The sequence below is a fragment of the Arachis ipaensis genome, chromosome B9 (assembly GCF_059453495.1).
Source record: "Arachis ipaensis isolate K30076 ecotype BB chromosome B9, ASM5945349v1, whole genome shotgun sequence".
NCBI lineage: Eukaryota > Viridiplantae > Streptophyta > Magnoliopsida > Fabales > Fabaceae > Arachis > Arachis ipaensis.
In genome coordinates, this window is record NC_142444.1 from 122669940 (window position 1) to 122742028 (window position 72089).

The following is a 72089-nucleotide window of genomic DNA, read 5'->3' on the forward strand; positions in this document are numbered from 1 at the left end:
TAAAAGGTAGGCTAATTTTGGGATAAGTAAGCTAAAATCAAACAATGGCCTCAATCCTATGCAAGCATGTAAATACACTAAATATTGGACATATAGACTGAAACAAAGCAAAGATTGTAATTCTAGAGAAGAAAACACACAAGAATAAATATTATGGTTGAATAATGTAACCATGTAAATAAGCTCAAAATCTCACAGGTTGTGTGTTCTTTGGCTCAAAAACCATGTTCCACATACAACTTCAAACAAGTGTAATAAAAAAATTTTTATTCAAATTAGTGAAATGCTCTAAAAGGTTTCTTGAAAAAGAAAATATTACTTTAACCAAGTGGTAGAATATGAACAAAATTAAACAAATATGCAATCAAACATGCAAATGCAACAATGAACAAACAAATAAAATAAAAAATTTGGTGTTAAGTCAGGAAATAACTAACCCATGGAGATCGGTATCGACCTCCCCACACTTAAAGATTGCACCGTCCTCGGTGCATGCTAAGATGTACAAGTGGACGGGTCTCTACAACTGATGCTTTTCTCCAAGGATTGTGCTGATGGACTTGTTTGTCTCCCCATGTAAACGTCTTCCGGTTCTCTTCCTGGTGGCCATCCTGAAAGAAAAAGGGAAGGAAAGTAACCCAAAGCAAAGATAGAAAATAAATAAAACATGGGTTAGTTAATGCCAGATAATAAGGGTCCCAATTACATAGTAGCTACAACATGCAAGTGAGAAAACAATAAAAGCCATGGCATGCCAGTGGTACAAAATGTACAAGAATGGGGAAGAGAGTGGGTAATAAAAGACAATGTAAGTGCATGTCAATGCAAAAGGAATATAGGTATCAAAGAGTGGCATTGATATAAACAATATTACCTATCCAGAATAAAACAAGTCACTAAGCACCCAAAATAATACAAGGGAAGATGCAACAGTTAAATAAGAATTTTTTTTAACACCAATAGAAAAATAAAAAATTCAGAAAAGAAAATAAAAATATGCACAAATTTAAAATACAATGAAATATGCAAATAAATTAAAGAAAATAGAATGAAAGTGAAAGAAAATAAGAAAGGAAGAAGAAAGAAATAAGAAAAGATAAGAAAAATAAGGATTAGAGAAGAAATGATAGGAAAATTTGGCTGATCTGGATATTCTGTGCGCCGCTTGTGACGCGGACGCGTGAGTGACGCGGTCGCGTGGTTCGCGATAAGGTCAGGTGATGCGGACGTGTGGGTCACGCGATCGCGTGGCCTATTTTGTGCGATTGGCGCGAGTGCAGCCTCGCGGTCGCGCAACTCTCTGTTTGAAACTCTTTTGCCAAAAATCTGGGTGACACGATCGCGTGGGGCATGCGATCGCGTGAATGGCCATCTTTTAAAAACGACGCGAACGCGTGGGACACGCGTTCGCGTCGTGAGGCTTAGGCTTCCAGCACGAGTCTAGCCCAACTCCAGCTCAACTTTCGGCCATGCACCCTTTGACGTCGAAATCCAGGACACGCGGCCACGTGGGGCACGCGATCGCCTGGGAGGTCAGTATTCTCCTGCGATGCGGACACGTCTGCGACGCGGTCGCGTGGGACGAATTGTGCCACTGGCACGCCTGCAGCCTCGCTCCAGTGTGACTCTCTGTTCGTTTTTATTTTCTCTTTTCTCCTTGTGACGCGGACGCGTCGCTGATGTAGTCGCGTCGTGTGGCACTTTTTTTTTTGATAATCTGAAAAAAATATGCAGAATGCAGTGTTAATATGAATGTGATGCAAAACTCCAGGTTCAATATAATAAAATAAAATAAAACTCGAAAACAAATAAAACTAAATAAAAAAAAATGAAAAAGGAACGATTATACCATGGTGGGTTGTCTCCCACCTAGCACTTTTAGTTAAAGTCCTTAAGTTGGACATTTGATGGGCTTCCTGTTATGGTGGCTTATGCTTGTATTCATCCAAAAATCTCCACTAGTGTTTGGAATTCCAGTAACCTCCGGGGTCCCAAACTAGGCGCAGAAAGCCTTCAAGTAAGTTAAAGCAAGTGACCAGGCCCCAAGAGTGGTGATTGATAGAATGGATTCCGGGGTCCCAGACCTTGCCTTTGCACCCGTCTTTTGGTTGAGCAATATTGTTCCCTCCGGGTGGCAAGCAGTCTGAATTCTCACGTAAGCGCCCAAACAACTTCCTAGACCCATTCAATTGAGCTTTACACCAACCTTTGCATTTAAACTTTGAGCACACAACCATGTGGAACCTTGCTTGACAATTCTTATCACTGGCCATCTTCCTCTTACTCTTAATGCCACAAAGAGCTCTAAGTTGACCATCTGTCTCCAGTAGCCCATATTCAAGTGGGATTAGAAAGCTATGGGATATGAATTTTTCCCACTTGAATGTTGTGAAGGATGATGGCAACTTAGGGGGAGGGGTTTCCAACAACTTTGGCAAGGTAATTTCAAGCTCCACTCCCTTGTGCTCTTCTTTGACATCTTCTACCTCTTGATCAACCTCTACAAAATCTTCAACAATGATCTGCCTTGGAGGTTGTACGCTCTTCTCAACATCAACATCAAACACCGTGGAAGGAGGCTCTGTGACTGGACTTTCCAATGGAGGTACAGCATCTCTTAAGTCCGCAACCACTTCTTCCTTTTTAATAATTGCTGCTTTGTCCAGTTGTTTAAGTATAAAATCGTACTCATCCTCGATGTTTTTCTTTCTATGACAACTCCTTTCAACTATTCTTTCATCTTCAAGGGTCTCTCCTACCCTTACCCGTAGGGCCTCCTCTAGCTCTTTATGAAGTATGGATTCATGAAGATGATTCCTTCTTTCCTGTTCCATATCAATAGCATAATTGGGATCATCTTGCTCTTGGATTGATGGATGTGGGTGCTCTTCCATGGATGGTGGTGATGGGATGGAGAGATTATTCTGTGGTTGACAAGGAAGTGCACTAGAGCTTGAGGGTTGATTGTTGAAGGTATTCGGTGGTCTGATTTGGGTGAAGAGAGCTTGTATAGTAGAGTTTAGATCGGCAAGTGCTTTCTCCATGGAGGTTTGGGGTAGATAGGAGGGTTCATTTGGTTCATAAGGTGGTTGGTATGGTGGATGAGGGTTAGGGTCATATGGAGGTGAATGGTGGAAAAAGGGCTTGTGAGTATGGTGGTCCCAAGTTGTGTTGAGGAGGTTCATAGGCATATGATGGTGGTTGTTGATAGTCCATTGGACGTGGTTGTTGCCATGAGGGTTGATTAAATCCTTGTGGCTCCTCCCATCTTTGATTGTTTCAACCTTGATGCCTGTTCTCATTATAATTTCTTCTTCCTGCAACATAATTGTAACCAGACTCATAGCCAAAGGGGTGAGAGTTCATAGTAGCAATTAAAAAATAAAAATAAATTTAAATTAAAAGGTTATTTAAATTTTGAATTTGAAAATTAAATTTTGAATTTGAATTTTAAATTTTGAAATTTGAATTTTAAATTTTTTGAAATTTGAATTTTTGAAATTTAAAATTTAAAAATTTTTAAATTTAAATTTTGAAAAAATTTTTTAAATTTGAATTTTAAAAATTGATTTTTGAAATAAGATAAGATAAGATAAAAATTTTAAAATAAAAACCAATAACCTCTTAATTTACGAAAAAGTAAAAAAATAAAAATAAAAATAAAAACAAATAACAAGTAGAAGAAAAATATTTACAAAAACCAATAATAAGGCACACGTTTGCAATTCCCCGGCAACGGCGCCATTTTGACGTTAGGATTTTTGCCAGTAAAGAATTTCATAAAAACAGTCGCGTTGTAGATGTAGTCTCTAAACCGACAGAAATCCCTTCGTGCAAACGTTTTGGTTGTCACAAGTAACAAATCCCTTTAAAATTGATAACCGAGTATTTAAACCTCGGGTCGTCTTCTCAAGGAATTGTAGGGAGGTGTTCTTATTATTGATTATGAAAAAGTGTGTTTTTGGGGAATGTTGAGTTTGGGCAATGGGCACAGATATATTTAAATGACAAGTAAAATAAATAAATAACTAAACTCTTGGCAAGGTAAGAGAAATTGGAAGTCCAGACCAAGTTATCCCTATCAATGATAATGAAAATTGAATCTTAATTCCACTTAGTCAACCTTTACTAAAGTAAAGGAAAGTCAAGGGATTAATTAGTTTGATCTTCGAATCCTATTTATTTCCTAAGAAAAGATTGGGATTATTGAAGTTCAATTCAGTTGGAAAGATAACAATTATCAATTATGCTGTTGAATTGGATAACTCTTGAGTTACTGATTTCTTAACCAAAACCAAGAATGTAAAAAGCTAAATATAAATCACAAATATCTGGAATACCTCAAATAAAATACATTCAAAGTAGTAAAATCTAACATGGAAAAGTTCATAAGCCAATTGGGCAACATAAATCAAATACAAATAAAAGCATTAGAGTCAATAAAAATAGAAGCGAAAGTAAATAGAAAGGGACATTGAACCTGGGATCGAGAGTCACTCCTAAAACTAAGAGAAGTCCTAAATCCTAATCCTAAGAGAGAGGAGAGAACCTCTCTCTCTAAAAACTACATCTACTCCTAAAATTGTGAATGTGAAAGCCTCCTCATAAATGGATGCATTCCCCCACTTTATAGCCTCTAATCTGTGTTTTCTGGGCCGCAAACTGGGTCAGAAACAGCCCAGAATTCGCTGGTCTCGAATTCAACCACGCTGGATTTCCGTCACTGCGACGCAGCCGCATGGAGCACGCAGTCGCGTCGCCTAGCATCAAGGGAACTATAGCATATTATATATCAAATCGAAGCCCCGGACGTTAGCTTTTCAACGCAACTAGAACCGCATTGTTTGGACCTTTGTAGCTAAAGTTATAGCTGTTTGAGTGCGAAGAGGTCAGGCTGGACAGCTTAGCAGTTTCTTCAACTTCTTGTATTCCTTCCATTTTTGCATGCTTCCTTTCCATCCTCCGAGCCATTCCTGCCCTATAATCTCTGAAAGCACTTAACACACATATCAAGGCATCTAATGGTAATGAGAGAGAATTAATAATTAACAATTTAAAGCTCAAAGAAGCATGTTTTCAATCAAAGCACATAATGAGGAAGGCAAATGTAAAACCATGCAAATAGTACGAATAAGTGGGTAAAGAGTTGATGAAATCCACTCAATTGAGCACAAGATAAACCATAAAATAGTGATTTATCATCCAGGCATGGCCGAATGGCCAGCCCCCAAAATGTGATCAAGAGATCAAAAGTGATCCAAAGATAGTCTCAAAAATGATCTAAAGATCTATCAAAATACAATAGTAAAAGGTCCTATTTATAATGAACTAGTAGCCTGGGGTTTACAAAAATAAATAAATGATGCCGAAATCCACTTTCGGGGCCTACTTGGTGTGTGCTTGGGATGAGCATTGAAGCTTTTTTGTGCTTGGGCTGTTTCTGGAGTTAAACGCCAGCTTTGGTGCCAGTTTGGGCGTTTTACGCCAAGATGTTTTGAGCTAACTTTGAATGCCGGTTTGACCCATCAAATCTCGGGCAAAATATGGACTATTATATATTGCTGAAAAGTCCAGAATGTCTACTTTTCAATGCAATTGTGAGTGTGCCAATTGGGCTTCTGTAGCTCCAGAAAGTCTACTTTGAGTTCAGGGAGGTCAGAATCCAACAGCATCTGCAGTCCTTTTTCAGCCTCTGAATCAGATTTTTCCTCAGGTCCCTCAATTTCAGCCAGAAAATACCTGAAATCATAGAAAAAGTACACAAACTCATAGTAAATTCCAGAAATGGATTTTTATTTAAAAACTAATAAAAATATAATAAAAAGTAACTAAAACATACTAAAAACTACCTAAAAACAATGTCAAAAAGCGTATAAATTATCCGCTCATCAGGAATACATCAAGCTCTGTGCCTCAAAGAGTGGTTGTCTCCAACTCACCAATTCCTGTCCCAATTTCAAATTTTGAAATTGTTTTGCCTTCCACCTATGATCAGTCTTAACTGCCTCCATAGCCTTCTCTCAACTCCCATCCCATGGTTACACGGGCAAAGGCTGGAATTCACAAACCTCGCTTGTTTCTTACTAATGTCGAGCCACAGACAATACAAGAAGCTCTAGCTCCTCCCAAGTGGGAAAAGGCTATGGATTATGAATATCGTTTATTGATGTACAATAAATGATGGAGATTAGTAACCTTGCCAAAAGACAAAGAGGCCATAGGAAGTCGATGGGTATTTCATGCAATGTTCAATTCGGAAGGATCAATCTAAAAATATAAAGCATGCCTGATTGCTCAGCGGTTTATTCGGAAGGATCAATCTAAAAATACAAAGCATGCCTGATTGCTCAGCGGTTTGCTCAACGACCTAGTTTTGATTTCACGAAACCTACAATCCCGTGGTTAAACCCACTTCTAATTGTCTTATTCTATCTATTGACTTAGCTCAGTCTTGGGCTATTCAACAATTAGACGTGAATAATGCCTTTTTCCATGGTGATTTGGGTGAGGACGTGTACATATCATAGCCTTAGGGCTATGTTAAGGGAGATAGGTCTCTTGTTTGCAAGCTTACCTGTAACACCCTACTACACAACCTTACGCTGCATTCATAAATCAGAGGTGACGAGACATTACAACCTCTAAAAATAAAGTACATACGTATTTTTGAAAGGTAATAATATACCTAGGACCTTGCGAAGAAAGATGACAGAACAAATAATCGCATCACACTAAAAAAATATCAAAGATATACAAAGACGACTAAAATATATATATGATTCAAAAGGTTATACATAAAAAATCTAGTCTCGTCCTGCGAAGACAAAGTCGGCTTGTAAGTATAATACATCCTAGAAAGATACGAAATACAACATGTTTCTCTAAAGTCAACCTCTAAGAGAGACATACAGTTACAATATACAAAAGTGGATAACAACATCTAAATAAATAATGAAAACCCAAAAGACAATCTTCACTTTCGAGAAAAAACTGGTACGCTCAACGAGGTACATTGCGTCCTGTATCTGTAAAATTAAGAATGTCCACAACGGGTGAGAACATCATCCTTTCGAGTTCTCAGTAGAATAATAATTCCAAATAGAGAAAATATAAAAAGATAAGAACTCGCTAAGCAATCCTAAACTCTAATCATTCAAGGTTCAAGCCTAGGGTCCTTTCTAGTCTAAACGAGGTAAAGTTACTAAGTCTCAGCCCTTGTCAACTGTATCTAATCTCAATTCTTTCCAACACTAAGCTATTAATCCTCTCAATATCATTATTGTTCATTGTAGTATTAAGCCCTTCCGGTTTCACCAGTCTCTAACAATTATTATTAACAACATTTAGTCTCAATGGTATCAATTATCGACATTAGTCTCAACAGTTTTAGTAAATACCAACAATCTCAATACAAGTCATCAGTTATACTAGTACTCTCAATTTTTCAACCTAAAGCAAGTGAGGGTGAATTACTGCATCTACCCAGGGAGTCACAATCATCTCAACTCGGAGCAAGTGGGGCAAACCACACTCTTGCATCTACCCAGGGAGCTTGAATCATCTCAATCAATACTAATTTCCATCATCCAATCATTCAATCATTAACATCGCATCAAGAACAACCGTCAGCGTCACCATTGCCAGTACAAGTGACCTCTTAGTTGTTCAAACACGTACAAAACAACATAAATAATACACAAATAAAGGGAACGGATAAAGCAAGTAGTTCAAATAGCATATAGATATAATTAATCAACAAGGCAAGTCAAATACAAGATGCACAACTAATCAACACATAAATACAGATGATGCATGTCTATCCCTAAACAGGCCATAAGCTCACGTGTCGGTTGGTTATCCATACCTGACAACATCTCTGAGAAAGGCGTTACATATCGTCGTACCTATCTCAAAAAACATCCCCTCCATGAGTGTTATGTATCGTTGTCCTCATGGGGGATCATTCATCTGGTCTCTAGTGAGCAGTATGTATCGCCGTACTTGCAGTCTCGCGTGGGTATTATGTATCGCTGTCTCCATCAAGTTGCACTATCAATCTCAAGTCTAGTGGGCGTTATGTATCACCATCCCCACTGATCAAATTCGTTTCCTCCATGAGTGTTACATATCGTCGTTCTCATGGGAATCCTCCTTTAGGTCTCAAGTGGGCGTTACATATCGCCATCCCCACTAAGCCTCACGCACGTTATCTCAAATGAGCCTTACATATCGCCGTCCTCACGAGATCGTGCTCAACATCAAATCTCAAATCACAATCGTGACACAAGAGAGGGAATCCTTTATCCTCAACTTGCGTAATCTGTGATTAGGACAACACCACCCTCCTCTCCAGTCCAGCCATTTAGGCCGTAAATAGTTTACATCCATATCTTTCAACATTATCCTTAGTTAAACTCATTAACCTCAATTTAGTATCAACTCATTAAGTCTCAAGTCCATTAACCTCGATTCTTTGTCAATTTACCTATTCCATTCTCTCGTGAGCGGGATAATACCACCGTCCTCACCGCGACTTGGACAAACCACCATCGCCGCAACCACGTCATCCGGTTTAACCAAGCGTTTATTCGAAAATAATTCAATTTAATTCACTCCATATACTCACACTCATTCCAGAGCCCAAAAACTAGGTATCGAGCTTTTATTGGGGATTACGGAAGGTTACAAGCTTATCAGGAAAGCAAAACAGTCAAAAACAGATTTTAAGTGAGATAACAGGACTTGTGCGTACGCATCACCCTTGTGCGTACACACAAATCAGAAAGGCTTCCCAGCTTGTGCGTACGCATGCCCCTCGTGCGTATGCACGACCCTTGAACATGTTCTGGCCAGTGCGCACGCACCATATTGAGCTTGGACACGCACACCAAAAATTCTGTTTGGCTGCATAATCTCAGAATTTAGTTTTTTATACTGTTTTTCATTCATACATAACTTTCTCTATGAAATTTTGATTTCTTCTATTCTTAAACCATTTTAAAGATCGTTTAACTAGCTTCAATTTAAGAAAATTTTACACAATTCCAAGCTTCGAGCACCAAGTCATGGTGCGCCGAAGTTGGTCAAATTTTTTTTTTTACCAATTTGCCAATTTTTACCAAAATTCCATTCAATTCATTTTCAAACCATTCCAAGGCCAGTTCCATGCATCTCAATACTCATTTAACAAGTCCTACCCATCCCACACCTAACCAAACAAGCTCCAACATAATCGTTCCAATTTCATAATTTTTTCATCAATAATCAAAGTAACAAGCCATTCATATAATCAAATCCTCATTAATACAACAACAATTCACTCTAATACCATTTCTAAACACTTCAATACTCACTTATCAATCCTATCAATTTCAAGCCTGATCCACCTAATCATAACTCATTTAGCACATTCTTTTGAACACACCCATTCACAACGACAACATACAACACTTCTCAATTTATCCAAAACTAATTAATTTAGCAATCAATTCATACATGGCAATCACCACTTACTATGACTTACCTAATAGGGGATATCTCACCCTATCTCGGCCTCAGACCTAATTTTCCATACAAATTACATCATAATCAAGAATATCACAAATTATATTCAATTCAACTCAATAACCACTCAATTCACAATTCACCACCAATTAACACAACATCAACCAAATTCCATTTAAACCTATCTTAGGAAAAATTAATCTAGGCATTCACATAATCTTACAAAATGCCTACTCGAAACTAAAACCCGTACCTCTTTAACGGCAGTTCACACCCTTGAATCCTTTCCCTTTCTGGCAATTCCAAACTTCACCCAACATCAATCAAGCCTCTACAAATGCTCTACAACCAAATCAAGCAAAAAAATCACAACACAACTCAACTGAATCAAGCCATCATATTCATTTAATCTAGTTACACCAATTTAATTCATATTTCAAGCTATAGTTTTACTTAAGATTATGGATAACAAAGGGATTAGGCTTCCTTACCTTAAATCCACTTGAAATTGGGATGGAACCCACTTAGAATCCATGCTAGAGTATCCTTAAAGAACGAAATCACAAGATTTCAACACCATGTACCTAAAAATGCAAAAGAGTAGAGAAATTCAAAAACTAGGTAGGGATTTCGGATTTACTCACCACAAAAGTTAAATAGAATTGAAGAGGATTAGGAGAGTAACGCGTAACCGTGAACGACTCATCAATTAGAGCTTTAGAGAAAAAGTTATGGACGATGAAAGGAGATGATGAATAGTGAAATAAGGGTTTCTCTTCTCCTCTCTTCTCTTCCTTCTAGGGTTGAATGTATGTGAATGAATTTTGTGTTATATACTAAAATGGCTAGATAATAAGCTTATATATGTGTGGGCTTGAGCCCAACATGGGTCTGATTCAACTGTTTTAGCCCATTGGCCCAATTTTGGGTCAAAATCTTTAAGATTAGTGTTTCAATTTGTATTCTAAATATTTTATTTTTTTGAAATTATAATTTTTTAATTATTAACCTCCTTTGCTCATAATTAAGTTATTAATTAATTATTTATTATTTTTTTGAGTCTTACATTACCCGTGCCTTGTATGGTCTGAAACAAGCGCTACAGGCTTGGTATCACAAACTTACTACTAGTTTGAAAAAGCTTAGTTTTCTAGCCACTAAGTCTGACATTTCAATTTTCACTCACTTCCATTTAGGCATTCACACTTGCTTATTGGTGTACATTGATGGTATCATCATCACTGGTGAATCTACCGAAGTTGTGTCTTCTATCATAGATAACCTAAATCAGAAGTTTGTGGTAAAGGACTTGGGAGAATAGTCACTCGAATTGCTTCAAGGAAAATGCTTCACTCGAATTGCTTCAAGGAAAATGCTTCTTTTCCAAAAAAAATATATTGCTAACTTGTTGAAAAAATCAGGTATGGAAGGCTATAACTCATGTCACGCTCCTCTTCCCTCCACGGTAAAGCTTTCTGCACTTGGGGGTTCGACCTTTGCTGATCCTCATCTATATAGATATGTGGTTGGTACTCTCTAGTATCTGACTATTACCGGACCTGAGTTGGCTTATTGTGTGAGTAAGGTACCTCAATTCATTCAGTCTCCCTTGGACTCTCATTAGTATTTTGTGAAGCGTATATTGAGGTATCTTAGTGGCACTACTACTTTTGGATTGTTGATAGATCGTGATGTTTTGATGAAGATGATTGCTTATTGTGATTTGGATTGGGGTGATCCTGATGATAAAAAATCTCAAGGTTGTTTATGTGTACTTTCTTAGCTCCAATATGGTTTTTCAGGATTCAAAGAAGCAATCTATGGTTGCAAGGTCTAATATTGAGGCAGAATACAGGAGTATGGCAAACTTAGTTACTGAATTTATTAGATTTGTAATTTTCTGAGTGAGCTACATTTTTCCTTGTCTGAGCTTCTGAGGATGTATTGTTGATGCCAGGGCATTTTGGCCAGTTTCACTGACCTTTTCTTTACTGTTTTTAGGATAATTTCATGCATTTCCTTAGGAAATAAGCTAGTTTTGGGTAGATATTCACTTACATCTTGATTTAAGCATACATAGTGCACTTTACATAATTTCATGAGGATTTTGCATGAATTTAATGACAAATTGGATGTTGCATTTCCCATGACTTGGACTAGAACTTTGATACACTTTATTGCTTGATTTCAGGACAAAGGAAGCAAAGAAGAACCACATTAGTAGCTACGTTAGTTGCACTAACGTTAACACTAACGTGGCATGGGAGTAACTTGCAAAGTTAATGAGAAAAGTAATTGCCAATAACGCTCTCGAAGCCATCATTGCCCACGTTAAGAATCACATTAACTAAGTTAACGTGAACTCTAACGTGGAAGAAAGGAAATGGAGCCAACGTTAGTGACACTTAATATTATCACTAACGTTGGACCAAGCTCATAAGTGGCCACGTTAGTTGCCACGTTAACTTAGTTAACGTGGCCTCTAACATTAAGAAGTAAAAGGGGAAGCCAACGTTAGTGACATTCAACTTTATCACTAACATTGGCCAAGTCACAATAAGCCACGTTAACTCCCACGTTAACCTAGTTAACGTGGAAGCTAACGTGAAAAACCAAGGTGGTCGACAACGTTAGTGACACCAAACATTGTCACTAACGTTGGAATGAGCCCACACAAGCCACTATGAGCCACGTTAACTCCCACGTTAACTTAGTTAACGTGGAAGCTAACGTGGATAAGGGAATGATGAGCCAACGTTAGTGACACTCAACTTTGTCACTAACGTTGGAGATGGCTAGCATGGCCACGTTAGAAGCCACGTTAACCTAGTTAACGTGGACTCTAACGTGAGAAATAGGGGCATATTGGAACGTTAGTGACAATGGTAAGTGTCACTAACGTTCTCGAAGGTTGGCAAGCCTACGTTAAAAGAGCCACGTTAACTAAGTTAACGTGGACTCTAACGTAGGGAAGGGGGAGACTTCTCAACGTTATTGGGAAAGGTAAGTCCCAATAACATGTGCGAAGGACAAAGAGGCAACGTTAGTGGCAACGTTTGTGCCACTAACGTTGAAGTTAACGTGGCTCTTACTTTAGTGAGGAACGTTAGTGAAAAAGGTGATTGTCACTAACGTTCTCGAACCCACATTTCCACTTAAACGTTAACACCACTAACGTCCTGAGCTAAAGTCTCTGCTCACTTCAAACTTTCTCTCTGCAAGCAAAGCTGAGCCCAATGAAGAAGAGAACTGCTTCAAACTCAAGATCCAAAGGCCCATACCCAAGACTTGAAGAATCAACTAGAAGAACAGAAGAGTAGTATATATAGGAGTAGCTTTGAATTAAAAAGGGAGTTGAAAAAATATAGGGGGCCTCTTGGCATAGAACTACTCTCTGTATTTTACTTTCTCTGTACTTCTAGTTTCATCATGTATTCTCCATCTTTGTTTTCATTTTTTAGAGCTATGAACAACTAAACCCCTTTCATTGGGTTAGGGAGCTCTGTTGTAATTTGATGGATCAATACTAATTTTCATTATTCTTCTTCTATCTTCTCTCTTGATTTTACTTGAAAGCTTTCGATCTTTATCCAATTGGGTAGTTATCTTGGAAAAGAAACTATTCAAACTTGGATCTCTTCTGAACCTTGAAAGAGGAATGAAGAGATCATGCTAGAAATGCTTTCTCATGCTGGACCAAATTGGGTTTGGATGGATGATGAGCGGATAATTTATACGCTTTTTGACATTATTTTTAGTATGTTTTTAGTAGGATCTAGTTACTTTTAGGGATGTTTTCATTAGTTTTTATGTTAAATTCACATTTCTGGACTTTACTATGAGTTTGTGTGTTTTTCTATGATTTCAGATATTTTCTGGCTGAAATTGAGGGACTTGAGTAGAAATCAAATTCAGAGGTTGAAGAAGGACTGCTGATGCTGTTGGATTCTGACCTTCCTGCACTCAAAGTGGATTTTCTGAAGCTACAGAATTCGAAATGGCACGCTTCCAATTTCGTTGGAAAGTAGACATCCAGGGCTTTCCAGAAATGTATAATAGTCCATACTTTGGCCAAGAATAGATGACGTAAACTGGCGTTCAACGCCAGCTTACTGCCCAAATCTGGCGTCCAGCGCTAGAAAAGGATCCAAAACCAGAGTTGAACGCCCAAACTGGCACAAAAACTGGCGTTCAACTCCAAGAAGGACCTCTAAACATGCAACACTCAAGCTCAGCCCAAGCACACACCAAGTGGGCCCCGGAAGTGGATTTATGCATCAATTACTTACTCATGTAAACCCTAGTAGCTAGTTTATTATAAATAGGACCTTTCACTACTGTATTAGACGTCTTTTTGACCATCTTTGGATCTTTGGATTATCTTATGATCCTTTGATCACGTTTTGGGGGCTGGCCATCTCGGCCATGCCTGGACCTTTCACTTATGTATTTTCACGGTAGAGTTTCTACACTCCATAGATTAAGGTGTGGAGCTCTGCTGTTCCTCAAAGATTAATGCAAAATACTACTTTTTTCTATTCAATTCATCTTATTTCGCTTCTAAGATATTCATTCGTACTTCAATTTGAATGTGATGAACGTGACAATCATCATCATTCCCTATGAACGCGTGCCTGACAACCACTTCCGTTCTACCTTCGACTGAATGAGTATCTCTTAGATCTCTTAATCAGAATCTTCGTGGCGTAAGCTAGAATGATGGTGGCATTCAAGAGAATCCGGAAAGTCTAAACCTTGTCTGTGGTATTCCGAGTAGGATTCAATGAATGAATGACTGTGACGAGCTCCAAACTCGCGATTGCAGGGCGTTAGTGACAGACGCAAAAGGATAGTAAATCCTATTCCAGCATGATCGAGAACCGACAGATGAATAGCCGTGCCGTGACAGGGTGCATTGACCATTTTCACTGAGAGGATAAGATGAAGCCATTGACAAGGGTGATGCCTCCAGACGATTAGCCGTGCCGTGACAGGGCATTGGATCATTTTCTCGAGAGATGACCGAAAGTAGCCATTGACAGTGGTGATGTATCACATAAAGCCAGCCATGGAAAGGAGTAAGACTGATTGGATGAAGATAGCAGGAAAGCAGAGGTTCAGAGGAATAAAAGCATCTCCATTCGCTTATCTGAAATTCCTACCAATGAATTACATAAGTATTTCTATCCCTATTTTATTATATTAAATTCGAAAACACCATTATCAATTTATATCTGCCTAACTGAGATTTGCAAGGTGACCACAGCTTGCTTCATACCAACAATCTCCGTGGGATTCGACCCTTACTCACGTAAGGTATTACTTGGACGACCCAGTGCACTTGCTGGTCAGTTACACGGAGTTGTGAACCGTGGTCTTGGCATCATGTTTTAGGCGCCATTACCAGGGAAAGAAAGAGCGATGAATTTTACATAATTAAAGTGTAATCACGATTCCGCGTACCAAGTTTTTGGCGCCGTTGCCGGGGATTGTTTGAGTTTTCGGCAAGCTTTTGGTCCGGTAACATCAGTGCCAAGTTTGGATCCGGCAACAACACCAAGTTTTTGGCGCCGTTGCCGGGGATTGTTCGAGTTTGGACAACTGACGGTTCATCTTGTTGCTCAGATTAGGTAATTTTCTTTTTATTTTATTTTCAAAAATTTTTCAAAAATATTTCTAAAATTTTCTCATCTGTTTTCGAAAATAATATAAAATTGTTTTCAAAAAAAATATTTTATTCAAAATTTTTAAGAATGAATTCTAGTGTTTCATGAAGCATGTTGAAGCCTGGCTGGCTGTAAAGCCATGTCTAATTCCTTTGGGAATGAGTATGTCAGGCGTGTCATGTCTGAATTACATGCTGAAGCTTGGCTGGCCATTGGCCATGTCTAGTGTTTTGGACCGGAGCTTTCATTGAAGGCTTGGCTGGCTAGTGAGCCATGTCTAATTCCTGGACTGAAGCTTTAGACTAAGAATGCAAGATTCCTGGAATTCATATTAAAAATTTTGGAATCCTTATTTTTCTTTTTCAATTAATTTTTCGAAAAATCCAAAAAAAAAATAGAAAATCATAAAAATCAAAAACAATTTTTGTGTTTCTTGTTTGAGTCTTGAGTCATGTTATAAGTTTGGTGTCAATTGCATGTGCATCTTGCATTTTTCGAAAATTTCATGCATTCATAGTGTTCTTCATGATCTTCAAGTTGTTCTTGGTAAGTCTTCTTGTTTGATCTTGACGATTTTTTGTTTTGTGTTGTATGGTGTTTTTCATATGCATTCTTGAATTCTTAGTGCGTAAGCATTAAAGAATTCTAAGTTTGGTGTCTTACATGTTTTCTTTGCATCAAAAGTTTTTCAAAATTGTGTCTATGATGTTCATCTTGACATTCATAGTGTTCTTGGTGTTCATCTTGACATTCATAGCATTCTTGCATGCATTCATTGTTTTGATCCATAACTTTCATGCATTGCATCATTTTTCTTGTTTTTCTCTCTCATCATAAAAATTCAAAAATCAAAAAATATCTTTCCCTTTTTCTCTCATCAAATTCAAAAATTTGGATTGACTTTTTCAAAAATTTTTAAAATCAAATTGTTTCTTATGAGTCAAATCAAATTTTCAATTTGAACATCTTATCTTTTTCAAAATCTTTTTCAAAAATCAAATCTTTTTCATTTTTCTTAGTTATTTTTGAAAATTCTAAAAATATTTTTCAAAAATCTTTTTTCTTATTTTCATATCAAATTTTTGAAAATAACATAATCAATTAATGTTTTGATTCAAAAATTTGAAGTTTGTTACTTGCTTGTTAAGAAAGATTCAAACTTTAAGTTCTATAATCATATCTTGTGATTTCTTATGAATCAAGTCTTTAATTGAGATTTTAAAAATCAAATCTTTTTCAAAACTAATTTCTAAAATATCTTCTTATCTTACCTTTTTCAAAAAGTTGGTTTCAAAATATCTTTTCTAACTTCTTAACTTCTTATCTTTTCAAAATTGATTTTCAAATTTGTTTCAACTAACTAACTAACTTTTTGTTTGTTTCTTAACTTTTTCAAAACTACCTAACTAACTCTCTCTCTCTCATTTTCGAAAATATCTTCCCCCTTTTTCAAAATTTCTTTTTAACTTATTAATTATTTTAATTTTTAATTTTTAAATCTTAATTTTCGAAAATTACTAACATTTTTCAAAAACTATTTTCAAAAATCACTAACTCTTTTTCAAAAACTATTTTCGAAAATTCCTTATCTCTCATCTTATTCTATTTATTTATTCATCTACTAACATCTCATCTCACATCTCTGCCATCCTCACAGTTGGGTTTCTTCCATTATATTACATTCTTTGTCCCCCCTCTTCTTCTACTCACACAGGGATCCCTATACTGTGGTATAAAGGATCCATATTATTATTATTATTATTTTTCTGTGCCCTCTTCTTTGTCATATGAGCAGGAGCAAGGATAAGAACATTCTTGTGGAAGCAGATCCAGAACCTGAAAGGACTCTAAAAAGGAAACTAAGAGAAGCTAAAATACAACAATCCAGAGATAACCTTTCAGAAATTTTCGAACAGGAAGAGGAGATGGCAGCCGAAAATAATAATAATGTAAGGAAGATGCTTGGTGCCTTTACTGCACCTAATTCCAATTTACATGGAAGAAGCATCTCCATTCCTGCCATTGGAGCAAACAACTTTGAGCTGAAACCTCAATTAGTTTCTCTGATGCAGCAGAACTGCAAGTTTCATGGACTTCCATCTGAAGATCCTTTTCAGTTCTTAACTGAGTTCTTGCAGATATGTGATACTGTTAAGACTAATGGAGTAGATCCTGAAGTCTACAGGCTCATGCTTTTCCCTTTTGCTGTAAGAGACAGAGCTAGAGTATGGTTGGACTCTCAACCTAAGGATAGTCTGAACTCTTGGGATAAGCTGGTCAAGGCTTTCCTAGCCAAGTTCTTTCCTCCTCAAAAGCTGAGCAAGCTTAGAGTGGATGTTCAAACCTTCAGACAGAAAAAAGGTGAATCCCTCTATGAAGCTTGGGAGAGATACAAAGGACTGACCAAAAAGTGTCCTTCTGACATGCTTTCAGAATGGACCATCCTGGATATATTCTATGATGGTCTGTCTGAGTTATCTAAGATGTCATTGGATACCTCTGCAGGTGGATCCATTCACCTGAAGAAAATGCCTGCAGAAGCTCAAGAACTCATTGACATGGTTGCTAATAACCAGTTCATGTACACTTCTGAAAGGAATCCTGTGAGCAATGGGACGCCTATGAAGAAGGGAGTTCTTGAAGTTGATACTCTGAATGCCATATTGGCTCAGAATGAAATATTGACTCAGCAAGTCAATATGATCTCTCAGAGTCTGCATGGAATGCAAGCTGCATCCAACAGTACTCAAGAGGCATCTTCTGAAGAAGAAGCTTATGATCCTGAAAACCCTGCAATAGCAAAGGTAAATTATTTAGGTGAACCTTATGGAAACACCTATAACTCATCATGGAGAAATCATCCAAATTTCTCATGGAAGGATCAAAAGCCTCAACAAGGCTTTAATAATAGTGGAAGAAACAGGTTTAACAATAATAAACTTTTTCCATCATCCACTCAGCAACAGACAGAGAACTCTGAACAAAATACTTCTAATTTGGCAAACTTGGTCTCTGATCTGTCTAAGGCCACTGTAAGTTTTATGAATGAAACAAGGTCTTCCATTAGAAATTTGGAAGCACAAGTGGGCCAGCTGAGTAAGAGGGTCACTGAAATCCCTCCTAGTACTCTCCCAAGCAATACAGAAGAGAACCCAAAAGGAGAGTGCAAGGCCATTGACATAAGCACCATGGCCGAACCTACTAGGGGAGTGGAGGACGTGAATCCCAAGGAGGAAGACCTCCTGGGACGTCTAGTGATCAATAAGGAGCTTCCCTCTGAGGAACCAAAGGACTCTGAGGCTCATCTAGAGACCATAGAGATTCCATTGAACCTCCTTATGCCCTTCATGAGCTCTGATGAGTATTCCTCTTCTGAAGAGAATGAGGATGTTACTGAAGAGCAAACTGCCAAGTTTCTTGGTGCAATCATGAAGCTGAATGCCAAATTATTTGGCATTGATACTTGGGAAGTTGAACCTCCCTTGTTCATCAATGAACTAAGTGATCTGGATCAACTGACATTGCCTCAGAAGAGACAGGATCCTGGAAAGTTCATAATACCCTGTACCATAGGCACCATGATCTTTAAGGCTTTATGTGACCTTGGTTCAGGAATAAACCTCATTCCCCTCTCTGTAATAGAGAAACTGGGAATCTATGGGGTGCAAGCTGCTAAAATCTCATTAGAGATGGCAGACAATTCAAGAAAACAGGCTTATGGACAAGTAGAGGACGTGTTAGTAAAGGTTGAAGGCCTTTACATCCCTGCTGATTTCATAGTCCTGGATACTGGAAAGGAAGAGGATGAATCCATCATCCTAGGAAGACCTTTCCTGGCCACAGCAAGAGCTGTGATTGATGTTGACAGAGGTGAAATAGCCCTTCAATGGAATAAGGACTCCCTTGTGTTTAAAACTCAAGGATCTCCCTCTGCAACCATGGAGAGGAAGCAGAAAAAGCTTCTCTCAAAGCAGAGTCAACCAGAGCCCCCACAGTCAAACTCTAAGTTTGGTGTTGGGAGGCCACAACCAAACTCTAAGTTTGGTGTTGAACTCCCATATCCAAACTCTAAGTTTGGTGTTGGAGAGTCTCAACAAAGCTCTGCACATCTGTGAGGCTCCATGAGAGCCCAATGTCAAGCTATTGACATTAAAGAAGCGCTTGTTGGGAGGCAACCCAATTTTTATTTATCTAACTATATTTTCCTTAGTTATATGTCTTTGTAGGTTCATGATCATGTAGAGTCACAAAATAAATATAAAAATTGAAAACGGAATCAAAAACAGCAGAAGAAAAATCACACCCTAGAGGAGCATCTGTCTGGCGTTCAGCGCCAGAACAGAGCATGATGCTGGCGCTCAACGCCCAAAATGGGCAGCTTCTGGGCGCTGAACGCCAGAACAGGCATGGTTCTGGCGTTCAACGCCAGAAATGGCACACAAATGGGCGTTGAACGCCCAAAATGGCCACCAACCTGGCGTTGAACGCCCAGAGTTGTGTGCAAAGGCATTTTTACATGCCTAATGGGTGCAGGGATGTAAATCCTTGGACACCTCAGGATCTGTAGACCCCACAGGATCCACTCAGGATCTGTGGACCCCATAGGATCCCCACCTACCTCCACTCACTTCTTCTCACCACTTTATTTCACACAACCCCATAAACACTCTTCCCCAAAAACCCTTCACCAATCACCTCAAACTCTCTTCACCATCACCTCTTCACCACTCACATCCATCCACTCTTCCCCATAAACCTACCTCATAAACTCCACCTACCTTCAAAAATTCAAAACCAATTTCCCACCCAAACCCACCCTTCTTGGCCGAACCACATCACCTTCTCCCTCTCCTCCATTTCTTCTTCTTCTTCATCTATTCTTTCTTTTGTTGCTCGAGGGCGAGCAAAATTCTAAGTTTGGCGTGGTAAAAGCATAAGCTTTTTGTTTTTCCATTACCATTGATGGCACCTAAGACCGGAGAATCCTCTTGAAAGGGAAAAGGGAAGACAAAAGCTTTCACCTCCGAGTCATGGGAGATGGAAAGGTTCATCTCCAAAGCCCATCAAGACCACTTCTATGATGTTGTGGCCAAGAAGAAGGTGATCTCTGAGGTCCCTTTCAAACTCAAAAGAAATGAGTATCCAGAGATCCGACATGAAATTCAAAGAAGAGGTTGGGAAGTTCTAATAAATCCCATCCAACAAGTCGGCATCCTAATGGTTCAAGAGTTCTATGCTAATGCATGGATCACCAAGAACCATGATCAAAGTAAGAACCCGGATCCAAAGAACTATGTTACAATGGTTCGGGAGAAATACTTAGATTTTAGTCCGGAGAATGTGAGGTTGGCGTTTAACTTGCCCATGATGCAAGGAGATGAACGCCCCTACACTAGAAGGGTCAACTTTAATCAAAGGTTGGACCAAGTCCTTATGGACATATGTGTAGAAGGAGCTCAATGGTAGATTGACTCCAAAGGCAAGCCGGTTCAACTAAGAAGATTGGACCTCAAGCCTATAGCTAGAGGATGGTTGGAGTTCATTCAATGCTCAATCATTCCCACTAGCAACCGGTCTGAAGTTACTATAGACCGGGCCATCATGATCCATAGCATCATGATTGGAGAAGAGGTGGAAGTTCATGAGATTATACCTCAAGAACTCTACAAGGTGGCTGACAAGTCCTCCACTATGGCAAGGTTAGCCTTTCCTCACCTCATTTGCCACCTATGCAATTCAGCTGGGATTGACATAGAGGGAGATATCCTCATCAAAGAGGACAAGCCCATCACTAAGAAAAAGATGGAGCAAGCAAGAGAGCCCACTCATGGAGCTCAAGAGGCGTATGAAGCTCATCACCATGAGATCCCGGAGATGCCTCAAATGCACTTTCCTCCACAAAACTATTGGGAGCAAATCAACACCTCCCTAGGAGAATTGAGTTCCAATATGGGACAACTAAGGGTGGAACATCAAGAGCACTCCATCATGCTTCATGAAATAAGAGAAGATCAAAAAGGAATGAGGGAGGAGCAACAAAGACAAGGAAGAGACATAGAAGAGCTCAAGGACATCATTGGTTCCTCAAGAAGGAAACGCCACCATCACTAAGGTGGATTCATTCCTTGTTCTTATTTCTTCTGTTTTTCGTTTTCTATGTTATGTGCTTATCTATGTTTGTGTCTTCATTACATGACCATTAGTAGTTAGTAACTTTGTCTTAAAGTTATAAATGTCCTATGAATCCATCACCTCTCTTAAATGAAAAATGTTTTAATTCAAAAGAACAAGAAGTACATGAGTTTCGAATTTATCCTTGAACTTAGTTTAATTATATTGATGTGGTGACAATGCTTCTTGTTTTCTGAATGAATGCTTGAACAGTGCATATGTCTTTTGAAGTTGTTGTTTAAGAATATTAAATATGTTGGCTCTTAAAAGAATGATGACTAGGAAACATGTTATTTGATAATCTGAAAAATCATAAAAATGATTCTTGAAGCAAGAAAAAGCAGCAAAGAACAGAGCTTGCAGAAAAAAAAAATATAGGTGAAAAAAAATATAGAAAGAAAAAAAAAAGAAGAAAAAGCAAGCAGAAAAACCCAAAGCTCTTAAAACCAAGAGGCAAGAGCAAAAAAGCCAATAACCCTTAAAACCAAAAGCCAAGGGCAAATAAAAAGGATCCTAAGGCTTTGAGCATCAGTGGATAGGAGGGCCTAAAGGAATAAAATCCTGGTCTAAGCGGCTAAACCAAGCTGTCCCTAACCATGTGCTTGTGGCGTGTAGGTGTCAAGTGAAAACTTGAGACTGAGCGGTTAAAGTCAAGGTCCAAAGCAAAAAAAAGAGTGTGCTTAAGAACCCTGGACACCTCTAATTGGGGACTTTAGCAAAGCTGAGTCACAATCTGAAAAGGTTCACCCAATTATGTGTCTGTGGCATTTATGTATCCGGTGGTAATACTGGAAAACAAAGTGCTTAGGGCCACGGCCAAGACTCATAAAGAAGCTGTGTTCAAGAATCATCATACTGAACTAGGAGAGTCAATAACACTATTCGAAATCTGAAGTTCCTATAGATGCCAATCATTCTAAACTTCAATGGATAAAGTGAGATGCCAAAACTATTCAAGAGGCAAAAAGCTATAAGTCCCGCTCATATGATTGAAGCTATGTTTCATTGATAATTTGGAATTTATAGTATATTCTCTTCTTTTTATCCTATTTGATTTTCAGTTGCTTGGGGACAAGCAACAATTTAAGTTTGGTGTTGTGATGAGCGGATAATTTATACGCTTTTTGACATTGTTTTTAGTATGTTTTTAGTAGGATCTAGTTACTTTTAGGGATGTTTTCATTAGTTTTTATGTTAAATTCACATTTCTGAACTTTACTATGAGTTTGTGTGTTTTTCTGTGATTTCAGGTATTTTCTGGCTGAAATTGAGGGACTTGAGCAGAAATCAGATTCAGAGGTTGAAGAAGGACTGCTGATGCTGTTGGATTCTGACCTCCCTGCACTCAAAGTGGATTTTCTGGAGCTACAGAATTCAAAATGGCGCGCTTCCAATTGCGTTGGAAAGTAGACATCCAGAGCTTTCCAGAAATATATAATAGTCCATACTTTGGCCAAGAATAGACGATGTAAACTGGCGTTCAACGCCAGATTACTGCCCAAATCTGGCGTCCAGCGCCAGAAAAGGATCCAAAACCAGAGTTGAACGCCCAAACTGGCACAAAAACTGGCGTTCAACTCCAAGAAGGACCTCTACACGTGCAACACTCAAGCTCAGCCCAAGCACACACCAAGTGGGCCCCGGAAGTGGATTTATGCATCAATTACTTACTCATGTAAACCCTAGTAGCTAGTTTATTATAAATAGGACCTTTCACTACTGTATTAGACGTCTTTTTGACCATCTTTGGATCTTTGGATTACCTTATGATCCTTTGATCACATTTTGGGGGCTGGCCATCTCGGCCATGCCTGGACCTTTCACTTATGTATTTTCACGGTAGAGTTTCTACACTCCATAGATTAAGGTGTGGAGCTCTGCTGTTCCTCAAAGATTAATGTAAAATACTACTGTTTTCTATTCAATTCATCTTATTTCGCTTCTAAGATATTCATTCGTACTTCAATCTGAATGTGATGAACGTGACAATCATCATCATTCCCTATGAACGCGTGCCTGACAACCACTTCCGTTCTACCTTCGACTGAATGAGTATCTCTTAAATCTCTTAATCAGAATCTTCGTGGCGTAAGCTAGAATGATGGCGGCATTCAAGAGAATCCGGAAAGTCTAAACCTTGTCTGTGGTATTCCGAGTAGGATTCAATGAATGAATGACTGTGACGAGCTCCAAACTCGCGATTGCAGGGCGTTAGTGACAGACGCAAAAGGATAGTAAATCCTATTCCAGCATGATCGAGAACCGACAGATGAATAGCCGTGCCGTGACAGGGTGCGTTGACCATTTTCACTGAGAGGATAAGATGAAGCCATTGACAAGGGTGATGCCTCCAGACGATTAGCCGTGCCGTGACAGGGCATTGGATCATTTTCCCGAGAGATGACCGAAAGTAGCCATTGACAGTGGTGATGTATCACATAAAGCCAGCCATGGAAAGGAGTAAGACTGATTGGATGAAGATAGCAGGAAAGCAGAGGTTCAGAGGAATAAAAGCATCTCCATTCGCTTATCTGAAATTCCTACCAATGAATTACATAAGTATTTCTATCCCTATTTTATTATATTAAATTCGAAAACACCATTATCAATTTATATCTGTCTAACTAAGATTTGCAAGGTGACCATAGCTTGCTTCATACCAACAATCTCCGTGGGATTCGACCCTTACTCACGTAAGGTATTACTTGGACGACCCAGTGCACTTGCTGGTCAGTTACACGGAGTTGTGAACCGTGGTCTTGGCATCATGTTTTTGGCGCCATTACCAGGGAAAGAAAGAGCGATGAATTTTACATAATTAAAGTGTAATCACGATTCCGCGTACCAATGGATATGTGACTATAATCCTCTCAATACTTGATTTGGGAAATGCATGTGGTATAATCAGTGACCATACTTCATCTCTTCTCATGAGCAATTGACCAAGGAATTGGCTATTGATCTAGATTTAAGAGATTGAATTACATAAAATTGTAATTCGATCAATTAAGATTGCCAAGGAGATCAATGAGTGCATTGATTGAGGAAGAGATGAAAATGAAATTGATCCGGAGAATGCAACATCTCCTGAGCCTAATGAACTCCCCATTTCTGATCTTACCCATTCTCTTTAATTTCCGTCATTTACATTTATGAGCAATTACCCCATTCCCATTTAAGATTCTGCAATTTACTTTCCGTCATTTATATTCAGCTCTTTATTTCTAGCATTCACTTTTCTGTTATTTACTTTCCCGCCATTTAATTTTCTGTAATTCTCAACTCAAATTCTGATTCGCTCAACTAGAACATTCCTCAAATTAAAGTTGCTTGATCAATCAATCCTTGTGGGATTCGACCTCACTCTATTGTGAGTTTTTACTTGACGACAAATTCGGTACACTTGCCAAAGGAAATTTGTTGAGAGACAGTTTCCACGTGCATCAATTGTGACAACTTGAGTGTTGTGTGACTGATGAGGCACAGAAGTTGATGAATTAAAAATTATTAAAATAGTTACGTTGCAAGTATAGTTCTTAACTCACCGAAAATCTGCCTATCAATTTAGAAATATGTCACAGAGAGTTAAATTAAAAATTACTGGGAGTTTAAGTCCCAGGTCGTCTCCCAACGAGTTACAGAAAAGTGTGCTATTTTATTAATCAGATGTTCCAAGAAGTTGAGTTAAGTAGGTGGAAAACTAAATTGAGAAAATTCAAATAATATGAATAAAAGCCTTGACTGGGAGTTGATTAGTTGGAATCTCTATTATTGATGGGATGATTTCAAGATTAATTTATAATTAATGGTTGTTCTGTTTAGTTATCCCTTACTAGGTAAAGGAAAGTCAAACAAGTTGGAATGCTAGATCTGTTCACGAGTTGCAACCCACTTAGTTCAAAGGGATTGGTGTTAGTGATTAGATAACAATCCAACAGTTAACCCAATTACGAATTTTCTTTCAATCCTTCCAACACAAGAGTTCCTTTCAATCAACTCCCCATCAAGTGAGGAAACTACTCACTCATTGTGAATAATAAATCCATAACACATGAAAGGGAATTAAAAGAAGACATGATTATTGGAATGGAAAATAAATTAAAATGGAAGAAATAATCCTTGTACTAAATAATCGTGAAAGTATTCAAATGACAAAATTAAGCAAAGCAAAGAACATGGAAGAATAAAACCAAGTTAAGAGAACGAACTAGAATGACGAAGTCTTGATGAGGAAATAACTCTTCTCAATGTTCCAATGCTAAGACCAATTGAAAATTAAAATTCTTAAACCTAGAGAGAGAAACCTAAAGGAGTAAAACTAGATCTAAAACTGAAAATTGTCTAGAATGAATATTGTCTTTTGTTTCTGCATATTCTCTGGCTCTAGTCTGCTGTTCCGGGCCGAAAACTGGGTCGAAATAAGGTCCAAAATTGCCCCCAGCGAATTCTGCAGATTATGCAGATCGCACATGTCACGCGATCGCGTCATCCATGCGGACGCGTCATTCGCGCTTTTCCTTGCCACGCGTTCGCGTCGTTCACGCTACCGCGTCGCTTGAGCTTTTCCAATCCTGGCGGCCGCGTGAGCCAGCGGCTGCGTCACTGCGATTTGCTCTCCTTCGCGCGGTCGCGTGAGCCATGCGACCGCGTCACTTCTCGCTGGTTACCTCCTCAAATTCTTGTGTTCCTTCCATTTTTGCTAGCTTCCTTTCCAATCTCCAACTCATTCATGCCCTATAAAGTCTGAAACACTCAACACACAAATCCCGGCATCAAATGGAATAGAGAAGAATTAAAATTACATAATTAAAGTCTCTAGGAAGCAGTTTTCACACATGTTATAAATTCAGGAAGGAATTATAATTTCATGCTAATTTAATGAATAAGTGGGTAAGGATCATGAAAAAACCACACAATTAAACACAATATAAACCATAAAATAGTGGTTTATCAGTGACGGAAGAAAAATGTCGGTAAAGATTTTCACAAAAATATCGTGTTGCAAGTATAGTTCTAAACCGACAATTAAACCTCAATCAATATTTAAATTGTTTGTCACAAATACAAACCCAATAAAATTAACCGAAGTATTCAACCTCGGATTGTCTCTCAAGGAATTGCAGGGAAGTATGTTTATTATTGGCTATGGAAAAGTATATTTTTGGGTTTTGTAATGAGAAACCAGAAAGTAAAATTGCAAGAAAATAAACTAATAACTAAGAAAGCTCTTAGCAAGGATTGAGAACTAGAAGTCCTATCTTAATTATCATTATCAATTGTGATGGTAAATCTGAATTGCCTTCACTTAGTTAACCTCTAACCAATGGAGGAAGGTCAAGTACATACAATCAACCTGAGTTCACAAGTCCTAGTCAACTCATATTGAGAGACTAGATTTAGTGAAGTTCAAGCTAACCGGAAATCTTCAATTACCATTCAACAAAAGAGTTTTGATAACTCAAGAGTCTTTAATTAATCAATCCAAGTTAAGAATATAAAAATCTAATTTAAAATCCTACCATGTATTTTATCAAACACTTGGTAGGCACAAAATAAAAGTATGATAAAATTAACAAGGAATATTAAATCTAAACAACCAATTGCAAGCATCAATGACTAACAATTAAAGAGAGTAACAATAAACATGGCAAACATAAATTGCATTAACAAAAATTAAATGTAACAAGAGTTCATAAACATAAAAATGGAAAAAAAGAGAAATTAACAAGAGAAGAAGATGAACTAAAGTGCTTAAACAAATAAAAGTAAGACAAAAACTAAATTAAAGAAAGATTGAACCAGAACCTAAAGAGAAATTGCAAGAAGAAACCCTGAACCTAGAGAGAGGAGAAAGCCTCTCTCTCTAAAATTCTACATCTAAACCTAAAATTCTATGTATGAAAGTGAATGAATGATTCTTCTCCACTCTCAGTCTCTAATCTGTAATTTCTGGCCTGAAATTGGGTCAAAAGCAGCCCAGAAATTGCCCCCAGCATCTTCTGTAATTTGCAGCATGTGACGCTCGTCACGCGTACGCGTCGGCCACACAGACGCGTCGCTTGAACTCGGCACTGGCCACGTGTAGGCGTCAGCCACGCGTGCGCGTCATTTGGAAATTGGCTCAGTCACGCGTACGCGTCATCCATACGTGCGCATTGCTACCAGATTCTCAAAACTTCAATTTCTTGTGTTCCTTCCACTTTTGCATGCTTCTTTTTCATCCTCTAAGCCATTCCTACCCTATAAAACCTGAAAAGACTTAACACACATATCACGGCATCGAATGGTAATAAGAGAGGATTAAAATTAACAAATTTAAGGCCAAAGAAACATGTTTTCAATCATAGCACAAAATTAGGAAGGAAAATGTAAAATATGCGAATTATATGCATAAGTGTAAGAATAATGGATAAAATATACTCAATTTAATACAAAATAAACCATAAAATAGTGGTTTATCATTGTGCTTTTGGCGGCTAATCCCATTTGCACTCTACATCTAAGTATTTCGAGATAAACTTACACTTTGTTCGTGACTTTGTCACTACTAAGGCCATTCTTGTTAGCCACATACTAGGGCATGTTTAGGTTACCGATGTTTTAATGAAGGTCCATCCATCTTAGAGTTTCTTGTAGTTTCATGACAAACTCAAGGTGAAAGACCTTTCTACCTTGAGTTTGATGGAGAAGTATAGAGAGACTGCCAAAACTTGTGGCAAAGATGAGCAAAAGGTTCCCAAAGAATGTTGAGCTTGCTAATGGTTAGATGGTTAGGACCGTGCTAAAAGTGTGAAGTGTGTGTATAAATATTTTACTATAAACTCATTGAGTACATTAGAGCATGTCTTTAAAGTGATAATAAAATACCTACTGAACCTCTAACTTGAACCTTTTTTTTCTTTTGCCAACCTAGATCTGATACCTTTAGTTAGAAACTGTTGCATAACTTAGTTCCCGTACCTTAAGCCATTGTTTGTTTACAGGCACGTACGGAACACTGAGACAGGAATATAGAGATACAAAATTATATTTGACACATGAGACACAAACAAAAAGATTGCGTACAAAAATATTAAATTAGTGTATTTTATGTTCTTTCTGACAGAAAGGACACAAAAACACGAACTAAGGACATAACTTTTTTCCCTTTCACTATTCTTATTAATTTTTATAATTATATGCTTTATCATTATATTTTTCTTTCTAAAATTTTTATATGAAAAAAATAATAGTAAATTGAATTTTCATAATTTGTTTCTTTTTATATTTATTACCAAATAAAATACAAGAACATTAATTTTTATGTTTGTATTTTTTGTATCTTGTTCTCAATATTTTGTTTTGTCACTACAACAAAACAACATTTTGGCGACGGTTTTTTTAATGGTTGGCGACAGTTTTAACCGTTACTAGATGTTTTCGCGACGGTTAAAAAAAAGCGTCACAGATTTGAGCGTCACCAGCTGACATAGTGACGGTTTTGGACCACCGTTGGTAAGAAGTGTCGCTAAATTGTTTGTGACGGTTTTTGAAGTACAAAACCGTCACTAATTTGTAACACTTGTCAAGGTGTTTTTTGTACTGTATTTCGTGACATTTTCAAACTGTCATTAAATTACTAAATCCAGCGACAGTTTTTTTTTTATTTCGTGACTGTTTTAAACTGTCATGAAATTTTTAGCTACAATTTAAAACCGTCATTAAGTTACTAGTTCTTATGACCGCTTTTAGGTACATTTAATGACTTTTTAAAGCGTCACAATATTTTTAGTGACGATTTTTCGATTTAAAATCGTCGCTAAATTACTAATTCCTGTGACAGTTTTTTCCTGTATTTAGTGACTGTTTTAAACTCTCATAATCTCTCTAATATCAATGCTTTCTTTTATTAATTATTGTAAAAATTATTTCTATTATAAATAATAATTTATGTGTTTACCAACAACATAATAAATGGCATTATATTTCAACAAATTTAAACTAAATCTCAAAAGTTTTACAAAAATAGAAACAATATATTTCAAAAGTTAAATTCTACAAGTTTTACATAGTCATAATCCATAAAATGTAAATTCAAAAAATCCTAACTTAATCCAAATATATAAAGCTAACAATTGTACTTGTAACCTAATACTCAATTTTTCTCTTTAACTTCGCTTCACGTTCAACCTCAATAGTACCCAACTTCAACAATTGCTTCACAAGAAACTCTTGTCATTTGCAAATGAGAGAATGCAATGATTAGAATGCATTCACGAATAGAAATTTGAAGTCCATAACATAAAACTCAGCATCGTACCTTGGAAAGAATAGAAATTTGAAGACCTCTTAAAATAGCAACAGGTCCAACAGCTTTTAACTACATGGATACAAATTTCAGAACAGCTTCTCTTTAGAAAATGAAAATCTATCATTATTCTACAACCCCTAATTGAGGAAGAGATCCCTTTTAAATTTTTGTAATGGAATATAAATAAACCAAAACTCAAAACTATTAAACCCTGGTAAGAAACTGCATGTACAAAATTTTACTTTGTGCCATCATATAATATTTCTCATTACTTTCTTGATAATGCTGTAAAACAGAATTTTGGAAGAAATAAGCAATATAATTATTAATAGCCAAGCTTAAAAAAGAGAGGTGCAATTTCAGAAAGGAAACTTGCCTTGGCCTGATCACTTTCATCCTTATTTTCAACACTAGATTCACTCTTATCAAGAAAACTGCCACATTGTGCCTCGTCAATATCATGTTCAAAGCAACTTGCTGCAGTCTTTGCTTCTTGTAGCTTGGAACAAAGCTTTTGGAGATACTTCTCAGTCTCTTTAAGAAGTTGCTTCACATGGTCAGATTTCGCATCTTAATGAAATAATTGAGGTCGATGATTCAGAAAAGCTATTGAGCATTGGCACTTTTATGCAAGTTTAGAAACCATTAACATATATTAAGTACAGCAAATATAATGCAAGGTTTTTGAGCAACTCACACTTTCTCCTCATCAGTAATTACATCCTCCCCAAGTTTTTTTACTGCAACCTCTGTCCCACACCAGAATGCACTGCAGAAAATGCTCTGCCAATATAATGTAGAAAATACTAAGAAAGGGGCTTCTAGCAGTATATATTTATATCTAGAATTCCTTTGTTAAAGTTAATAGTACTCCAATAACAAAGAATAACCCATCCCTTTGCATGACATTATTGGAAAAACACTAACAGTTGTTGCTATTCGTGATCGGTCAACACCTGTTTCTTTTCCACACTCAAGTTTTTGCCTATTTGCCAAATTCTACAATAAAAAATAGACTAAATCGTGTTAAGGGAGACAAAATCCAAATACAACCAGGCAAACATGTATTAGAGATCTCACCTCTTTGTTCAGTTTTGACAGAGAACTAGAATAATACAATGGTATGTAGAAAACATTCATAGGACAACTATAAGGAATGAAGTAATATAGAATAAAATAGTAAAGAACAATCTAAAAGGAATAAGAGCCATGAAATTAGGATTAAGAAATACCTCAAAAAGTTTTCTGCATTGATTGATGACCTTTCCTTTCAATCCTAATAAACATATGTAACTTTCTTGTAGTTTACTCTCTTCTTGATTTCTATCAATTTTTTTTATTTTCTGCATTGAATTAAACAATCAATTTTTCTAAAATTAATTACAGCTAAAATTAAGTTATATTAGTAGTTACTAGCTACCTTAAGTGTCTTGCCTTCAAGTATGATGATACCCATGTTTACAAGGAGGAGGATTAAAAACTGAAAAACCCATGTGATGTGATACATCTTCTTTCCTTCACATATTAAGAAATAATTCAAATTAATACTCATCAATAATAGTTTTCTTCTTCAGTTAGAAGTTAAGACTTGTAACAAGATATCATATTATTTTTACACATTAAAGTCGTGTGATCATATATAGAATTAAAATGATTGATCATTGCCATAAATGAATCCCATAAGGTCTCTGTTTACTTTCATAACCTAATTTTTAGTACCTAAACTTTTGTTCTGGACTTGAAGAATAGCAAGAAAGAAAGTATGTTCTCCACTGAACTCCTTAACCTTCCCTGATGTTAATCTTTAATTGGCCAACCTGCATTACTTCTCAATTGTTTGATCTCTGGATATTCTTATCAAACAAATAAGTAACAAAAGAAAACATTAGAAATCAATTTTCACAAAGTAAACAAGTAAAATCACACGATAGTATAATAAACACAAACCATCATAGAACAAGTAAAAATTATGAAGTGATATATATATATAATTAGAAAATTCATATTTAATATATCAGGAAACAGTAGTAATACAAATTGAAAATCAAACCACATTGGCTAGCACTAAATCTTATGTCTCAACCTAACCACATTTGTTAATGGGTATTTTTTCAAAAAATAATTTACTTTTTCTTAAAAAATGGATAAAGTTAATATTAGTTAACACAAAAAATTTAAAATAGATTAAAAATGAGGTTTTTTAACAATTAGAAGGGAGGAGAATGTACATTTATAAAATAGAGGGGAGGGAATGTCATTTTAGCCTCTCGCAAGAGAGGGGAGTGGAATTTTCTCTTTAAAAAAAAATAGTTCTTGTAAATTAAAATTTTTCATCAATATATTTATGGATAAATATATTATTTAATTTATTTTTAATATATATTAATATTTTAATTTACATCTAATATAATTATTTTTTTATTACTTACAAATTATTCTCTATTCTCTATTTGTATTTTTAAATTTAATTAAATAACAATATTAATTTTTTTACGACTAATATGTTAACATAAAAATTTCTAAGTGAAAATCACATAAATTTATTTTTATATAAAATTAATAATTACGATTATTAAATAATTTAACATATTTGATAAAATTATTTTTTAATAATTTTTAATTATTAATTTTATATGACCATAATTGTATATAAATTATGAATATTTTTAATCTTTATAATCCAAAAAATAGTTATTCAAAGAAGAGAATTAAAATCTAATTAATAGTGTCATTGGTGACTCTTTTTAATTTACAAATAAATGATAGAGAAAAGCTATATATATATTAATTAGGGTGCAGAGGATGAGAAGAACGAGGAAAAGAAAGATTTGAGATGAGTTGAGAGAAGAGAAGATTCGAGAGAACTTTAGATTGTATCCATTCAACAATCGCACACTAAGAATTACATGTGCAGCAGTATGATACATTGCTTAAATAGCACTTATAGTAACTAACTGAATTCTCATGTATAAAGCAATCTAAACTAACTAACTGCTGACTCAGACTCTACTTATCTATCATGCACCCCATTTTCTAATCTCCTAAACTTCTTTCTGAACTTTACCATCATGCACCCTGTTCTCTAGTTTATCAGTTCTGATGCAAAGCTCCCGGGGGTCATATTTATGCTTGCTGCATGATGCCTTGACACATCCTTGTTCATTTGCTACACCAATTTCCAAATTACTTGGACCATAGGCTATTTCTACAACATTTATCTAATCTCTGGCGCGAAAGAAGAAGGCAGATAGTAGTGCTTTTGTGAGCACATCAGCAATTTGAGCAGAGCCAAGGACATGGATGACTTAAACTATCTTTTGAGTAACATAATCTCTAACAAAGTAAAGATCAATCTCAAAGTGCTTGGACTTCGAATGTAAAATGGGATTGACTGCTAACAACATCGCACTCAAATTGTCACAGTAGATGAGAGAGGAAGTAGGGAGTGAAATTTTGAGCTCAAGCAACAAATTTTTACCCAAATCAGTTCTACAACAGGTCTGTCATAGCCCTATATTCAGCTTCTGTACTAGAGCGCGCAACCACATGCTACTTCTTAGATTGCTAGGATATCAGATTTCTTCCAAGGAACACACTCATAACTCCAGTTGACTTCCTATTAACTGGATCTCCCCTCCCCCCAATTTGAATCACTGTAGGCTATGATTTCTAAGGAAGCACTCTTCTGTAAATGCAGACTATACTTGGTTGTGCCACTGACATATCGCAGGATTCTCTTCACTAATTTCTAGTGACTTTGCAAAGGCTCTTGTGGGAACTAAGATACCTTACTTACTGCATAAGACAATTTTGGCCTAATTACAGTAAGATATTTCATGCTCCCAACAATTGATTTATATAGTGATGGCTCATTGAATTTTTCACCATCGGTGGCAGAAAGGTGAATAGAGAAAGGCAATGGTGTTTTGCGCGACTCACAACCAGCCATCCCTGACTTGACAAATAAATCATTGCTGTATTTCTCTTCACTCAGTAGTAACTCCCTATCACCAGTTCGGTAACCTGTATCCTTAAGAAGTAATGCAATGGTCCCATATCTTTTAATCAAATTTGTTGTTCAGCTGACCAACGACACTACTAATAACACTATCCAAGCTACCCGTGATAATCACATCATCAACATATACCAGGACAAAGGTTGTTGAGTCATTGCTAAACCTAATGAAGATTGAGACATCCGAGGTAGTGGATTTGAAGCCAAGCTGCTGGAGGGCTGTGGACAGCTTGTGATACCAAGCACGAGGTGCTTGCTTGAGCCTATATAAAACTTTTGTGAGTTTGCACACCAATTTTTCATCACCAATTAAGTATCCTTGAGGCTGCTTCATGTACACGTCTTCAATCAAGTCTCCATGAAAAAACACATTATTCACATCTAATTGGCGAATTGACCAATTATGTGCCAATGTAAGAGTGAGAATAGTTCTGATGGAGGTGAGTTTTACTACTGGACTATACGTCTCAGTGAATTCAAAGCCTGGTCATTGAGAGAACCCCTGAGCCACTAACCTCGCTTTGTATTTATGCAAAGACCTATCAGCATTATACTTTATTCTAAACACCCATTTACTTCCCACAACTTCTGTATTTCCAGGAAAGGGTACTAGTTGCCAAGTGTTGTTCTTTAATAGTGTCTCAAATTCAACATCTATTGCTGCCTTCACTGCCAGTGAATTAAAGCCTCTCTCACAGATCTTGGTTCAACGGCAGCATGAAAGAGTTTTGGTTAAAAAATCCCTGCCTTATGGTTACCATGGGGTAAGAATTATTAGTAGAGACTGGGTTTGGGTTGGTGATTGTATCTGATAAGGTGCTAGGAAGGACTATTTCTAAGGCTGAGATGGGAATGGGAATAGGAGTTGTTGAGGCTGCTAAGAGAGGTTGGGAGGGTTAGTATTGAGATGAGTAGTGCAAATGTGGTAACTGAGGTTGAAAGAGTGGAGAAACAGATTGTGAATGTAATGGTCTGACAGCAAATGAAAGTGGCGTGACTTGGTGTCTTGATGGTTGGAGGGGAGGAGCTGGATTAGATGGTGTAGGCATTGCAAAGTTTATAGAGAATTGAGTGAACTCTAAAGATGAATTAGTAGGTTGATTGGTGGGAGGGACAGGCTGATATGAGAGTCTGGGAATTATGGGAATTGATGGGAGAGGGGGAGCTTGTTTAGGTGATGCAGGGTTGCAGCTTGCTGCCAAAAACCACCCTCTTTGAAAGGAAATCTTGTTTCATTGAAAATTGCATGTCTAGTAGTGATGATCTTGGCAGATTCTATAAGGCACTTGTAGCCTTTTTGAGCTGAACCATATCCCAAAAATACACAAGGAGCTGACCGGAAGTCCAACTTATGTTGGTTGTTTGCATCATGTGCAACTGCTGAAAGTAGTTGGCCTCTGTGGTATGTCTTTAAGGAAATCACCATCTAGATATATGAAAGGCCTACATCCACTCTTAGAGCCTTACTTACAGCCCTCAAAGCAGATATATATTTTGTCAAACACAGGAAGGGATTGTGGAATAGGTGAAGAGCGAAACTCTCGCGCGATCTAGAATTTTCACAAATAAATTCGCGTTGTAAGTATAGCTTCTAGACCAACAAGAATTCCTTTCTTACAAAAGTTTTGGTTGTCACAAGTAACAAAACCCAATAAAATTTAGGTTTAATTACTCTGTCGATCCTTATAGTTTTACCAAATTTTTAATTAGATCCCTATACTTTTTTTCTTTTCAATTGAGTCCCTATACCATATCAAATTTTGTAATTAAGTCCTTGTTAACAGTAAACGTTAAAAAAAATATTTATCTAGTGTGAATTTACTAATTTACCCATACGTATTATTCTCTTCTTAGAAGTCCTTATACTTTTGATTGTCGAGGGCCACCCCATCACTGCCACCATTACTCTTCAGGTAAGGTATCAAATCCTTCAAGGTTTAAATCATTGATACAATAATGTTAATATAATAGTATTATATCCACATACCCAGGGAGACCTTTATCAAGCACAAAGTGAAAATACTTAAAGGAAGTCCTGTAATGCCAATAGCAAAATTCAGTATCATGGCATTGCAAAAACTTACCTGATCTAAAGACCCAAATTCAATATCATAGCATTAGAATAACAAATCATTGAATCTGGTTCTCGAAATTATTCTGCACTTAAGGGAGAAGAAGTGAAACCACATCACAAAACGACAAGCAACCATCACCGTCGTATGCTCAGAAGAAGAAAAAGGAAAAGAAAGAAATGCGGCCGCTGCAGCTGTAGCCTCGATCATTCCGTCCCTACCTATCAAGCTCGAGAAGCGCCCCTTCCTTTTCCTTTTTCAATTCGCAATTTCAGCAGAGCTTGACAAACCCTAACTCCCCCGAATCGAATTTGTCATCCTCTGTCCATGGCCATCAGCATGGTCACTCCACTTCCCCATCCTCATCATCACCCTCCAGATCCATCAAGAGCCCCTCCAACTTCACCCATAAATACTGGATCACGATGGCGCTGGTGCCCTCCGCCATGTTCCTCCACGGTGAGCTCAAAGATTCCCTCTTCGCCTCGCCCTCACTCTTCGCCACCTTCAGATCCTCCCTCCCTCTCACCCTCCTCTCTTCATTCCTCTGCACCTACATCACCTTCCTCATCGACATCTGGTGCTCCTTTAACTCCTGCTTCTTCCCTCCTGAGAACCCTTCTATCGCCCTCTCCCTTGGCGCCTCTTCTTCGCTTCCGCCCCTATCTCCACCTCGTTCATTATCACTGGGCCACTGTCTAGCTGAGGACGAGACGTTGTTGCTGTTGTTCATGGAGTATGAGTGAGAGTGGAAGAAAATATTGAGGGTTCTTTTTGGAATTTAAGAAAAAAAAAGATGTTTTCATGTGGTATATTCTTTTTGTTTAACGGAATATTCCGTTAACTTTAACTTTTTGTAACGATAGGGATTTAATTACAAAATTTGATATAGTATAGGGACTCAATTGAAAAAAAAAGTATAGGGATCTAATTAAAAATTCGGTGAAACTATAGGGACTGACAGAGTAATTAAACCTAAAATTTATAAACCGAAGTATTTAAACCTCGGATCGTCTCCTCAAAGAATTGCAGGGAAGTGTGATTTATTATTGGTTATTAGTTTTCTGGGGAATTTGGAGTTTGGGCAATGGGCACAGATATAATTATAAATTAAAGCAATAAAAATAAATAAGAGATTTTATGTAATTAAATTAAAAGCCTTGACTCGGAGAAGATTAATTGGAAGTTCTGTCTTTGTTAGATTTTCCAAGTGTAATGGTAATTGGTTGTTGTTCTACTTGGTTATCCTTTACTAAATAAAGGAAAGTTAAGTTAGGAGCCAACTTCTATTCACAAGTCCTAATCCTTTTCCTTGGGAAGGATTAGTGTTAGTGGCCAGAGAGCCAATCACAATTAACTGTTGAGTCTTCCAACTCAAGGGTCTCCAAATATTAATCAACTCCAAAATTAAGTTGGAAGCTAGAATATCAACATTAATACCATCTTCCGTGTTATGAAAGAGGAATAGAAAAGAGACATGATAATTGGAATAAAATTGAAAGCAATTAAATAAATAATAAAATTAAATTCATAAAAGCAATCCAATTATAACTCTGAACAAGGATTAAGAATATGGAAGAATAAGTGACAAGTCAGAAAACAAACTAGAATAATGAAGTCTTCAATAGAAGTAGTGACTCTATAAATATCTAATCCAAAAGCATAAAACTAGGAATCCTAAATTCTAGAGAGAGGAGAGAGCCTCTCTCTCTAAAAGCTACATCTAAAAACCTAAAATTGTGTATTTTAAAGTATGATTCATGAATGAATGGATTCCCCCACTTTATAGCCTCTAATCTGTGTTTTCTGGGCCAAAAACTGGGCCAGAAACAGTCCAGAAATCGCTGATTGCGAATTTTGTCACGCTGATTTTCGTCACTACGATGCGTCCGCGTGGAGCACGCATTCACGTTGCCTAGATGTATGGCCACTATAGCAAATTATATATCATTTCGAAGCCCCGGACGTTAACTTTCCAACGCAACTGAAACTGTATCATTTGGACCTCTGTAGCTCAAGTTATGACCGTTTGAGTGCGAAGAGGTCAGGCTGGACAGCTTAGCAATTTCTTCAACTTCTTGTATTCCTTCCACTTTTGCATGCTTCCTTTCCATCCTCTAAGCCATTCTTGCCCTGTAATCCCTGTAATCACTTAACACACATATCACGGCATCGAATGGTAAAAAGGGAGGATTAAAATTAATAAAATTAAGGTCAAAGAAACATGTTTTCAATCATAGCACAAAATCAGGAAGGAAAATGTAAAACATGCTATTAGTATGAATAAGTGGCAAAGACTTGATAAAAACCACTCAACTGAGCATAAGATAAACTATAAAATAGTAGTTTATCAATAGGCTTCACATCAACTCTTGCTATCGACCTGGGATTACTCTTAATTATCTCCATGCCATAGTCCCTGAGCTTCCTGACGAACGAAACTCTCGCGCGATCTAGAATTTTTACAAATAAATTTCCGTTGTAAGTATAGCTTCTAGACCGACAAGAATTCCTTTCGTACAAAAGTTTGGTTGTCACAAGTAACAAACCCCTAAATAAATTGATAACCGAAGTATTTAAATCTCGGGTCGTCTCTCAAGGAATTGCAGGGAGGTGTTCTTATTATTGGTTATGAGTCTTGTAAATTGGGGGTTTTTAAAATAAGGAATAGGTAATTTAAATGACAAAAAAATAAATTAATAATAATAAAATCTCTTGGCAAGGTATAAGAAATTGAAGTCCTATCCTAGTTACCCTTATCAGGTGTGATGAGAATTGGATTCTGCTCCCACTTTAATTAACCCTTGCTAAACAAAGGAGAGTCAAGTGGACTAATTAATTTGATCCTCAAGTCCTTGCCAACTCCTATGGAAAGACTAGAGTTATTGGAGTACAAATTAACCAGCAGAGGATTTCAATTTCGATCAACAGCTGAGTTTGATAACTCAAGTGTTATTAATCACTTAACCAAAGCCAAAAGGGGAAAATATCTTAAATTAAATTGAAAGCCTTCATAAATAGAGTAAAACAATCATTAATCTGAAATACCTCGAATTATCTTAAATAGAATATTCAAATCTAACATGGAAAAGTTCATAAACCAATTCGGAAAGATAAATATCAATTAAAGTAATGAAATAAATAAAAGTAGAAAATAAATTAAAGAAACATTGAACCTGTGATTGAAGAGATCATAGCTTAAACATAATAGAAATTCTAAATCCTAATCCTAAGAGAGAGGAGAGAACCTCTCTCTCTAAAACTACATCTAAACCTAAAATTGTGTATATTGTATCTATCACTCAGTTGTTGTTTGATTCCTCCATTCTCTGGCTTATATTCCATGTTTCTGACTTGGATTTGGGCAAAAAAAAAAGGTCCAGAAATCGCTGGGGGCATTTTCTGCAGATTCCTGTATGTGGCGTCTGTCACGCGTTCGCGTGGGTCACGCGTACGCGTCATTTGCATTTTGCTTAAGGCGCGCGTCCGCGTTGTCCCCGCGTTCGCGTCGCTGCATTTTCGCGCTAGGCACGCGTTCGCGTCGTCCATGTGTTCGCGTCGCCGCCTTTTCTTTAAAACTCCATTTTTGTGCTTTCCTTCCATTTTTGTATTTTTCCTTTCTGTCCTCTAAGTCATTCCTGCCTTATGAGACCTGAAAATACTTAACACACAAATCACGGTATTGAATGGTAATAAAGAGTAATTAAAATTAATATTTTTAAAGCATAAGAAACATGTTTTTCACATAAATCACATAATAAGGAAGGAAAAGTAAAACCATGCAATTTACATGAATAAGTGGGTGAAGAGTTGATAGAAACACTCAATTTGAGCATAAAATACATCATAAAATATGGGTTTATCACTTCCCATACTGTTCTTTTTCGTTTTCCATTATCCCCTCTTTGGCCCCTTTCGCTGTCCTGTAAACCATCTGCGGATGCACCACCAGGTTAAACTCTTCTCTAAGGAAGTCAATTGCCTTATTAGTTGTCATATGAGGTTGACTTGTCATTCTCTTCTCCACTTTCTTACTGATCCAGTGTTGATCAGCAGCATTACTATCCAAATCTCTTGCACAGGTATGCTTTGGCTTGTAAGTCTTTACCTGGAAGCATAACAGTGTCCTATTGTAGGAGCCATGGACAATCTTCACCCCTGCAGCCAACCTAACCCTTTCCTTGTCATTTTTTATCCAGAGAAGTTTCGTCCCTTCAGATACGAACATATCTCTTACCACTTTTTTGAACCCATCAATGGTTGCAAACTTGGTTACAATCTCAAACCTACCCTCCCCAAACTCATACTCATCATTAAATATATAAAATTCATGCTTGTCTCCCTCATCCTCTAATGACACTGGTGTGTGAAGATCCTCTGATTCATACTCATAAATGGGGTCATCATCATCTGAATCTTCCTCATTTACATAGAGCTTGGTTGGAGGCCTATCATTGAGCTACATAGTAGGCATAGCTTCCTCAGCATGTACAGCAGGCCTAGTTCTTTGGGGCTTTGTATTAGGCCTAGTTCCTTTGGGCTTGGTAGCGGGCCTAGTTCTTTTGGACTTCACAGCAGGCACAATTCCTTTGTCATCACTCCCACTTGCACTCTGTGGTCTAGCTCTTTTTTTACCTCCACTTAACTATGTCCCTGTCCCTTTCCTTCACACTAACCTTTTTCTTTGGCAGAACCTTGTTCTTTCCTTTCAGAATCTTTTTTCTCCTCATCCCATCATCTTCCTCATCAAAGCTAGAATAATCCTCATCTGAAACAGTTTTAGAGATAACCGGAGGAGGTTTATACAGTTCATCCTCCCCACTTTCATGCCCATCATCTTCTGTGGATGGTGATGACTGAAGCTCCCTCATGATGCTATCAACATAAATGGGATCATCAAATTCTTCTGCCCCCTTTTCTATAGCAGCATCTTCTTCCACTATCTGTGGCTCATCAACGGGGTAGTCGAAGTATATGTAAAACTCATCAGTGATTGAATTCCTAAGCTTGTCCTCTCAAAGTTTATTGATTCCTGCATCCCCTCTCAAAATGTGCAGTCCAGACACAATGCCACTACTTGTTGGGTCATACCAATAAATTGCCCTATATGATGCATATCCTAGACCCTTGAACAATTTTACCAAGTCTCCAAAATTCACGAAGTCTAAGTCCATCTTCGAAAAATTTTCAACTTTTCCACCAATATACTCAACAGTTTCACTGGGTATTCTACCAAAATGGCCTTCGTGATGAAAAACAGATACCGAATATATATCATCCATCTGCATTATCCACAAATACATAAATCAGAGATTAAACCTATATTAAGTGCCTGAAATTTGAAATCAGTAAACTCCACATAGCTTTTTCTCATTCTTTTACCCGAAAGAAAAGATGCAATCACCCCTAAGCCCAACCCCATGCATTATATTGTCATAAACATTTAAACAACAACGCATGTAGCCTCAACTATTACCTTTACCTTTATAAAAGATAGCAGCTTCTTTGCAGATGAAGCTTACCGTTACCTTTACAAACCACAACGTCCACTAAGCACACCACCATTTTTAACTAGAGGAATATGTTTTTTTTTTAGGGAGAAAGACGTTGTTTGTCTTCTAATAGGGTTTTCTTTAATAACTAGAGTGGCTTCTGGGTGTTATGGGGATTACGAAGGGTGAAGTAAGGTGGGGGATGGTAATGGTGTCATTTTGAAGCATAAAGACTAATTTGTCCATTAACAATTTGTTCACCATCCACATCATCAACCAAAACGGACACCTCAGTCTTCACCCTTCCAGGTCAGCATTTTCCGTTGCCATTTTGAACCCCAACTCGACGGAGGGGTATAATTGTCACATGTTTTATAAGGTGAGAGATTTAAATGTATTTTTCAATCCTGAGAGACAAAAATGTCTGCGTTTAAAAAGGTCAAGGACCTATTTGTCTTTTACTCTAAATTAAATTATAAAAAGTTAACGATGCATATACAACAAGATTTATTACTGAAAAAAATTCAAAGGAGAGCAGGATTTATTATTTTAGGTTAGTATTTTTAGTTATTAGTTTAATTTTTTAATTTAGTAATTTAATAATATTTTTAATTTATATTTTTAAATATTGATATTTAACTGTTATTCAAAAATAATAAATTTTGTTAATTTTTTAATATTTTTATTATTTTATTAATATTTAATTAATTTTAAATCTTAAATATTAATAATGTAAAAAAAAAATATTAGTCAAACTTAACATTTATTTTCAGTGTAGGCTTGCGAAGGGGAGGCACGCGTCCGAACTGGTGGGAGTGCAACTCTTGACAACGATGGAAGTGGTATGGGTGGTGGAGCAGGGAGATTAGTAGCCAGGGATGATGATGGGGTTATGGCGGTAAGGAACAAGAGGGGACCTGCGTCATTGCGGAGAGAGGCATGGATTTGATTGGAGGCCGCACGGACCAGGGCCTTGATCGAGATGATCAGGGAGTTGTCGGCGGGCATGATCACGGTGGCATTATAGAGGATGATTCTGGCCATGAGGAAACCAAAATTGAATCAGAAGACAGTGGCAGACAGAGATCTATGTTGAAGGAACAATTGCTAGAAAATGGAAGAACCTGGGAGCTGGCCAAAGAGTCGGGTGCTATGCTGTACAATGAAGAGGATGACATTATGACAATTCTCCAGGCACAGAACAAAGAAATAGCTCGAAAAAGGATATTGGCTAAGAAGAAGGAGAAAATGAGACGGTGCAGACACAAATATAAAAAACAGGTGTGTAAGAAAATTTTTAATGATTGTTAGTGCTTGGAATGTTAGAGGGTTACGGGGGGACGGGAAGTTGAGAATGGTGAAGGACCTAAAGAAAAAATATAGCTTAAATCTGTTAGGCCTGATTGAGACTAAAAGGCAGGTTGTGACAAAATTTGATGTTGCGAGAATTTGGGGACAACACGGTTCAGGTTGGGAATATGTAGGCTCTAATGGCGCTTCAGGTGGACTTCTGTTAATTTGGGATGAATCTGTGTTTAAAATGAATAATTGCTATAAGGGAGAGAGGTGGTTGTGTGTTGAAGAAGTAATGTTAAAGTCTAGTTTCAATTGCGCTTTTATCTTGGTCTATGGTGCACATAATAGAGATGAAAAGACTCATGTTTGGGAGGAGCTGAGTTATATAGCTGGGTGACGTGCGGAAAATTGCCGATTAAGAATTTGTAATAAGAGTAGTGTTGCAAGTACAGTTCTTAATTGACGGAAATTCCGCTTATCAATTTAGAAAAGAGTTGTCACAAATTTAAGAACAAAATACTAGGAGTAGAATTCCCAGGTCGTCTCCCAACGAGTTGACAAAAGAGTGCTATCTTATTAGTCAGAAATTTTCTGAGAATTTTTAAGAGTTGGAGAACAGAAAACTAAATGATTGTAAATTAAAGCAATAAAAATCAGCGCGAGAATTTATATAATCAAAATAAAAGCCTTGACCGGGAGAAGATTAATTGGAGGTTCTATCCTTATTGGATTTTCTCAAGTGTAATAATAAGAGGTTGTTGTTTTCACTTAGTTAACCCTTACCGAATAAAGAAAAGTCAAGTGATTGAGCTAACACTAATTCACAAGTCCTAATCCTCTTCTTATGGAAGGATTAGCGTTAGTGACTAGAGAATTGGCCAACAATTTCTAATTAAAATCAACACTTGAGTATTCCAACTCAAGGGTTTCCTTTTAATCAACTCCCAAGTCAAGTTGGGAGTCTACTCCATGGACATGAATGCCATTTTCATAAATCAAAAAAAGGGAATAAAAAGAAGACATGGTAATTTAAGTAAAATAACAACAGAAAATTAATTGGTAAAAATAACTCTTTGCATTAATAAATTCCAAAATCAAACATATCTATCTGAACAGGGTTAATGGAAGATAAAAGTAAGGGAATAAGGAAATAAACTAGAATAATGAAAACTTCAGCGGAGGTAGTAACTCTTCTCAATATCCAAATCAAAAGCATAAAACTCTAAAACTATGAATGTGAAGAACTGATGAATGAGATTTACTCGATGGTCTAGAATTTCTCTTATAGGAATAAGAACTTCGTTGTAAGCATAGCTCCAAACCAACAAGCAATTCTCACATAAAAAATTATGGTTTTGTCACAAGTACAAATCCCAAATAAGAATTAACCGAAGTATTTAAACCTCGGGTCGTTTTACAAGGAATTGCAATGAAGTGGTCAATTATTGGCTATGAAGGAACAAGGAGTTTGATTTTTATAGAAGGGCAAGAAATTAAAGGGGCAAGAAAAACAAATCAAGCAAGTAATTAAAGAGAGCAAGTAATAAAGAGAGACATTCATGGCAAGGATTGAGATCATAGGCTTTCCATCCTAGTCACTAATAACAATAATTAACAAGAATTTATCTTATTTCGTCATCTCTAACATTGGAAGAAGGTATAAGTTATCTTCCATGAGAGAAAGTCAAACAAGACTAGTTAATCTCAATCCAAAAATCTTAATCAACTCACTAATTAAATCAGCAAGAGATTAGAGTCAATAGAAATAATATTAACTAACAACTCTAGATCACCAACATAGGTTGGGTTTTCATGACTCAAGATTGCGTAATTACTCTTTCCAAGCCAAGCATGCTCAAAATCTACTCTAAAGACCAACCAAGCATTTTGTCAAACACTTGGAAGGCATAAAAGGAAGCATGGTAAAGGTGCAAAAAAAAAAAATAGTAAGTCTACCAACTACCAATTGCAAGAAAATAAATCAACAACTCAAATCAACAATTATAAGACATCAAACCTCAAATTGCATTTAAAGGGATCCAAACCCAACAAGAGCATCCATGTACATAAAAGAAAGCATAAAAGGAAAATTAACACTACAAACCATGAAAATCAAGGAGTAGAAGCAAGAATTCATAAAGGAAGCAAGATGAAAACATGAGATTGAACCTAGATCTAGAAGAGATTAACCTAACCTAACCTAATTCTAGAGAGAAGAGGGAGTTCTCTCTCTAGAAACTACTCTACATGATGCTAACACTTCAAACAATTGCTCCCCGGTAACGGCGCCATTTTGATGAACGAGATTTGCTCGATGGTTTAGAATTTCTCTTATTGGAATAAGAACTTCGTTGTAAGCATAGCTCCAAACCAACAAATAATTCTCACATCAAAAATTATGGTTTTGTCACAAGTACAAACCCCAAATAAGAATTAACCGAAGTATTTAAACCTCGGGTCGTCTCACAAGGAATTGCAATGAAGTGGTCAATTATTGGATATGAAGGAACAAGGGGTTTGATTTTTATAGAAGGGCAAGAAATTAAAGGGGCAAGAAAAATAAATCAAGCAAATAATTAAAGAGAGCAAGTAATAAAGAGAGACATTCATGGCAAGGATTGAGATCATAGGCTTTCCATCCTAGTCACTAATAACAATAATTAACAAGAATTTATCTTATTTCGTCATCTCTAACGTTGGAAGAAGGTATAAGTTATCTTCCATGAGAGAAAGTCAAACAAGACTAGTTAATCTCAATCCAAAAATTCTAATCAACTCACTAATTAAATTAGTAAGAGATTACAGTCAATGGAAATAATATTAATTAACAACTCTAGATCACCAACATAGGTTGGGTTTTCATGACTCAAGATTGTCTAATTACTCTTTTCAAGCCAAGAATGCTCAAAATCTACTCTAAAGACCAACCAAGCATTTTGTCAAACACTTGGAAGGCATAAAAGGAAGCATGGTAAAGGTGCAAAAAAAATAGTAAATCTACCAACTACCAATTGCAAGAAAAGTAAATCAACAATTCAAATCATCAACAAAAGGACATCAAACATTCAATTTCATTAAAAGTAAACAAAATCCAACATGAGCATTCATAAACATAAAAGAGACATAAAAATAAAATTGACAAGAGAACTAAGAAGAATAGAGTAGTAGAATAAGAAATTGTAAAGGAAATAAGATGAGATCATGGAATTAAGCCTAGATCTAAGATGAAAATGTCCTAAGAACCCTAATTCTAGAGAGAAGAGGGAGCTTCTCTCTCTAGAAACTAAGCTACATGATGCCAAAACTTCAAAACAATTGCTTCCCTCTTGCCTAAGCTTGAATTCTGCATGAAATAGCATTAGAAATGAGTTGGATTGGGCCCAAAATGAGCTGCAAATCGATGGCCACGATTTCACTTTAGTGAACTACGTGCTCCATCAGTGCGCACACATATAGTGTGCGTGCGCGCCCCTATACATTAAGAAACTATGGAAAATTTTATATCATTTTGAAGCCCCAGATGTTAGTTTTCCAACACAACTAAAACCGCCTCATTTGGACCTCTGTAGCTCAAGTTATGGTCGATTGAGTGCGAAGAGATCAGTCTTGACAGCTTTACGGTTCCTTCATTTCTTCATGAGTTCTCCCACTTTGCATGCTTTCTTCATTTCTTCAATCCAATCTTTGACTTATAAACCTGAAACCACTTAACAAACATATCAAGGCATCGAATGGAATTAAAGTGAATTGAGTTTAGCTATTTTAAGGCCTAAAAAGCATGTTTTCACATTTAAGCACAAATCAAGGGAGAATTGCAAAATCATACTATTTCATTGAATAAATATGAGAAAAGGTGATAAAAACTCCCCAAATTAAGCACAAGATAAACCACAAAATTGGGGTTTATCAAATCTCCCCACACTTAAACTAAGCATGTCCTCATGCTAAGAATAAAGAAGGACAAGAACAGGGGTATGAACATTTATTCAATGCAAATAAACTATATGCACCTATCTATATGAATGCAACTAAATGCAAAATGATTCTACCTACTTGGTCAAAAGCAAATCAATCTCCAAGAACACTGATGAGCGGATAATTTATACGCTTTTTGGCATTGTTTTGACATAGTTTTCAGTGTGATTTAGTTAGTTTTTAGTATAATTTTATTAGTTTTTAAATAAAAATCACATTTTTGGACTTTACTATGAGTTTGTGTATTTTTTCTGTGATTTCAGGTATTTTCTGGCTGAAATTGAGGGACTTGAGCAAAAATCAGATTCAGAGGTTGAAGAAGGACTGCAAATGTTGTTGGATTCTAACCTCCCTGCACTCAAAGTGTATTTTCTGGAGCTACAGAACTCCAAATGGCGCGCTCTTAATTGGGTTGGAAAGTAGACATCCAGGGCTTTCTAGAAATATATAATAGTCCATACTTTGCCCGAGTTTAAATGACGCAAATTGGCGTTCAACGCCAGCTTTCTGCCCAATTCTGGAGTTAAACGCCAGAAACAGGTTGCAAAGTGGCGTTCAACTCCAAGAGAAGTCTCTACACGTGTAAAGCTCAATGCTCAGCCCAAGCACACACCAAGTGGGCCCGAAAGTGGATTTCTATCATGTTAGACGTCGGATCTTTGATCAGTTTTATGCTATCTTAGACCTTTATGGGGGCTGGCCATTCGGCCATGCCTGGACCATCATCACTTATGTATTTTCAACGGTAGAGTTTCTACACACCATAGATTAAGGTGTGGAGCTCTGCTGTTCCTCATGAATTAATGCAAAGTACTATTGTTTTTCTATTTAACTCAAACCTATTTCTTATCTAAGATATACACTTGTTCTTCAACCTGAGGAAGGTGATGATCCGTGACACTCATCACCATTCTCACCCATGAACGCGTGCCTGACAACCACCTCCGTTCTACTTGCAATCGCTTAAGTGCATATCTCTTAGCCTTTTGGTTCATGACGCATGGTTGCCTCGCCTGACAACCGAGCCTTCCATTCCATGAGATCAGAGTCTTCGTGGTATAGGCTAGAATTATTGGCGGCCATTCTTGAGATCCGAAAAGTCTAAACCTTGTCTATGGTATTCTAAGTAGGATCCGGGAAGGGATGGCTGTGACGAGCTTCAAACTCGCGAGTGCTGGGCGTAGTGACAGACGCAAAAGGATTACTGAATCCTATTCCGGTATGATCGAGAACCGACAGATGAATAGCCGTGAGGTGACAGCGCATTTTGGACTATTTTCACTGTGAGGATGGGATGTAGCCATTGACGATGGTGATGCCCTACATAACGCTTGCCATGGAAAGGAGTAGGAATGATTGGATGAAGACAGCAGGAAAGCAGAGGTTCAGGAGGAACAAAAGCATCTCCATACGCTTATCTAAAATTCTCACCAATGAATTACATAAGTATTTCTATTCTATTTTACGTTTTGTTTATGTTTTAATTATCAATTCTCTATAACCATTTGAATCCGCCTGACTGAGATTTACAAGGTGACCATAGCTTGCTTCAAGCCGACAATCTCCGTGGGATCGACCCTTACTCACGTAAGGTTTATTACTTGGACGACCCAGTGCACTTGCTGGTTAGTTGTGCGAAGTTGTGACAAAGTGTGATTCACGTTTGAGAGCACCAAGTCTTTGGCGCCATTGTTGATGATCGCAATTTCGTGCACCAAGTTTTTGGTGCCGTTGCCGGGGATTGTTCGAGTTTGGACAACTGACGGTTCATCTTGTTGCTCAGATTAGGTAAATTTATTTTAATTTTAAGCTTTTTGTTTTTATTATTCTTAATTTCAAAAAAAAAATTAATTATTCTATGTTCTTCAGAATTTTTAAGAAGGAATTCTAGAGTTTCATGAGATATGTTGAATCCTGGCTGGCTGTTAAGCCATGTCTAATCTTTTGGACCGAGGTTTCACTTATCCTCAAGAGAAGAGCTTCTTTGTCTTCTTCAGCAATTCAGCTGTTGTATACCTGATTTGTATCTGCTAAAGCTTGGCTGGCCATTGGCCATGTCTAGTGTTTTGGATCGGAGCTTTCACTGAAAGCTTGGCTGGCTAGTAAGCCATGTCTAGTTCCTGAACCGGAGCTTTAGACTAACATTGCAAGATTCCTGGAATTCCTATTAAAAATTTTGAAATCCTTATTTTCCTTTTCAAAATAATTTTCGGAAAATATACAAAAAAAAATTATAAAATCATAAAAACCAAAAATTTGATGTTTCTTATTTGATTCTAGAGTCAATTTTTAAGTTTGGTGTCAATTGCATGTTTATCTCTTTCTTGCATTTTTCGAAAATTCATGCATTGCATTCTTCATGATCTTCAAGTTGTTCTTGGTAAGTCTTCTTGTTTGATCTTCATATTTTCTTGTTTTGTGTCTTTTCTTATTTTTCATATGCATTTTCAATTTGTTAGTGTCTAAAGTTTGAAAATTTCTAAGTTTGGTGTCTTGCATGTTTTTATTTTCTTAAAAATTTTCAAAAATAAGTTCTTGGTGTTCATCTTGACATTCAAAGTGTTCTTGGCATTCATCTTGACATTCATAGTGTTCTTGCATGCATCATTTGTTTTGATCCAAAACTTTCATACATTGAGTCTTTTTCATGTTTTTCTCTTTCATCATTAAAAATTCAAAAATAAAAAATATCTTTCCTTTTTCTTCTCATAAAATTCGAATATTTGACTTGACTTTTTCAAAAAATTTTAAAAATCTAGTTGTTTCTTATGAGTCAAATCAAATTTTCAATTTAAAAATTCTTTCTTTTTCAAATCTTTCTCAAAAATCAAATCTTTTTCATTTTTCTTTTATGATTTTCGAAAATTTCAAAGTGATTTTCAAAAATCTTTTTCTTATCTTGTTCATAATTTCAAAATCTTTACTAACAATTAATGTAATTGATTCAAAAATTTTTTAAGTTTGTTACTTGCCTATTAAGAAAGGTTCAATCTTTAAATTTCAAAATCAAATCTTTTTAAATTTCTTTTTCAAATATTTTTCAAAATAAGTTTCAATCACATCTTTTTCAAAATCAATTTCAAAATCTTTTCTAACTTCTTATCTTTTCAAAAATTGATTTTCAAATCTTTTTCAATTAACTACTTGACTTTTTGTTTGATTCTTATCTTTTTAAAAACTACCTAACTAACTCTCTCTCTCTAATTTTCGAAAATCATCTTCCTCTTTTTCAAAATTCCTTTTTAATTAATTAATTGTTTTAAATTTAATTTAATTTCATTTTTCTTTTTAATTTTCGAATTCTAACTTTGATTTTAAATTAAAAACAAAAATATTTTTATTTTATTTAATTTTCGAATTCTCTCATCTCTCATCCCCTTCTGTTTATTTATTCATCTACTAACACCCCTCTTTCACTCAAGAATTCGAACACATTCCTCTCCCCTTTGTTTGGATTCTTATCTTTTTCTTTTTGCTACTCTTCTCTTCTTATACTTACATAAGGAATCTCTATACTGTGACGTAGAGGATTCCATATTTTCTTTTGTGTTCTCTTCTTTTTCACATGAGCAGGAGCAAGGATAAGAACATTCTTGTTGAAGCTAATCCGGAACCTGAAAGGACTCTGAAGAGGAAGCTAAGAGAAACTAAAACACAACACTCTGAAGAGGACTTTACTAAAATTTTTGAAAAAGGAGTAGAGATGGCCGAAAACAATAACAATGCAAGGAAGATGCTTGGTGACTTTACTGCACCAAATTCCAATTTACATGGAAGAAGCATCTCAATCCCTGCCATTGGAGCAAACAATTTTGAGCTAACGCCTCAATTAGTTTCTTTGATGCAACAGAACTACAAGTTTCATGGACTTCCATCAGAAGATCCTTTTTCGTTCTTAACTGAATTCTTGCAGATCTGTGATACTGTTAAGACCAATGGAGTTGATCCTGAGGTCTACAGGCTTATGCTTTTCCCATTTGCCGTAAGAGACAGAGCTAGAATATGGTTGGACTCTCAACCTAAAGATAGCCTGAACTCTTGGGATAAGCTGGTCACGACTTTCTTAGCCAAGTTCTTTCCTCCTCAAAAGCTTAGTAAGCTTAGAGTGGATGTTCAAACCTTCAGACAGAAGGACGGTGAATCCCACTATGACGCTTGGGAGAGATATAAGCAACTGACCAAAAAGTGTCCTTCTGACATGCTTTCAGAATGGACCATCCTGGATATATTCTATGATGGTCTGTCTGAGTTATCAAAGATGTCATTGGACCATTCTGCAGGCGGATCCATTCACCTAAAGAAAGCGCCTGCAGAAGCTCAGGAACTCATTGACATGGTTGCAAATAACCAGTTTATGTACGCTTTTGAGAGGAATCCTGTGAACAATGGGACGCTTCAGAAGAAGGGAGTTCTTGAAATTGATACTCTGAATGCCATATTGGCTCAGAACAAAATATTGACTCAGCAAGTCAATATGATCTCTCAAAGTCTGAATGGATTGAAGGAATCATCCAACAGTACTATAGAGGCATCTTCTGAAGAAGAAGCTTATGATCCTGAGAACCCTGCAATAGCAGAGGTGAATTACATGGGTGAACCCTATGGAAATACCTATAATCCCTCATGGAGAAATCATCCAAATTTCTCATGGAAGGATCAACAAAAGCCACAACAAGGATTTAATAATGGTGGAAGAAACAGGTTTAGCAATAGCAAGCCTTTTCCATCATCCACTCAGTAACAGACAGAGAATTTTGAGCAGAATCCATCTAGCTTAGCAAATATAGTCTCTGATCTATCTAAGGCCACTCTTAGTTTCATGAATGAAACAAGGTCCTCCATTAGAAATTTGGAGGCACAAGTGGGCCAGCTGAGTAAAAGGGTCACTGAAACTCCTCCTAGTACTCTCCCAAGCAATATAGAAGAAAATCCAAAGAGAGAGTGCAAGGCCATTGATTTGACCATCATGGCCGAACCTACAAGGGAGGAGGAGGACATGAATTCTTAGTGAGGAAGACCTCTTGGGACGTTCAGTAACCAATAAGGAGTTTCCCTTTGAGGAACCAAAGGAATCTGAGGCTCATCTAGAGACCATAGAGATTCCATTGAACCTCCTTCAGTCCTTCATGAGCTCTGATGAGTATTCTTCTTCTGAAGAGAATGAAGATGTTACTGAAGAGCAAGTTGCTAAGTACCTTGGTGCAATCATGAAGCTGAATGCCAAATTATTTGGTAATGAGACTTGGGAAGATGAACTTCCCTTGCTCACCAATGAACTAAATGCATTGAATTGGCAGAAATTACTGATAAACCACTATTTTATAGTTTATATTGTGTTTAATTGTGTGGTTTTGTCATGATCCTTACCCACTTATTCATCAATTTAGCATGCATTTAGATTTCCTTCCTAAATTTAGTACATGTTTGGAAATTGCTTCCTAGAGACTCTAATTATTTAATTTTAATTTTTCTTTATTCCATTCGATGCCGTGATCAGTGTGTCAAGTGTTTCGGGCTTTATAGGGCATGAATGAGATGGAGATTGGAGAGGAAGCTAGCAAAAATGGAAGGAACACAAGAATTTGAGGAGATAACCAGCGAGAAGTGACGCGGTCGCATGGCTCACGCGACCGCGCGAAGGAGCACAAATCGCAGTCACGCGGCCGCATGGCTTGCGCGGCCGCGCGAATTAGAAAGCACAAGCGACGCGGTAGCATGGACGACGCGAACGCGTGGAGAGGAAAAAGCGCAAGCGACGCGTCCACATGGATGACGCGATCGCGTGACATGCGCGATCTGCATAATCTGCAGAATTCGATGGGGGCCATTTTAGACCTTATTTCGGCCCAGTTTTCGGCCCGGAACAGCAGACTAGAGTCAGAGAATATGCAGAAACAACACACACATTCATTCAGTAGTTTTAGATCTACTTTTACTCTCTTAGTCTTTTCTCTCTAGTTTTTAGAATTTTAATTTTCAATTGGTCTTAGCATTGGAACATTGAGAAGAGTTATTTCCTTATCAAGACTTCATCATTCTAGTTTGTTCTCTTAACTTGGTTTTATTCTTCCATGTTCTTTGTTATGTTCAATTTTGTCATTCAGATACTTTTATGATTAATTAATGCAAGGATTATTTCTTTTTAATTCAATTTCAATTCCAATAATCATGTCTTCTTTTAATTCCCTTTCATGTGCCATGGATTCTTTATTTACAATGCGTGAGTAGTTTTATTACTTGATGGGGAATTGATTAAAAGGAACTCTTGAGTTGGAAGGATTGAAGGAGAAATTTGTAGTTGGGTTGAATGTTGGATTGCTATCCTGTCACCAACGCCAATCCCTTTGAACTAAGTGGGTTGCAACTTGTGAACAGATCTGGCATTCCAACTTGTTTGACTTTCCCTTACCTAGTAAAGGATAACCAAACAGAGTAACCGTTAATTATAAATCAATCTTAAAAATCACTCCATCAATGATAGAGATTCTAACAAATCAATTCCCAGTCAAGGCTTTTATTTATATTATTTAAAATTCCTCAATTTAAATTCCAATTTACTTAGCTCAACTTCTTGGAACATCTGATTAATAAAACAGCACACTTTTCTGCAACCCGTTGGGAGACGACCTGGGACTTAAAACTCCCAGTAATTTTAATTTAAACTCTCTGTGACATATTTCTAAATTGATAGGCAGATTTTCGGTGAGTTAAGAACTATACTTGCAACGTAACTATTTTAATAAATTTTTTAATTCACCAGCTTCTGCTTCCCATCAATTTTTGGCGCCGTTGCCGGGGAGTTGCAATAGAGTGCTAATTTTATTAATTAGAATTTATTTATTTGCATTTTATTTAATTTTGCTACTATGAGCTGCATGTTTCTTCCGTCAAATGACACGTTCACTTCCTGATCCGCGCTTGCTAATATTCAATCCTGAAATTGAAAGAACAATTTCACGAATAAGGCGAGAACAGCGTAGGTTAGCCCACTCTGAGGGCGGATCTGAAAGTGAATTTGAGGAAGAAACCAGCCCCCGTTCTACTGATTCGGTTGTTCTACGTGCAGAAAACATGGCAGCTAGAAGAGTTACCATTCAGGAGGAAGGAGCTCCTGATTTTACAATGCAACCGTTTCAAGCGCATTATCCAGCGGTAGCTACGGATTTTGAAATAAAGACCACACTGTTAAATTTGATGCCCAAGTTTCATGGCCTACCTGCTCAAGAGCCTATCAAGCACTTGAGAGATTTCCAGGCAGCCTGTTCTACTGTCAAGCGTGATGGCACTGATGAAACTTCAATTCTGCTGAAAGCTTTTCCATTCTCTCTTGAGGGAAAAGCAAGAGAGTGGTACTACACTCAACCTATAGCAAATGTATCCAACTGGGATACACTCAGAAAGGAGTTTTTGGAGAAATTCTTTCCATCTGAAGTTACTGATAAACTGAGGAAGGATATCTCTACAATTGTTCAGGATGACAATGAGACTCTCTTTGAATACTGGGAGCGCTTCAATAATCTTCTGGAAGCATGCCCCCACCACATGATTGACAAGATCGTGCTACTCAGCTATATCACACAAGGTATGAGGCCCCAGGATAAGACCACATTGGAAAGTGCCAGCAATGGGTCTATGAAGAAGTACAAGACCACTGATGAAGCTTGGCAATTGATCAGTGATTTAGCTGAATCTACTCGGAACCACAGACAGAAGCAAGGCCATTCAAAAGCCGTTGCAGAAGTATCTTCTGGCATAGAGACTGCTGCTCTAAATCAAAGCATCTGTGAGATGACCAACCTGCTGAAGCAAATGCAGTTGAATCAACAAGCTCAGCAAACTCAACCGCAGCAAAACCAACAACTATTCCCACAAAGAATTTGCAGAATTTGTGCTGATTACAGCCATTACACTGATGAATGTCCGCAGCTCCAACAAGAAGACAACATGGTGGCATCCACTCACAACTTCTATGACCACCCCAACCAAGGGTACAATCAAAGTGGAAATAATAACCATGGATGGCAGGACAATTCAAACCAGCATTGGAGGGACAACAATAATATGGGAGGCAGAGATAATCAGGAAAATCAGAGGTGGAATAATAACAACAACAGGCAGCAAAATCAACCTTACCGAGCACCTCACCTGAGGCAAAACCAAGGACCACCAAACAATCAGCAGAAAACCTCTCAATTTACTCATTCTTCGGTATCTTCTAATGAAGATTTATTACAAGCTTTTGAGAAAAGACAACTGGCCATGGAAAGTACCATCGTGAACACTATTAATGCCAGTCTGAATGGTCTCACCTCTTTTCTGCAAGCTTTTATGACACAGCTTGGTTCAGCAAAAAATTCCAGTAACCAACCTTCAAGCACCACTGGAATCCCTTCTCAACCATTACCCAATCCAAAGGGAGGCATTAATGCCATCACCCTGAGGTCCGGAACCACACTGCAGGAGAGGAATCAGGAGGAACCATGCTCACCAAAATACGCCTCAGCTGAAGAGGTGGTGGAAATCGAAGATGTTGAAGAGGAATAGGATATACAGGACATAGCTGAAGAAGAGATAGCTCAGCCACAAGAAGAAGCACCAAAAGGCGCAGGCCCCACAGAAAATACTACTCCCATTCCATTTTCACAACTTGCAAGGAAGCCCAGGAAGCAGCTGGAACCTGATCCTAAAATGGTAGAAATATTCAAAAAGGTTGAGGTAACTGTTCCCCTTTTTGATGTTATTCAGCAGGTACCTAAATATGCAAAGTTTCTAAAAGACTTATGTATCCATAAAGACAAAATTTATGAATTAGAAACTATTCCTTTAGGTAGTTCTATATCTGCTTTAATGGGAGGATTACCTGAAAAATGTAGTGATCCAGGTCCTTGCATAGTTAGTTGTACTATTGGTGGTGTAGAAATTTATGATTGCATGTGTGATTTAGGAGCATGTGTCAGTATAATGCCTTTGTCCATATATGATGTTTTGAGGCTCCCTCCCTTAAAAAGGTCGGTAGCTCGTTTTGTGTTAGCAGATAAAAGTATTATTACAGTGGCTGGAGTTGCTAAAGATGTTTTGGTGAACATTAAAGAGCTCACATTTTCCACTGATTTTTATATCTTGGAAATGCCCCATAATGATTCAGATAAGCCATCATCAATCCTACTTGGAAGACCATTCCTGAAAACATCAAAATTCAAATTGGATGCTTTTTCAGGAACATACTCCTTTGAAATAGATGGTCGCATAGTGATCTTCAATCTGAATGGAGTCATTGACAACCCCCCAGAAGATCGTTCTATCTTCCAGTGTGATGTCATAGACGAAAGTGTGGCTGAAGTTCAAAAAGAAGAGTTTGAAGAGAGGCACACTGGACAAGGTCCAAGTGTGGGGACCCTCTTAAATGACAATGAGGACACTTCACCATTTTCACAAGCCCCAGATAATCCGGAGCCTGCCCATGATCAAAAGTTAGAATTGAAACCTCCACATCTCAAATATGCTTATCTTGAGGATGAGCAGAAGCTTCCAGTTATTATTGCAAGGGAACTGACTTCTCAACAAGAAGAGCAGTTACTTGATGTACTGAGGTAGCATAAGAAGGCAATTGGGTGGAGTTTGGCAGACATAGTGGGAATCAACCCTCAAGTATGCGAGCACAGAATATTTTTGGAAGAAGGAGCAAGACCTGTCCGTCAACTACAAAGAAGATTGAATCCCACCATCTTGGAAGTTGTCAAAAAGGAAGTGACCAGACTATTGGAAGCAGGTATCATATATCCCATTTCAGACAGTGAATGGGTAAGCCCAGTACAAGTGGTGCCCAAGAAATCTGGAGTCACTACAGTGAAGAATGAGCATGGAGAGCTCATAGCAACTAGAGTTCAGAATGCTTGGAGAGTCTGCATTGATTACAGGCGTCTCAACCAAGCTACCCGTAAGGATCACTACCCACTTCCATTCATTGATCAAATGCTGGATCGCCTGTCAGGTAAATCACATTATTGCTTTCTAGATGGTTACACAGGTTATTTCCAGATTCATATAGCTCCTGAGGATCAGGAAAAGACTACTTTTACATGTCCTTTTGGGACTTACACTTATAAGAGAATTCCCTTTGGCTTGTGCAATGCACCAGCTACTTTCCAAAGGTGCATGATGAGTCTTTTCTCTGATCTTATTGAGGACTGTATGGAAGTTTTTATGGACGATTTTAGCGTTTATGGTGATTCTTTTAACCTTTGCTTAGATGGATTATCTAGAGTATTAGATAGATGTGTTAATACAAACCTTGTATTGAATTTCAAAAAATGCCACTTTATGGTAAAGAAAGGGATTGTATTAGGACATGTGGTATCTAATAATGGCATTTTTGTAGACCCAGCAAAGGTGAATGTTATTTCTAGTTTACCTTACCCCTCTTCTGTGAGGGAAGTCCGTTCGTTCCTTGGCCATGCAGGTTTCTACAGGAGATTTATTAAGGACTTTAGTAAGGTAGCACTTCCCTTATCCAGATTACTGCAGAAGGACATTGAGTTCGAGTTTAGTGACAATTGCAAACAAGTATTTGATAAGCTGAAGACTGCTCTAACTCAAGCCCCAATTGTGAGAGGACCCGACTGGAGCTAGCCGTTTGAAATCATGTGCGATGCTTCCAACCATGCAGTAGGAGCAGCGCTGGCCCATCGTGAAGGTAAGGATCCTTTTTTTATTGCCTATGCGTCTAAGACTTTAGACACTGCCCAATCCAATTATACTACTATTGAGAAAGAGCTACTTGCTATTGTTTTTGCTCTGGATAAATTCCGGGCTTATTTACTTGGTACTAGAGTAGTAGTGTATTCGGACCATGCAGCTCTAAAGTATCTATTAGCTAAAAAGGAATCCAAACCAAGACTTATACGTTGGATACTGATGTTACAAGAATTTGATTTAGAAATAAAGGATAGGAGTGGTAATCAAAATTTAGTAGCAGACCACTTGAGTCGCCTTGAACATATTAAGGATGATTCTACTCCTATAGATGATAATTTTCCTTTTGACAACCTGCAAGCAGTATCTGAGGTAGTCCCTTGGTATGCACCTATTGCTAATTATTTAGTTAGCCGCACATTTCCTCCACATTTTTCTAAACATCAAAGAGACAAGCTGAAAAGCGAGTCTAAATATTATATATGGGATGACCCATATTTATGGAGATGTGGCGCTGACCAGATAATTAGACGTTGTGTACCTCAATCAGAATTCCAGTCCATTTTAGAGGCCTGTCACTCATTTGAGAGTGGAGGACACTTTGGCCCTCAAAGAACAGCTAGAAAGATCTTAGACTGCGGATTCTGGTGGCCTACTCTTTTTAGAGATGCTGCTGAGTTTTGTAAATCTTGTCACCCATGCCAGAAATTTGGTAACATATCCAAGAGGGATGAGATGCCTCAGTAATATATGCTTTTCTGTGAAATTTTTGATGTTTGGGACATTGACTTCATGGGTCCATTTCCAAATTTTAGTGGATATTTTTATATATTGTTAGCTGTAGATTATGTTTCCAAATGGGTGGAAGCAATTCCTACCCGCACTGATGATGCTAACACTGTTGTTTCCTTTGTGAGAAACCATATTATATGCCGCTTTGGATCACCACGAGCGATCGTGAGCGATCAAGGCACCCATTTTTATAACAGGAGACTAACAGGATTGATGAAGAAGCATGGGATAATCCATAAAGTTGCAACAGCTTACCATCCCCAAACTAATGGGCAAGCCGAGGTGTCAAACAGAGAAATTAAGCGTATCTTGCAGAAGATAGTAAAGCCTCATAGAAAAGACTGGAGCACCAGACTACAAGATGCACTGTGGGCATACAGAACAGCATACAAGACACCCATTGGGATGAGTCCCTTCCGCTTGGTTTATGGAAAAGCTTGTCATCTCCCAGTTGAAATAGAACACAGAGTCTTCTGGGCAGTTAAGGAGTGCAACATGGGAATTGAGAATGCTGGAGCTGAAAGAAAGTTGCAACTGCAGGAACTGGAGAACCTTCGCCTAGAAGCTTATGAGAACTCCAGAATATACAAGGAAAAGATGAAATCTGTGCATGATCAAAACATCAAGAAGAGAGAGTTCCAACCTGAAGATTTTGTTCTCCTTTACAAATCTCGACTGAGGCTCATGCCCGGTAAGTTGAGATCGAAATGGGAAGGTCCATACAGAATAGAGAAGGCTGAACCGTACGGAGTTTATCACCTAAGCCATCCTTCAAGCTCTGAACTTATTAAGGTTAATGGACAACGCCTGAAGCTATATCATGGTGAGAAGGTGCAGAAAAGCAGGGAGCTTGAGATCTTCCGCTTGGAAGACCCCCACATCATAGCAGATTGAGCTAGTGGAGCGTCCAACTTACGGACGTAAAAGCAAAGTGCTTGGTGGGAGACAACCCACTGCGGTATGATCGTTCTTTTCTTCACTTTTAGTTTTTCTTCTTTAATAACTCTTCTCTTCATTAATACTTTCATGCTTTTTCACACCTACATGTCCTTATATTTCTTTTTTTAAAAAAAAAATTTTTCGCCGCGCGACGCGATCGCACCAACGACGCGTCCGCGTGGCAGGGGGAGTAAAGAAAAATAAAAATGAACAGAAAGTTACGCAGGAAGAGCGATGGAGTCGTGCCAATGGCACAAATTACCCCACACGACCGCGTCACTGACGCGACCGCGTCGCTTGGAAATCATGGCCTCCCACGCGACCGCGTGCCCTGAGTTTTCGACGTAAAAGGGTGCACAATGCTATATTGTGCGAGAGTGGTGCTGGATTGGTGCTGGAAGCACAATCCTTGTCACGCGACTGCGTCGCTGACGCGGCCGCGTCACCCGTTTTATAACGCACACTCATGCGATCGCGTGACCCACGCGATCGCGTCACCCAATTTTGGCAATTAAAATGAATCGAACAGAGAGTTGTGCTGGAGCGAGGCTGAACTCGCGCCAGCAGTGCAACATCGGTCACGCGGCTGCGTGACCGATGCGATCGTGTCACCTTACCTGGAGCACAACCATGCGAACGCGTGCCTTCCGCGGCCGCGTCGCATGCGCCGCACAGCTCAACCTCAATTGCCAAATTATCTTATCTTTCTTTCCTCCAAATCCTAATTTTTCTTTTCCCTCCTTCTTTCTTCTTTCTCCCTTCTCCTTTCTATCTTACTTTTCACTCTCTCTCTCTCTCTCCTCCATTAACAAGGTTTTACCTTCTTCTTCCTTCTTCTCTTTTCTATCATTCTTATTATATTATGTATATATATTATTATTTTCTTTTTCTTTTCTTTTTCTTTTCAAATTTTTATTTTTCTTCTTCTTCTTTTCTTTTCTTTACATGGTGTTAGAAACCTTTTGAGTCATCATCCCTCATTATATGCTTGTGGATTATTACAAATTATTTGACAATTATTTTTCTTCCATTTAAGGGATTGCTTGCATGTTCATCTTCATATTTTCTGTACCCTATTCACCATGCATGCTATGTGTTTGTGAAAAAGCCCATGTGGCATTATGCACTTCTCTATGTTACTATACTATTCAATGCTTGCTTTTCACAACTTTCCCTTATTATTTTATTAATTGAATTCAATTGTCAATACAAACGTGATGGTTTGTTACAAAGTAATGCTTGGTCTATGCTACTCATGCCCTTTGCCAGCATGCCAATAAACACCTTGCATTCACTTGTCTTTTTATGCACTAGCTATTTCCCATTGATGGCTTTTCATATGTACTCGAGAGCATGTGTTAATGTCATCTACATTTTACTGTGCATCATTCACCCTCTTTTCCGTTTCCTTCCTTGCTGTATCTCTCTTTAAATTTAATTCTCTTTCTCTTCTCTTCTTTCAGGATGGCCACCAAGAAAGGAAAGGAGAAAGCAACTTCCAGACCACCAGCAAGAAGAGGAACTAAAAGATCATTAGTGGCAGAGCCTTCTTCAACCGCAGTCAAGCCCTCAACAAAACGAGTCAAGAGGATAATAAAGGTTGACGAAAAGGAGAAAGTCTTTCCAGCAAAGGACGCTGCACGATTTTCCAATCACTACTGTGAGCAGATGTTCCCTATCCTAGCAGAAAGGAACTATAACAATGAATACCTTCTTATCCTCCCATCCAATATTGCCTCCTTTGTTGAGCCGCAAATTGAACGAAGACAATGGGGTTTCTTACGGAGACAGCCGAGGCAGGTCAATCTCTCTTGGGTAGTTGAGTTCTACTCCAACTTCTACATACCGACCCTGCAGTCTGTTTATGTCCGGCAGAAGCAAGTGCCCATTACAGAAGAGGCCATCCAGCAAGCTCTGAGTCTTCCCCCTTTTCCAGCAGGAATGGACGCTTTTCAAGAAGCCACCCTTCAGTGCTAGAGATACCAATTTGACTGGGACTCCGTTCTCGGAGTCATTGCATTACCTGGCAGCCGTTGGATCTACGGATACCACCGTACCTGCCCTAAGGGAATCTTGGCTTTCGCACTTACCTTGGAGGCTCACGTATGGGCACAAATCATGTCCCATTACGTCTTTCCGAGCACTCATGAGTCCTCTTTCACTGCAGACATGGCTGTTATACTATGGTGCATCCTTACAGACCAACCTCTGAATCTCTCAAGACATATCCGGAATGCTATGGAACACGTACAAATTACGGGCAACTTACCTTTCCCCGCCTTGGTCTCAGATCTTGTTTCAGCAGCCGGGATCTCCTACAGAGCTGGGGACACCAAAGTCATGCTTCCACGGGATGATCAATATGTCCCTAACGGGAAATACCTCAGACTTTCAGCAGCCACTACAAGCCAGCCTACTGAGCCAGTTGAAGATCTTCCTTCTTCAACACCACAAGCATCTACAACTGAGAAATTGCTCCAGCAGATAATCGAACGGTTGGATCGGCAAGAACAGAAAGCAAAGATGAGAGAGCGTCGAAACAAGCGCCGATTCAAACACCTCAAGGAGCTACTCAAGGGATGCTTCAGAAACTCAGACACCCCGGACTCCACTTTCTTTACTAGCACAGGGAGCCATGACGGTCCCGATGATGGAGATACTGCTACCAGCCCACCCCTGTTTCTGACAGATGGCACCGAGGACGGTGCAAAGCCTTAAGTGTGGGGAGGTCGGTCAGTACCTGACTTCCAGAGGTAAATTCTCTTCTCTGGCACCAATAATTAGGATATTTTAGTTAGATTTTTCTTTCCTTTATAGAATAGAATAAATTGCATAGGTTAGGATAGTTGCATGCATGTTCTACTTGATTGAAAAAGACAATAAGTTTCTTCAAAAATCTATCTTTGGAATAAAATTTCACTAATTTTTCAAAATTTTTATGATAAATCTGCTTAAGTTGTATTTGGAACATGATGTTGAGCTAAAGAACACACAACCTGTGAAAGATTTGAGCCTTTATGTATGGTTACATTATTTAACCATAATTATTTTATTCTTGTGTGTTTACTTCTCTATGATTGTAATCTATATTTTGTTTTATCTTATATGTCCAATATTTATTATATTTACATGCTTGCACATGATTGAGGCCATTATTTGTTTAAACTCACACATCCAAATTAAGCCTACCCTTTTCAATTACCTTTGTTAACCACTTTGAGCCTTTAATTCCCATTTGTTCGATATTTTACCACATTACTAACCTTAAGTCGAAAAACAATTGTATATCCCAAATTGAATCTTTGGTTAGCTTAAGATAGAATTGTGTGTGCTAGTTAAGTATGGAAAATTGTGGGAACAAAAGTTGTTAAGGGGATGTGTCATGAAAATTTAAAGGGAATTTGGATACCTATTCATGTGAAACTATAAGAATCAAAAATCTATGTGCGTTGATGAGCTTTATTTATTCAAAAAAAATATATAAAAAAAATAAATAAATAAGGGGACAAAATTACCCCAATGTTAAATTCAGAATTCAAAGATCAATGCACATATGATAGAATTAAAATACAAAGTTGAAACATGAGTATGGGTTGAAAAAGGGAATTATGGGTAGCTAAGCATGAATTTAAAAGTATATAGAATATATGTATATTAGGTGAGAGCTTAGGTTAATTAAAGATTCAATTTATAAAGCTCACTTAGCCATATATATACCCTTACCTGCACCTTGGCCCCATTACAACCCTGAAAAGACCTCATGATGTTTGCATTGGTATATTAACTGTTGTTGATTGGTTAGGAGAAAAACAAAAATTAGAAAACATGACTAGAGAAGAATAGAGTGATTACCCTATACACTAGAGATTAGAGCGTACATACATTATCAGTGAGGGTTCAATGCTTGAATTTTCATGTTTCCGGCTTTCATAAGCTATCTTCTTGCACTTTTATCGGTTTTATTGTATAATGATAGAATTAGTGGAATTTGAGTTGTAATTGTCTTGAAGGGCTTATTTACTTTTGATCAAGTGGACAATAATCATATAGTTGCATTTATTTATATATGTAGGATTGCATTGCATTTCATGAGTTTCTGCATGTTCATACTTATTTCCTTGTCTCCTTCAATTTAGCATGAGGACATGCTAATGTTTAAGTGTGGGGAGGTTGATAAACCACTATTTTATAGTTTATATTGTGTTTAATTGTGTGGTTTTGTCATGATCCTTACCCACTTATTCATCAATTTAGCATGCATTTAGATTTCCTTCCTAAATTTAGTACATGTTTGGAAATTGCTTCCTAGAGACTCTAATTATTTAATTTTAATTTTTCTTTATTCCATTCGATGCCGTGATCAGTGTGTCAAGTGTTTCAGGCTTTATAGGCATGAATGAGATGGAGATTGGAGAGGAAGCTAGCAAAAATGGAAGGAACACAAGAATTTGAGGAGATAACCAGCGAGAAGTGACGCGGTCGCATGGCTCACGCGACCGCGCGAAGGAGCACAAATCGCAGTGACGCGGCCGCATGGCTTGCGCGGCCATGCGAATTGGAAAGCGCAAGCGACGCGGTAGCATGGACGACGCGAACGCGTGGAGAGGAAAAAGCGCAAGCGACGCGTTCGCATGGATGACACGATCGCGTGACATGCGCGATCTGCATAATCTGCAGAATTCGATGGGGGCCATTTTGGACCTTATTTCGGCCCAGTTTTCGGCCCAGAACAGCAGACTAGAGTCAGAGAATATGCAGAAACAACACACACATTCATTCAGTAGTTTTAGATCTAGTTTTACTCTCTTAGGTTTTTCTCTCTAGTTTTTAGAATTTTAATTTTCAATTGGTCTTAGCATTAGAACATTGAGAAGAGTTATTTCCTCATCAAGACTTCATCATTCTAGTTTGTTCTCTTAACTTGGTTTTATTCTTCCATGTTCTTTGTTATGTTCAATTTTGTCATTCAGATACTTTTATGATTAATTAATGCAAGGATTATTTCTTTTTAATTCAATTTCAATTCCAATAATCATGTCTTCTTTTAATTCCCTTTCATGTGCCATGGATTCTTTATTTACAATGCGTGAGTAGTTTCATTACTTGATGGGGAATTGATTAAAAGGAACTCTTGAGTTGGAAGGATTGAAGGAGAAATTTGTAGTTGGGTTGAATGTTGGATTGTTATCCTGTCACCAACGCCAATCCCTTTGAACTAAGTGGGTTGCAACTTGTGAACAGATCTGGCATTCCAACTTGTTTGACTTTCCCTTACCTAGTAAAGGATAACCAAACAGAGTAACCGTTAATTATAAATCAATCTTAAAAATCACTCCATCAATGATAGAGATTCTAACAAATCAATTCCCAGTCAAGGCTTTTATTTATATTATTTAAAATTCCTCAATTTAAATTCCAATTTACTTAGCTCAACTTCTTGGAACATCTGATTAATAAAACAGCACACTTTTCTGTAACTCGTTGGGAGACGACCTGGGACTTAAAACTCCCAGTAATTTTAATTTAAACTCTCTGTGACATATTTCTAAATTGATAGGCAGATTTTTGGTGAGTTAAGAACTATACTTGTAACGTAACCATTTTAATAAATTTTTAATTCACCAGCTTCTGCTTCCCATCAATTACCTCAAAAGAAATAGGATCCTGGTAAATTCCTAATTCCCTGTAACATAGGCACCATGACCTTTGAGAAGGCACTGTGTGACCTGGGGTCAGGAATAAACTTAATGCCACTCTCTGTAATGGAGAAACTTGGGATCTTTGAGGTGCAAGCTACCAGAATCTCATTAGAGATGGCAGACAACTCAAGAAAAAAAGGCTTATGGACTAGTAGAGGACGTGCTAGTAAAGGTTGAAGGCCTTTACATCCCTGCTGATTTCATAATCCTAGACACTGGGAAGGATGAGGATGAATCCATCATCCTTGGAAGACCCTTCCTAGCCACAGCAAGAGGTGTGATTGATGTGGACAGAGGAGAATTGGTCCTTCAACTAAATGAGGACAACCTTGTGTTTAAAACTCAAGGATCTCCTTCTGTAACCATGGAGAGGAAGCATGAAAAGCTTCTCTCACTACAGAGTCAACCAAAGCCCCCACAGTCAAACTCTAAGTTTGGTGTTGAACCCCCACATTCAAACTCTAAGTTTGGTGTTGGGAGGTTTCAACAATGCTCTGAACATCTGTGAGGCTCCATGAGAGCCCACTGTCAAGCTATTGACATTAAAGAAGCGCTTGTTGGGAGGCAACCCAATGTTATTCAATTATATCTATTTTATTTTTTTTATTATTTCATGTTTTATTAGGTTGATGATCATGTGGAGTCACAAAAACTACTGAAAAATAAAAAACAGAATGAAAAACAGCATAAAAAAAAGCACACCCTGGAGGAGGAGCATTCTGGCGTTTAAACGCCAGAAACAAGCATCTGTCTGGCGTTTAATGCCAGAAACAAGCACCAAGCTGGCGTTAAACGCCAGAAATAGGCTACATTATTTGAGTGTTTAACGCCAGAAATAAGCAGCAGTCTGGCATTAAACGCCATGATTACACAGCAAGGGCATTTTTACACGCCTAATTGGAGCAGGGATGTTAAGTCCTTGGCCCACTGGATCTGTGGACCCCACAGGATCCCCACCACTTCTTCTCTCTTCTTCACATCTTTTCATAACTCTTTTCCCCAAATACCCTTCACCAATCACCTCACTCACTCTTCCCCATCATCTCTTCACCACTCACATCCATCCCCTCTTCCTCATAAACCCCACCTACCTCCAAAATTCAAACTCTTTTCCCTCCCAAACCCAACCCTAATGGCCGAACCCTAAACCCCACCCACCCCTATATAAACCCCTCATTCCTTCTTCATTTTCACACAACACAACCCTTTCTTCTTCCCTTGGCCGAATACACACCTCTCTCCCTCTCCTCCATTCTTTTTCTTCTTCTCCTTCTTTCTTTCTTCTTTTGCTCAGGGACGAGCAAATATTTTAAGTTTGGTGTGGTAAAAAGCATTGCTTTTTGTTTTTCCATAACCATCAATGGCACCTAAGGCCAGAGAATCCTCAAGAAAGAGGAAAAGAAAGGCAATTGCTTCCACCTCTGAGTCATGGGAGATGGAGAGATTCATCTCAAAGGTCCATCAAGACCACTTCTATGAAGTTGTGGCCAACAAGAAAGTGATCCCTGAGGTTCTTTTCAAGCTCAAAAAGAATGAGTATTCAGAGATCTGACTTGAGATCCAAAGAAGAGATTGGAAAGTTCTCACCAACCCCATTCAACAAGTCGGGATCTTAATGGTTCAAGAGTTCTATGCAAATGCATGGATCACTAGGAACCATGATCAAAGTGTGAACCCGAATCCAAAGTATTGGCTCACCATGGTTCGGGGGAAATACTTAGATTTCAGTACGAAAAATGTAAGGCTGGCGTTCAACTTGCCAATGATGGAAGAAAACGCACGCCCATACACTAGAAGGGTCAACTTTGATCAAAGGTTGGACCAAGTCCTCATGGACATATGTGTAGAAGGAGCTCAATGGAAGGTTGACTCAAGAGGCAAGCTAGTTCAATTAAGAAGATTGGACCTTAAGGCTGTAGCTAGAGGATTGTTGGAGTTCATTCATCGATCAATCATTCCTACTAGCAACCGGTCTGAAGTTACTGTGGACCGAGCCATCATGATCCATAGTATCATGATTGGGGTGGAAGTAGAGGTTCATGAGATTATACCTCAAGAACTCTACAAGGTGGCTGACAAGTCATCCACTTTGGCAAGGTTAGCCTTTCCTCACCTCATTTGCCACCTCTACAATTCAGCTGGGATTGACATAGAGGGAGACATCCTCATTGATGAGGATAAGCCCATCACTAAGAAAAGGATGGAGCAAACAAGAGATCATGGACCTCAACAAGAGCATGAGGAAATTTCTCACCATGAAATCCCTGAGATGCCTCAGGGGATGCACTTTCCTCCACAGAATTATTGGGAGCAAATCAACACCTCCCTAGGAGAATTAAGTTCCAACATGGGACAACTAAGGATGGAGCACCAAGAGCACTCCATCATCCTCTATGAGATTAGAGAAGATCAAAGAGCTATGAGGGAGGAGCAACAAAGACAAGGAAGAGACATAGAGGAGCTCAAGAGCACCATTGGTTCTTCAAGAAGAGGAAGACGTCACCCTTACTAAGGTGGATCCATTCCTTAATCTCCTTGTTCTTATTTTCCTGTTTTTCATTTACTATGCTTTATGTTTATGTTTGTGTCTTATTACATGATCATTAGTATTTAAGTGTCTATGCCTTAAAGTTATGAATGTCCTATGAATCCATCACCTCTCTTAAATGAAAACTGTTCTAAAAATAAAAGAACAAGAAGTACATGGTTTTGAATTCATCCTTGAAACTAGTTTAATTATTTTGATGTGGTGACAATACTTTTTATTTTTTGAATGAATGTTTGAACAGTGTATATGTCTTTTGATATTGTGGTTTATGAATGTTAAATATGTTGGCTCTTGAAAGAATGATGAAAAAGGAGAAATGTTGTTGATAATCTGAAAAATCATAAAATTGATTCTTGAAGCAAGAAAAAGCAGTGAATACAAAAGCTTGCGAAAAAAAGAGAAGAAAAGAAAAATGGCGGAAAAAAAAAGAGAAAAAGCAAGCAGAAAAAGCCAAAAGCTCTTAAAACCAAAAGGCAAGAGTAAAAAGCCAATAGCCCTTAAAACCAAAAGGCAAGGGTAATAAAAAGGATCCAAGGCTTTGGGCATCAGTGGATAGGTGGGCCTAAAGGAATAAAATCCTGGCCTAAGCGGCTAAACCAAGCTGTCCCTAACCATGTGCTTGTGGCGTGAAGGTGTCAAGTGAAAACTTGAGACTGAGCGGTTAAAGTCAAGGTCCAAAGCAAAAAAAGGAGTGTGCTTAAGAACCCTGGACACCTCTAATTGGGGACTTTAGCAAAGCTAAGTCACAATCTGAAAAGGTTTACCCAGTTATGTGTCTGTGGCATTTATGTATCCGGTGGTAATACTGGAAAACAAAGTGCTTAGGGCCATGGCCAAGACTCATAAAGTAGCTGTTTTCAAGAATCAACATACTAAACTAGGAAAGTCAATAACACTATCTGAATTCTAAGTTCCTATAGATGCCAATCATTCTGAGCTTCAATGGATAAAGTGAGATGCCAACACTATTCAAGAGGCAAAAAGCTATTAGTCCCGCTCATCTAATTGGAGCTAAGTTTCACTGATATTTTGGGATTTATAGTATATTCTCTTCTTTTTATCCTATTTTATTTTCAGTTGCTTGGGGACAAGCAACAATTTAAGTTTGGTGTTGTGATGAGCGGATAATTTATACACTTTTTGGCATTGTTTTTACATAGTTTTCAGTATGATTTAGTTAGTTTTTAGTATAATTTTATTAGTTTTTAAATAAAAATCACATTTCTGGATTTTACTATGAGTTTGTGTGTTTTTCTGTGATTTTTAGGTATTTTCTGGCTAAAATTGAGGGACTTGAGCGAAAATCAGATTCAGAGGTTGAAGAAGGACTGCAGATGCTGTTGGATTCTGACTTCCCTGCACTCAAAGTGGATTTTCTGGAGCTACAAAACTCCAAATGGCGCGCTCTCAATTGCGTTGGAAAGTAGACATCCAGGGATTTCCAGCAATATATAATAGTTCATACTTTGCCCGAGTTTAGATAACGCAAACTGGCGTTCAACACCAGCTTTCTGCCCAATTCTGGAGTTAAACGCCAGAAACAGGTTGCAAAGTGGAGTTAAACGCCAGAAACAGGTTACAAACTGGCGTTCAACTCCAAGAGAAGCCTCTACACGTGTAAAGCTCAATGCTCAGCCCAAGCACATACCAAGTGGGTCCGGAAGTGGATTTCTGCATCATTTACTCATTTCTGTAACCCTAGTAACTAGTTTAGTATAAATAGAACTTTTTACTATCATGTTAGACGTCGGATATTTGATCAGTTTTATGCTATCTTAGACCTTTATGGGGGCTGCCATTCGGCCATGCCTGGACCATCATCACTTATGTATTTTCAACGGTAGAGTTTCTACACACCATAGATTAAGGTGTGGAGCTCTGCTGTTCCTCATGAATTAATGCAAAGTACTATTGTTTTTCTATTAAACTCAAGCCTATTTCTTATCTAAGATATACACTTGTTCTTCAACCTGAGGAAGGTGATGATCCGTGACACTCATCACCATTCTCACCCATGAACGCGTGCCTGACAACCACCTCCGTTCTACTTGCAATCGCTTAAGTGCATATCTCTTAGCCTTCTGGTTCATGACGCATGGTTGCCTCGCCTGACAACCGAGCCTTCCATTCCATGAGATCAGAGTCTTCGTGGTATAGGCTAGAATTATTGGCGGCCATTCTTGAGATCCGGAAAGTCTAAACCTTGTCTGTGGTATTCCGAGTAGGATCCGGGAAAGGATGGCTGTGACAAGTTTCAAACTCGCGAGTGCTGGGCGTAGTGACAGACGCAAAAGGATTACTGAATCATATTCCAGTATGATCGAGAACCGACAGATGAATAGCCGTGCAGTGACAGCGCATTTTGGACCATTTTCACTGTGAGGATGGGATGTAGCCATTGACGACGGTGATGCCCTACATAACGCTTGCCATGGAAAGGAGTAGGAATGATTGGATGAAGACAGTAGGAAAGCAGAGGTTCAGGAGGAACAAAAGCATCTCCATACGCTTATCTGAAATTCTCACCAATGAATTACATAAGTATTTCTATCCTATTTTACGTTTTATTTATGTTTTAATTATCAATTCTCTATAACCATATGAATCCGCCTGACTGAGATTTACAAGGTGACCATAGCTTGCTTCAAGCCGACAATCTCCGTGGGATCGCAGTGCACTTGGACGACCCAGTGCACTTGCTGGTTAGTTGTGCGAAGTTGTGACAAAGTGTGATTCACGTTTGAGAGCACCAAGTCTTTGGCGCCATTGTTGATGATCGCAATTTCGTGCACCAAACACCTATGCACATGTAGGGCTAAGTAGTATGATGATTTATGAATCCTACCAATTTGAATATCAAAATAAAGCACAAGTAGACTTGCAAGAAGAAAAACTCTTGAAAGCCGGGAACAAGAAATTGAGCATCGAACCCTCACCGGAAGTGTATCCGCTCTAATCGCTCAAGTGTATAGGGTCAATCACTCAATTCTCTTCTAATCATGCTTTCCATGATTTGTTTTTCATCTAACAATCAACAATTATTCAATGCATACATACATTCATCATGAGGACTTATTCATAGGTTGTAATGGGGCTAGGGTGAAGGTAAGGATGCATATGGTCAAGTGAGCTTGAAATTTGTATCTTTGATTAGCCTAAGCTCTCACCTAACTCATGTAACAACCTATACAATTCTAATACACAACCTAGCTACCCATGATTCCCACTTTTTTCACATACTCATGCATTCTTTTTAATTAACATTCCATATGCATTGAATTTCATTGAACTTTACTTTGGGGCATTTTTGTCCCTTTTTTATTTCATTCATTTTTTTTATTTTTGTTTCTTATATAGATATATATATATTTCTATTTCTTTTTCTATATATATATATTCAAAAGTATATACAAACGTATCAATGCATATGGTTTTACATATTTAATGCATAAGCATGTACCCAATTCCCAAAAATCTTCAACAAAAATACAAAAACACACTTTCCTCTCAACCAATGTCCCAAGTTTCCCATACCCAAATGATACACACTCTCACTAGCCTAAGCTTATCAAAGATCTAAATTAAGGACATTTGTTATTTTTCACTTAAGGGTAGTGATGTGCTAAAATTAAGAACAAAAGGGATTAAATAGGCTCAAAATTGGCTAACAATGGTTGACGAAAGGTAGGCTATTTGGACAAGTGAGCTAAATGAAATGATGGCCTCAATCATACAAATGCATATATACATGGAATAATGGACATATAGAATCAAACAAATCAAAGATTACAATCATAGAAAGAGAACAATGCACACAAGAATAGAAAATAAGTGGTTATAAGATGTAACCACACAATTCGGCTCAAAACTCACATGCTTGTGTTCTTAGCTCAAAAATCATGTTCCAAAATAAATTCTTCAAGCAAGTATAACAAAAAAATTTTCAAATTGGTAGGGTGCTCTAAAAACAGTTTCTTGGAAAAGAAATCATCACTTTAATCAAGTAGTCCTAAAAGAAAAAGAAGTGGTAAAATATGTACAAATTCTAACTAGCATGCAATGCAACAACTAACTAACAAAGAAAATCAAGAATTGGTGTTGAAAATGAAATTTGTTACCCAGGGAGATCGGTCGGACGACCTCCCCACACTTAGAAATTTGCACCGTCTTCGGTGCATGCAAAGAAGAGTAAGGTGGACGGGTTACTACAATTGATGAGCTCCTTCAAAAGGTTGTGCCGGTGAACTTGTTTATTACCCCATTTAGAAGCCTTTCCAATCCTTTCCTTCTTGGTGGCCAACCTAAAAGGAAAGAGAAAGAAGGATAATTAAACCTACATCAAAGATATCAAAGCAAATAGAACATAGGCGAGGGCTAATGCCAAATAAGAGTAAGGTTCTCACTATATGATAGCTACAACATGTGAGTGAGAAAGCAATATAGGCAAAGGGCATATCAACTAATACTTGATGCAAGAGAAAAGTCAAAGCATGAAGAGCATATTGAGCATCAAGTTCAAATAAGAAAAAGTGGGTCATGAAAAATAATATGAGTTCATATCAATGCACAAGGGGTACAAGTGTCATAAAAGATGAAGCATTGATTTAAAAGTTTCATCACCCATCAGTATCAAACAAGTCAAGAAGCACCAAAATAATGCAAGAAATTCTCAACAATTGAGTAGAAAAATACAACACCATTATTGAAAGAAGAGACTTAGAAAAAAATTGAAAACAGGCTATAAAAACAAAACTGAAATGTAAAGAATAGAAGTATACGAATGCGATAAACAAAAAAAAATGGCAGAGGAGAAAAAAAACTCTTTTTTTTTGCGACGCGGACGCGTCATGCACGCCCACGCGCCGATGCGCAAATTGGCAGAGGGACGCATACGCGCCAGGTGCACGCACGCGTGGGTGAGATTATGCGCGGGGCACA

The 72089-nt window shown here is 37.7% G+C and overlaps 2 non-coding genes and 1 pseudogene across 2 annotated transcripts; all 3 read right to left on the minus strand.

Moving 5' to 3' along the window:
* Window positions 1-17491: 17491 nt before the first annotated feature.
* LOC148546169 (small nucleolar RNA R71) lies at window positions 17492-17599 on the minus strand. Its single transcript, XR_015902104.1, has one exon. It is a non-coding gene; the product is annotated as a small nucleolar RNA R71 (small nucleolar RNA).
* A 22578-nt stretch (window positions 17600-40177) lies between these two features.
* Window positions 40178-41006, minus strand: LOC148546170 (uncharacterized; annotated as a pseudogene).
* A 12915-nt stretch (window positions 41007-53921) lies between these two features.
* LOC148546171 (small nucleolar RNA R71) lies at window positions 53922-54029 on the minus strand. Its single transcript, XR_015901203.1, has one exon. It is a non-coding gene; the product is annotated as a small nucleolar RNA R71 (small nucleolar RNA).
* Between the last annotated feature and the right edge of the window lie 18060 nt (window positions 54030-72089).